Source organism: Hylobates moloch, unplaced genomic scaffold (assembly GCF_009828535.3).
Source record: "Hylobates moloch isolate HMO894 unplaced genomic scaffold, HMol_V3 SCAFFOLD_5, whole genome shotgun sequence".
Classification (NCBI taxonomy): domain Eukaryota; kingdom Metazoa; phylum Chordata; class Mammalia; order Primates; family Hylobatidae; genus Hylobates; species Hylobates moloch.
The window spans coordinates 12,233,834-12,305,922 of record NW_026652280.1 but is presented as its reverse complement, the minus strand read 5'-3'; the positions used below and the strand labels follow the sequence as shown (position 1 = coordinate 12,305,922).

The 72,089-nt window shown below is 36.6% G+C and overlaps 1 protein-coding gene across 1 annotated transcript; it reads right to left on the bottom strand.

Annotated features, from left to right (window-relative positions):
• Positions 1 to 46,127: 46,127 nt before the first annotated feature.
• Positions 46,128 to 65,506, bottom strand: DSEL (dermatan sulfate epimerase like). Its single transcript, XM_032152083.2, has 2 exons — positions 65,146 to 65,506; positions 46,128 to 64,278 (listed from the first exon to the last, which is right to left on the bottom strand). The coding sequence occupies exon 2, from the start codon at positions 63,423 to 63,425 to the stop codon at positions 59,757 to 59,759; it is 3,669 nt and encodes a 1,222-aa protein (XP_032007974.1). The 5' UTR covers positions 63,426 to 64,278; positions 65,146 to 65,506; the 3' UTR covers positions 46,128 to 59,756.
• Between the last annotated feature and the right edge of the window lie 6,583 nt (positions 65,507 to 72,089).

The window sequence follows — 72,089 nt, the reverse complement described above, 5'->3', positions numbered from 1 at the left end:
ATATAGATTTATGTATGTATATATACCTATATATTACATATATATTTAAAAAATACATATATTTACATATGTATGTATATATGTAATTATATAGGTATTTGTATGTGTACTACATATAATACACACACACACGTGTGTGTGTGTTTTTCCCCAAAGTTTATCACTCTGATTTCACATTTTCTAATCACATATAAGGTCAAAATGTGTTTTCAAACTGTTTTTTTTTTTTTTTTTTTGGAGACGGAGTCTTGCTCTGTCCCCCAGGCTGGAGTGCAGTGGCGCGATCTCGGCTCACTGCAGGCTCCGCCCCCCCGGGGGTTCACGCCATTCTCCTGCCTCAGCCTCCCGCGTAGCTGGGACTACAGGCGCCCGCCACCTCGCCCGGCTAATTTTTTGTATTTTTAGTAGAGACGGGGTTTCACCGTGTTAGCCAGGATGGTCTCGATCTCCTGACCTCGTGATCCGCCCGCCTCGGCCTCCCAAAGTGCTGGGATTACAGGCATGAGCCACCACGCCCGGCAAAACTGTTTTTTTCTCTCTTCATTACATAATTCCCTTTGAGTTATAATTTTTAACTTTCTATTTCAGTTCTTAACTCTTCAGATTTATTATTTAATCCTCTCTTGTATTACTTGATGTATTTTAGAAAAATACATAATTTATCAAGACAGGCGTGTATGTAATTTACTTGATTTACTTCTTTTATTGAATGATCTACAGTTAATTGAGAACAGCATGGAAAGTAGTACTCCATTAAAAAAACAAAATTTTTTAATGTTGGCTAAAACTAAAAACTTGCTTTTAGCTGGGCAAAGTGGCTGGTGCCTGCAATCCCAGCTACTTGAGAGGCTGAGCCAGGAGGATTGCTTGAGGCCAGGAATTTGAGACTAGCCTGGGGAGACACCCCCGACCACGTCTCTAAAATAAGAAAACATTAACTGGGTAGAGTGGTTTGTGCCTGTTGTGCCAGTTGACTGCAATGAGAGGATCATTTGGGCCCAGGAGCTGTGAAGGCCACTACACTCCGCAGAGTGTTTTGTTTTGCTTTGTTTTCAGAGACAGAGTGAGACCTTGTCTCTAAAAATAAATAAATAAATAAATAATTTAAAAATTAGCTTTTGTCATGCTATCAGCACCATCTATACAAAATCTAATATGGTTTTCATATGAATATTTCCTATTGCAACATTTCCTTCAAGCACCAACAATAGAGTTTCATCTTATTTTGGTAATTTTCCTTTTTGATCACAAAAGTTAATAAAAATGTGCACAATTTCTGTCCTTTTATAAATTCAAAAGATTTATTTCTGTGACACATTAAAGAATTGTTAATAATATTATCCAAACTTTGTTGTCTTGTTCATTCTTCATTTTAGTTTTTGATATTCTACTAGAATTGTTGAATTTATGAGAATTATAAAAATTACAACAGTTTATCAGAATAAAATGTTCTGGCTGAGTATAGTGGCTCATTCCTATATTCCAGTGCTTTGGCAGGCTTGAGGCCAAGAGTTTGAGACCAGACTGAGCAACACAGTGAGACTTTGTCTCTACAAAATATTTTAAAAATTAGTGGTGTGGTGGAGCATACCTATAGTACCAGCTACTTGGGAGGCTGAGGCGGAAAGATCACTTGACCCCAGAAGTTGAGGACTGAAGTGAGCTCCGATCACACCACTGCACTCCAGCCTGACAATAGAGCTAGACCCTGTCTCAAAAAAAAGAAAGAAAGAGAGGAAAAATGTAAAATTCCAATAATTTAAAAGTGGCAGCAATGACCTCTTTTGTGAATAGCAAACCCTGAGGAATCTCCTTAAGCACAGTTTTTCTACAGAATGAGAACCAAAGCAACACTGCCCAAAATGATACAAACATTCCTGTGGTGTGTGTGTGGCAGAAGAACCTTTATCATGCTTACCGTGACGTCCTACATCTGTTACATTAAACTAAAGTGTTCACATGAGAACTTATGTTGTCATTTTTTTTGTTTACTATAGGTTAATACTGTCATAGTTAAGCATAGGCATGGATTTATTTCGGCATTTTAACAGTTGAAAACGCCATGTCAGTGGGTACTAACTCCGTTCATAAATTATTTCCCTACAGAAAAGAAGGGTATAAAGCTCAGAGATGGCTTGACAACGGGCTTAGGATAGGTTTACAATGCCTCTTTTACTCATTGAAGTGGTAACCTTAAAATAAAGAAAGGAGTGTACATAGAGCAGTTTGTTTTCTGGCAAAAACCAAATTTGCTCCTCCTTATAATAGCAACATCAAAGTGAACTCTCAAAATGTGCCTGGCATTAAAATGGCTGTGTCACAATATCATCTACCTATAGGAAGTATTAAGAGATAAGATCCAACAGGTAGATCAGAGCCAAATAGCATCTGTCTATGGAGTACACTATAATTAATTCTATAGGATAAAAGTAATTACTGGGATCTTGTCAGGAGAGCACTATAGTGGAAGTGGTGCTTTGGAAAGATTAATTTAATCCATACCAGGATAGTTTAGAGTGTGTAGATTATAGAGTAAAAGGTCAGTTAATAACCTGTTATCATTATCTGGCATTAAAATAAAATGTCATAGAGGGAGCAGACAGTGGAAATGAGAAGAGCTATATTCAAACATTGAAAATACAGGATCAAGACAATTACTATACAATAGAGATGACAATAGCAAGGAATAGTAAACAAAACATTCAGGTTTGCTTTTGCTCATATGAATATAAATTCAAATCTAGGCAACCCAGAGCTGATGCAGTTGCTTAAAGTTACTCTCAGGGACTTGGGTTCAATCTGCTTTCCAGACAGGGATGGGGGAAAGGAGAAAGAGTTAGAACAAACAGCATTGGTCCCATTTACCAAGAAAGGAAAATAATTACACTAAATTGTTTTAAACTTTCTCTTTCATCTTATCATTATAACTACTTCCTGGGACCACTGATTGCAGATCACAGTGGGAGGTATCAGCAGGCTCCCCCTTCTCCTGGCAGGCCTGTTGGGTGGGGCCAGTGAGTACCAGCAGGAGACTGAGATATTGGAATGCTTATTATTTCTCTGACTCTCCCAGTTTGGCCACAGTCTGGAAGTGACAACTGCTTGCAAAGGTAGAAAATTTCTGTCAGATGGACCCTCTCCTACAGTTTCAGCTCTCACAGGGATAAATGGTAACCATTCTCCCTTCTTGCCCCTTTTGGCTTCCCTTTTTGGTTTTTCTTAACCCAGCCCACACTTTCGGGAACAGTCCCTCATTTCTTCAATTACCCCTTTTATGTGTGCTACTAGTTTCCTGCTAAACTAGATGAATATGTGAAAAAATTAAATAATTTTGATTATAAAACTGCCTCTGAATAAAACTGGGGTAAAATAAATGAAGAGATGTTGTATAGGAAGTTAACAAATAAAAATCCTCTTGGTTAATATAAAAATGAAACAAATTCTCAAATTTAGATGAAAAAACGACCTAAGAAACATTGTATAGAGCCAATAAACTGTTCCTATGTGAAGGTGCATGAAATGTCTTATGATTTTAAGGATTTAGATATAGAGGGCATACAAAAATGTATCATCATTGTGTTTATCCCTTTAAAAAATGTTTTGCATAATCTTATCAAATTCAGGTATAGTTTGAAATTAGTTCAAATAGATGTAATTAAAAATAACTTTTCGAAAATATAATTCCTAAACTGAATGAAATGTCAAAAGTATTCTGAAAAATAATACTAATGTTCAAATAATGTTTCAAAACAATAATCAGGATTTTACATCAGAAATTATAGTAAGATGGAGAAATAAGAGAAAGATCACTTTTGAAGAACGTTTCACAAGGGAAGTATTTGCTATGCTTCTTATTCCAAATTGCAAGGACTTAAAATTTCATTCTTGAACCTAATCATTAATAAACAATTTAAAAGAATAATTCTGAAAAAAGTAAAACATAACCACGAGCAGAATTTAAACAAAATATCCTCCAAAACACTGCCGGGGTTTTGTCAGGGAGGGGGAGAGGCAGGAAACAAAGTGTTCACATCAAAGGACAAAAACAAAGGAAACATGAACAAATCATAGGGGACAAAACAGAGACAAATGTTGAGGTTATAAAAACAATTGCAAATAAAATTTTAAAACTCCTAATCAAACAACAAACAAGAAACCAGAGACTCTTGACTGATGGGGTCAGGCAATCATCACGTAACCTCTAGCAGTCATGCCCTATACAAATTTACTACAAATAATATAGGTAACATTATAGGCAATGTAAATACAATTCAAGGCAAAAATCATTAAGTGGTACAATATTAATCATGCTACATAAGTAGTAATGTAATCAGAAAGGGGTTCCGATCAGGACACCAAGAGAGGGTTCTTGGATGTTGGGCAAGAAACAAATTGAGGCAAGTGCATACAGTAAAGTGAAAGCAAGTTTATTGAGAAAGTAAATGTCTCATGTGTCTCCGTGTGAAGAGACCACCAAACAGGCTTTGTGTGAGCAACAAGGCTGTTTATTTCACCTGGGTGCAGGCAGGCTGAGTCTGAAAAGAGTCAGCAAAGGGTGGTAGGATTGTCATTAGTTCTTCTAGGTTTTGGGATAGGCGGTGGACTTAGGAGAAATGTTTTAGGGGCAGGGAGTGGATATCACACAGTACATTCTCAAGGGTGGGGAGAATTACAAAGAACCTTCTTAAGAGTGGGGGAGATTATAAAGAACCTTCTTAAGTGTGGGGGATATTACAAAGTACATTGATCAGTTAGGGTGGGCCAGAAACAAATCACAATGGTGAAATGTCATCAGTTAAGGCTATTTCCACTTCTTTTGTGGATCTTCAGTTGCTTCAGGCCATCTGGATGTATGCGTGCAGGTCACTGGGGATGTGATGGCTTAGCTTGGGCACTGAGGCCTGACAGTAAAGGAGTAAAGAATGGCCACTCCATAGAAAGAGCAGCCCTGAGGGCTGCTGGTTGCCCATTTTTATGGATATTTCTTGATGATATGCTAAACAAGGGGTGGATTATTCATGCCTCCCCCTTTTAGACCCTACAGGGTAAATTCCTAACATTGCCACGGCATTTGTAAACTGTGCTGGTAGGAGTGTAGCAGTGAGGACGACGAAAGATCACCCTCGTTGCCATCTTGGTATTGGTGGGTTTTAGCCGGCTTCTTTTCTATCAGCAAACTGTTTTATTGCCAAGGCCTTAATGACCTGTATCTTGTGCTGACCTCCTGTCTCATTCTGTGACAGACTGCCTAACCGTATGGGAATACAGCCCTATGGGAATACAGCCCAGTAAGTTTCAGCCTCATTTTATCCAGCTCCTATTCAAAATGGGGTTGCTCTGGCTCAAACGCCTCTAACAGTAAGAAATGTCATAATATAATCAAATTTATTCTGAAACTCTTTGTGATAAATGAAACTGAAAGAAATGATAAATCCCAAACAGTTAAAATAAAAGGAAATATTGACATAAATTCTAAAGTCGTAGGAACTAAATTTTTCATGTATGCTAACATGTAAAAAAGCATAGAAATTTGAATATCAATTTTATACTATATGGATTATGCCCATAATATATAAGAAAACATATATGTTGATAAAAAGCATTTTCAAACTTTTATATCATGAGACTAAAAGGACATACTTGCACTAAATGACCTCTAGTTCCCTTAGAGATAAAGATTGAATTAATTTTTTTATTTTTCTGCTGAATTTCAAAATTGATGCATCAGTTAGTAAGTTACTCCCTGGATGCACAAGCGTATTTTTCTCTTTCTTTTTTTTGAACTTGCATCGTGTCTTTCAGGCCACTAGGGTAACATCTAAAAAATTATCGCTTCAGTGGCTCCTCATAGAAAACACTTTTGAGAGTTACTTTCAATGTTATATTCTGGGCAACTGCCAGAAAATTACAAGACATTTTCCTTGTAGTATTTTGTCATTTTAGGCGTCCAGCCTTGGCTCAAAATCCAAAGAGAAGATGAGAAAAAGGTCAAATCTCTTAACATTGAGGAATTTATAAAACTCCAAGTAAAAGTTAATTCCTAAAGCACTCACATGACAGCAGACACAACTGTTAGGTCTTTATACACAGGTTGTTGATGAAATATGTTTGTATATCTGAACTTAATTTTTAATTAACCAACCACATTTTCTTGAACTGAACTGCCCATTAAATAAGAGACATTAGAAAAACTATTAACAATTTTAATAAAATTGCTTTATAAAATGTACATTTTCGTTATCTGCAACACTCCTCTCATCACCATTTCCTGGGCAGAATTTCCTATTTCTTAGCTTTGTCATATTAGGATGGAAATAATAGAGTAATGTATCTGAGAATGGTGATTACTGTGATCCATTGGAATAGTGTACTCTCCTATGAGAAAAAATAAACATTTAAGCAGTTAAATAATATGTAATTATGGCCATTTAGAATATATCACATATTGCATCATATCATTAATCTTTTTCTCTGAATTTTACCTTCTGCATCTAAGATATTGAAAAATATATTTTGAGTTTACCAAATTACATTATAATGTATACATATTGAGTTAAATTGAATCTATTTCTAAAAGATAACTTCTATATAGTTAACATTTATAATAAATACATATAATACATTTTTAAGTGTAAAACAGTGAATACAAGTACCCACTGCCCAGAATGAGAACTTGAATAGTGTTTGGTTTTGTTTTTAATCAGCATAAATGGGAATGCAAACTTAAGGTTGTGGCTGGGATAAAAATGAAATGTAATTTATAAGGATAAATTTTTACTATCCTAGACAGAAATATGCAAAGGTAAAGAATAAGAAAGAAAATTTAGATAAAATATTAAGGATCCACTATGTTATTTGATACATCTCATGATGTCAAGGCTTAAAGTGCATTCACTCTCCAGTTCTTTAGGAAAGCCTCTAGTTTGCCTTTCCTTCTTTTTAAAAAATAGTTTGACCTGTTTAGATTCAGGGGTATGTGTGCAGGTTTGTTACATTGTGTGATGCTGAAGTTTGGGATACAAATGACCGCATCCCCCAAGTAGTGAGTATAGTACTCAATAGCTAGCATTTCAATCCATGCCCCACTACCTCTCTCCCCTCTCTAGTAGTCCCCAGTTATCTATTATGTTTATGAGTGCTCAACGTTTAGCTCCTGCTTATAAGTGAGAACATGTAGCATTTGGTTTTCTGTTCCTGCATTAATTTGCTTAGGATAATGGCCTCCAGCTGCATCCATGTTGCTGCAAAGGACATGATTTCATTCTTTACTATGGCTTCATAGTATTTTATGGTGTATATGTATCACATTTCTCTATCCAATCCTCTGTTGATGGGCACAAGTTGATGGACACTCCATGTCTTTTCTATTGTGAATAGTGCTGCAATGAACATACAAATGCATCTCTCTCTCTCTCTTTCTCTCTCTCTCTATATATGTATATATATATACACACACACACACACACACAAACAGTATTGAGATTGAGATTGCTGGGTTGAATGGTAGCTCTGAGTTCTTTGAGAAGTCTCCAAACTGCTTTTCACAGTGGCTGAATTGATTTACATTTCCACTAACAGTAAATAAGCATTCCCCTTTTATAACAGAGCCTTGTCAGCATCTGTTATTTTTTGACTTTTTAATTATAGCCGTTCTGACTAGTGTGAGATGGTATCTCATTGTGGTTTAGATTTGCATTTCTCTGATGATTACCAATGACGAGCATTTTTTCATGTTTGTTGGCTGTGAGTAGGACTTCTTTTGAGAAGGATCCGTTCATATCTTTTGCTCACTTTGAATGAGATTGTTTTTGCTTGTTGAATTGTTTAAATTCTTTATAGAGTATGGATAGTGGACCTTTGTCAGTTCATAGTTTGCAAATAGTTTCTCCTATTCTATAGGTTGTCTATTTACTCTGTCGTTAGCTTTTTTAGCTGTGCAGAAGGTCTTTAGCTTAATTAGGTCTCACTTTTCAATTTTTGTTTATGTTGCAATTGTTTTTGAGGACTTAATCATAAATTCTTTACCAAGGCTGAGTCTAGAACGGTGTTTCCTATATTATCTTTTAGGATTCTTATAATTTGAAGACTTACATTTAAATCTTTAATCCATCTTGAGTTAATTTTGGTATGTGGTGAAAGGTAAGGGTCCTGCATATGGCTAGCCAGCTGTACCAGCACCATTTATCGAATAGTGAGTCATTTCCCAATTGCTTATTTTTGTCAACTTTGTGAAGGTCAGATGGCTGTGGGTGTGAAGCTATATTTCTGGGTTCTCTATTCTCTATCCTGTTCCATTGGCATATGTGTCTGTTTTTATGCCAGTACAATGCTGTTTTGGTTATACTATGGTTTGTTTATAGTACAGTTGGAAGTCAGTAATGTAATTTCTCTGGCTTTGTTCTTCTTGCTTCAGATTGCTTTTGCTGTTCGGGCTCTTTTTTGATTCCATACTAGTTTCAGAATTGCTTTTCCTAATTCTGTGAAAAATAAAGTTGATAGTTTGATAGAAATACTTTGGAACTGTAGATAGCCTTGGGAAGTATGGTCATTTGAATGAGACTGATTGTTCCAATACATGAGCATGGATTTTTTTTTCATTTGTTCATGTCATCTACAATTTCTTTCATCAGTGTTTTGTAGTTCTCCTCACAGAGGTCTTTCATCTCTTTGTTTGATGTAGTTCTAGGTTTTTTATTTTTTTGTGGGATTGCATTTTTGATTTGGCTCTCAGCTTGAATGTTATTGTTGTATATAAATGCTATTGATTTGTGTCCAATATTTTTGTATCCTGAAAAATTACTGAAGACATTTATCAGTACCAGTAGCCTTTTGGTAGAGTCTTTAGGGTTTTCTAGGTGTACAATCAGCAAAAAAAAAAAAAAAAAAAAGATAATTTGACTCTTTTTTTATTTCTATGTGGATCCCTTTTCTTTCTTTCTCCTGCCTGATTCCTCTGGCTAGGACTTCTAGTACTACATTGAACAGCAGTAGTGAGAGTGGGCATCCTTGTCTTTTTCCAGTTCTTAAGGGGAATGCTTCCATTTTTTGCCTCTTCAATATGATGTCGGCTGTGGGATTATCATAGATTGCACTTATTGAGGTATGTTCCTTTTATGCCTAATTTTTTGAGGGTTATCATTATGAAGGGATGTTAGATTATATTGTGCGCTTCTTCCATGTCTATTGACATGATCATATGGTTTTGGTTTTTAATTCTGTTTATGTGGTGAATCATATACATTAATTTGCATATGTTGAATCTAACTTGCATGCCAGGAATGAAGCCTACTAGATCATAATGAATTAATTTTGATGTGCTGCTAAATTCAGCTTGGTAGTATTTTGTTAAGGATATTTGTGTTTATGTTCATCAGGGATACTGACCTATTTTTGTTTTTGTTTTGCTTCTTTATGTTTTTGCCAGGTTTTGATATCAGAGTGATGCAGGCTTCATAGAATGAGTTAGGGAGAAGACCCTCTTCTTTGATTTTTTGGAATAGTTGAATTGGTATGAAGTTTTCTTTGTACATCTGGTAGAAGTCAGCTATGAATCCATCTGGTCCAGGGCTTTTTTTTTTTTTTTTTTGGTTAATAGGGTTTTGTAAAATTGCTGATTCAATTGCAGAACTCAATATTGGCCTGTTCACATTTTAAATTTGTTCCTGATTCAATCTTGGGAGGTTGTGTGTCTCCAGGAATTTATCCATTTCCTCTAGACTTTCTAGTTTGTGTGCATAGAGGTGTTCATAATAGTCTCAAGATTTTTTGTATTTCTGTTAGATCAATTGTAATCTCACCTTTGTTTCTGATTATGGTTAAAAGGATGTTCTCATTTTTTCTTTGTTAATCTAGCTAGTGGTCTATCAATCTTCTTTATCCTTTCAAATAACCAACTTTTGGTTTTATGGATTTTTGTGTAAATTTTTGAGTCTCAATTTTGTTCAGATCTGCTCGGATTTGAGTAATTTATTTTATTCTGCTAACTTTGGGGCTGGTATATTTTGATTTTTCTAGTTCCTCTAGCTGTGATGTTACATTGTTAATCTGAGATCTTTCTAACTTTTTGAGGTGGGCATTTAGAACTGTAAATTTTCCTCTTAACACTGCTTTTTCTGCATCCCAGAGATTTTGGTATGTTGTGTCTCTATTTTCATTTATTTCCAATATTTTTTTGTTTTCTCTATCAATTTCATTTTTTAAACAAAAGTCATTCGGGAACAAGTTGTTTCATTTCTATGTATTGTGTGGTTTTGGGAGACCTTCTTAGTATTGACTTCTATTTTTGTTCCACTATGGTCTGAGTATGGTTGGTAAGATTTTGATTTATTTGATTATTCAACATTATGAATGGCCGAGCATATGACTTTATGTTCAAGCATGTGACTGATCTTGAAGTATGTTCTGTGTGCAGATGAAAATAATGTATATTTTGTGGTTGATGGGTGGAGTGTTCTGTAGATGTCTAGTAGGTCTACTTAGTCAAGCATTGAATTTACGTCCAGTATTTCTTTGTTAGTTTTCTGTCTCAATAACCTGTCTAATGCTATCAGTGAGCTGTTGAAGACCCCACTATTAGTATGTGGCTCTTTAAGTCTTCTCATAGGTCTAGAAGCAGTTATTTTATGAGGTTGAGTGCTCCAAAGTTGGATGTATATATATTTAGGATAGTTAAGTCTTCTTGTTGAATAGAACCCTTTATCATTCTGTAATGCCTTTCTTTGACTTTTTTACTGTTATTGGTTTAAAGTCTATTTCATCTGATGCAAGAATAGTGACCCCTGCTCTTTGTTTTCTATTTACATGATGGATCTTTCTCCAACCCTATACTTTGAACCTATGGGTGTCATTACATGTGAGATGGGTCTCTTGAAGAGAGCAGATGGATGAATCTTTTTCTTTTTTAATCCAGCTTGCATCTTTGTGCCCTTTAAATAGTACGTTTAGACTGTTTACATGCAAAGTTAATATTGATATGTGAGGTTTTGATCCAATCTTGGAGCTGTTAATGGTTGCTTTGAAGTTTCTATTTTATCGTTGCTTTATAGGATCTGTGGGTTATGTACTTAAATGTGTTTTTGTGGTAGCTGGTATTGTTCTTTTGTTTACATATTTAGAATTCCCTTAACAATCTCTTGTAATGCTAATCTAGTGGTAACAAGTTCCCTTTGCGGTTGCTTGTCTGGAAAATACTTTATTTTTCCTTAGTTTATGAAGCTTAGTTTGGTGGGACATGAAATTCTTGGTTGGTTGGAATTCCTTGTCTTTTAGAATGCTGGAAGTATGTCCTCAATCTTCGCTGGCTGGTAAGGTTTCTGCTGAGATATCTGCTATTAGCCTGATGGGGTTCTTTTTGTACATGATTTGACATTTTTCTCCAGGTGACTTTAAGATTTTTTCTTCAGCATTGACTTTGGGCAGTCTGGTGACTATATGCCTTGGTGATATTCATTTTGTATATTCTGTTGCAGGTGTTCTCTGGTTTTCTTGTATCTGGATGTCTACCTCTCTAGCAAGATTAGAAAAATTTTCTTGAATTATTCCATCGAATATGTTTTCCAGGTTGTTTACCTTTTCTCCTTTTCTCTCAGGAATGCCAATAATTTATCACCTTGGTTGCTTTACATAGTCTCATATTTCTTGAAGACTGTTCATTTTTTAAAATCCCTTTTAAAATTATTTTTGTCCGAGTTAGTTTGAAAAATCAGTCTTCAGGCCAGGCGCAGTGGCTCATGCCTGTAATCCCAGCACTTTGGGAGGCCGAGGCAGGCGGATCATGAGGTCAGGAGATCGAGACCATCCTGGCTAACACGGTGAAACCCTGTCTCTACTGAAAATACAATTTGCCGGGTGTCATGGCGGTCGCCTGTAGTCCCAGCTACTAGGGAGGCCAAGGCAGGAGAATGGCGTGAACCCAGGAGGCGGAGCTTGCAGTGAGCCGAGATCGTGCCACTGCACTCCAGCCTGGGCAACAGAGTGAGACTCCATCTCAAAAAAAAAAAAAAAAATCAGTCTTCAAACTCTAAATTTCTTTTTCTTCTTCTTCTTCTTCTTCTTCTTCTTTTTTTTTTTTTTTTGACAGGGTCTCACTCTGTCACCAAGGCTGAAGTGCAGTGGCATGATCTCAGCTCACTACAACCTCTGCCTCTCGGGCTCAAGTGATTCTCCTGCCTCAGCCTCCTGAGTAGCTGGGGCTACAGGTGCCTACCACCATGCCCAGCTAATTTTTATACTTTTAGTAGAGATAAGGTTTCACCATGTTGACCAGGCTGGTCTCAAACTCCTCAATTCAAGTGATCCACTCACCTAAGCCTCCGAAAGTGCTGGAATTACAGGCAGGAGTCACCATGACTGGCCTCTAAATTTCTTTCTTCTGCTTAGTGAAGTCCGTTGATAAAGGTTTCACTTGTATTTTGAAAATCTTTGAGTTTTTCAACTTCAGAAGCCCTGATTCATTTTTTTAAAAACATGTTTATATTTTCCTTCATTTCCTGGACTGATTAAGAGGTTTCTATGTAATGATTTTCAACCTTGTCTTGGCTTTCAGTAAGCTTCCTGGCTATCTATTCTTTGAATTCTTTATCTGTCATTTTTGAGTTTCCATTTGGCTAAGGACCTTTGCTGGAGAGCTAGTGCAATCCTTTGATGTTGTCACTACATTCAGATTTTTTATGGTGCCAGATTTCATGCACTGGTTCCTTCTCATCTGGAGACATTGGAACTTCTAATTTTTGTAATTTTTTTTTGTAGGTAGAACTTTTGTTTTTCTTTCTTTCCATGTAATATTATCTATTTTTTCTTTTCTTTTGCCTTTTTTTTCCTTTCTTAGGGGGTGTGACGGAAGAGAATATTGGGTAGGGTCTTTTGGCTTTGCTTCTCTATAGTCCTATGCACTTCTTTTGGTGATTTTTTATTAGGCTGTGCGGTTTGACCTACAAGCCAGTAGATGGCGCTTATGAGTAAAAGGTGGTTGTGGCCAATGTGGGTGGGTATATACTTGATCCTTGCTTACTGGAAAGAGCTCTCTGTTGCCTCAGGCAATGGACTTATCTTTGAGGTGCACAGTGGTCTGAGCTCCCTGCTCAGTCCTGGGGGCGTGGCGGAAAGATGGACTGAGTCCAGGGTTGGACTGAGTAGGCATACCTACAGGTCCTGTGATGGCAGGCACAAACACTACTGCCAAGGGAGAATCCAGTGGGAAGCCACCAAGTGCCCAGAGGTGTACCTAGTTCTGGAGTTAGAAACCTCCTTGGCCCTAAGTTCTCTGCATGGGGAGGGGGAGGCAGCCTAAACTCCACATTCAGGAGAGTGGGAGTTCCAGATGCCTGAAGATCTGCCTGGGCATGAAGCAGATAGAGCCTCCTGCATCACCGTCTCTGCACAGGAAGGGTGAGTAACTGAGGCTACTGAACCAGGCAAGCAGGTGCTCCAGATGCCTGAAAATCTGCCTGGATGTGAAGCAGAGAGGACCCCCTGAACCCAGATCTCTCCACAAGAATGGCAGGGCAGCTCAGGCTGCTGATCCAGGCAAGTGGGTGCTCCAAATGGCTGAAGACCTGCTTAAGTGGGAAGTGGAGAGGGCCTCCTGCACCACAATCTCTGCATAGGAAGGGTTGGACAGCTTGGGCTGCTGGGCCAGGCAAGCAGGCACTCTGAATGCCTGGAGTTCTGACTGGAGGCTCAGCAGGGAGGACTCCACTGCATCACCATCTCAGGGGAGCAGTCCGGACCACCCAGCAAGGACACACACATGCTGGTTCCACATAGCCACATTGGCCCTGGCTGCAAGTCTCATCAACCAGGAGAAACCACAGCTGTTGCAGCTCTCCTCCCACTCCAGGCTTGCGATGGGGAAAGCACAGTTCTGCTGGGGCATTGTCCATAATTTTTGTTGTGGAAGCCTCTATCCTGCTTCAGAGAAGGCATTCCAATCTTGAACCTGAGACTAAACGTCTGAGGAACCATGCTGCAAGGTCACCAAAGAATGACTTTGTATGCACCCTTATCAAAAATAGCATCCTACTTGCTCATGGGTCTGGGAAAATGCCTGCAGCTTTTCCTGATGTCTTTCCCTCTGGGTGCCTCCAATCCTCTCCGCAAATTAGCTCCAGGGTTTGGGAGAAACAAAGGGTTCTCCCCTGGCCTAGCCTGCTCAGATCCCCAGTGAAAAAGTGAGTCACAGAGGGAGGCTGTCTGTCTCTGTCACGCTGGGGCTTCACTCACTTTTGTCAGCCAAATACCATCAAAAGGACTGTTTGCCTATGTTCTCCTCTTTGGGATCTGGGGTGTCCTTCATGATTTAGGTGGGTTCCTGTTTTCCTTCTGGAATTAAAGCTCACAGAGTTAATCTTTATGCACTATCTTGCTATTTCCAAGTGGCTGAGGTACACTGAAAGCCTCTAAACCACCATCTTTGGGGGGGAAAAAAAACACAAAGAAACAACAACAAAAACAACCAAACAAAAACCCTCTAATTTAAATTTTGTGTTGTGTTTCATGGATCCAAGGGCAGAGTAGACTTTGGCTGCTACAACAAGTTACATGAATATGGTTGGAAGCCTTAAAAACCTGGCATAAAATAGGATGAAGCGGGAAAGGAGGTAAAAGTCTAATATTCTACCAATTTGGAAAACAAAAAGGCCCAGAAAAGCAAGATAGAAATAAATATAAGATAGAAATAAAAATAAGAGTTAACAAATACTGAGCACTTACATTAAGCTAAGAATACCTCTAAGAATATTGATATGTTAACTTGTTTAATCCTCAGAACCATCCCACGAAGTGGGGAGTACGAAACTGAATTCTCATCTTACGCCACACACAAAAGTCAATCAGTTGTAAAGGCCTACATCTAAAGGTAAAACTCTAAAACTCTTGAAAAACTATACGGGAGAATAGTTTACTGAATAACTTATTACACAAAACCCAAAAGGTACAACAAAGAATGAGAAATCAACAAAGAATGAGAAATTCAGCTGAACTGAAATTAAGAATTTAATATTTATGAAATGTTAGCATAAAAAGTATGAAAAGACTAACTACTGTTATTTTCAATCCTTAAACTGACAAAAGATTAATATATAAAATATATGACGAACATTCATACATCAATAATAATCAGAAAACAAGGGAATGTAAGAATTGGCCAAAGTCTTAAAAGGACAGCATTTAACAAAATAGTAAACCCAAACAACCTAAATATGTGAAAAGACACTTAAACATCACCATCTAGAGAAACAATGCAATGAAAATTAAATACGCAATGAAATGCCTTTTAAACCCTTTCTAATACCAGTCTAATAAAATATCTGATAATAGCAAGCATTATAAAGAAATGGAACATGGCATTTTCTCATGTATTCCTTGTGAGACTATAAATTGCAGCACGCAATTTGGGAAAACAGTTTGGTATTATTTTGTACTGTTGAATATGTTTGCATATTCTAAAGTCCAATCTATTACGCACCTATGTATATGTCCTAGAGAAACTCTATCAAGTATATTGGGAGACAAGTTAAATAACAGTAATAAAGCATCAATACCAACAAAACCATAAATAACACTGTGCTTCTCCATGTAGAAGTTAATTTTAAGTGTATCATAAAATTCAATTAGTCTTCAAAATAATCTTATGAAATAGGAAATGATATATTTACCATTATTAATAAGCACACATGCATAGCTGAAAAAATGCAAAAATAAAATAAAAGTAAAATTTGGCCGGGCACAGTGGCTCATGCCTGTAATCCCAACACTTTGGGAAACTAAGGCAGGAGGATAGCTTGAGGCTAGGAGTTTGAGACCAGCCTGGTTCACGTAGGGAGATCTAATTTCTACAAACAATTAAAAAAATTATACGGCCATGGTGGCTTATACCTGTAGCAACAGCTGCTCAGGGGGCTGAGGTGGGAGGATCGCTTGAGCCTGGAAGGTTAAGGCAGCAGTGAGCCGTGATCACACCACTGCACTCAAGCCTGGGTGACAGAGAGAGATCCTGTCTCAAATAAATAAAAATAAAAACAAAAAATAGAAGGAAAGTTTAACACAAGTCAAGATAAGGGTTCCATCTTCATGGCTGCTATGAGTGCACAGAGGAGTAGTGGTGTAATGGGGCTTATAACATGCTGCATTGCTCTATTCTATTCCTTATTCTGGGCAGCAAATACTTGTATTCACTATTTCACATTTAAAAATGTGTATTATATTCATTTTATACATGTTGAACCAATAAATTTACTTCTTTCCATATTCTCAGGGACACATGGAGACACCTTCGGCTGAAAGGCAGGCATAGTTACATAAGTAAGTATCACATGCTGAGAAGGCATGTGCAATTTTTTTTCACAGCACAATGGAGAGGGCAGACAGCACTGCCAAGAGAAAATCAGGATTCAGAAATGCTTCATGCAGAAGATTGCAGTTACTCTGTGACTCTGGGGATAATTAGGAAATCTCCAGGTGGTAAAAGAGGAGAAAGAGCACTCAGGCATCCTTAAAAAAAAAAAAAAAAAATCAAGAAGAAAAAGCAAGCAAGCAAGCAACCTGGAAATACCTGGTACAATTTAAAGGTAGAATGGGATAAATTGAAGTAAATTAGGACACTAGAAATACGACTATATTTTTAACTTTGGCTACGGTCTAAAGTCAATCAACTTCTCTTTCTCTGTCTCCCTATTTCTCTCTGCCTCTCACACACAGCAATAGAGTGATTTTGACAGCGAAGGAAATGGAATAGGAACATTTGTGGTTCAATAATTCATATGGAAGGGCTTAAAATATGCAAGATGAATGAAAAGAGATGCCAAAAGTTTCACATTCACACTGTGTTTATTCAACAAACATACTTTTAAAACAATTTCAGTGTGTCTTGAAGTAGGGGCAGGTACTAGGGCAAACATCTTTGGCTTGCTAATCAAATATCTTTTCCTAATACTTTTCCCTTTGCCTACCTCCCTGAAGAAATAGAAATGTTAAATTTGCATATTTATGTACACTCTCAAAGCTAAAGGTGGTCAGGTATTACAGTTTCACCTAATGAGACATAATGATTGCTCTACTAGAATTATCTGGGGAAGATTCTCTTTTCACGGTAAAGTGATTTAAGCATCTGTTGCCATCACCTCTTCCTTCAATCTTGACTGAGGATGTAATATGTTAATACTGGCAGTTATTTTGTTATCATGAGAATGTCAGAGCATCCACCTCTGACATCACCAAACCACTGAACCAATACTAGCAACTTCCTTCCTCAAGACTTTTTATGGTCTCAGGGAGAAAATAAAAATAAAAATAAAAATAAAGTCGTATTTGTTAAAGCCATTGCTTGAGATTTCTATTACCTGAGGCTAGAAGTATTTCTGGCTACTAGAAAGTTTATTCCTCACTGAGAAAGCAAAGCTGAAACATTCCAAGTTATTCCTTTGGTTCCGCCATTGGTTATGGGAAGAAGAATTGGCATGGGCTAAGGAAATTTATGAAAGAATTGGTATGAAGTTAAAAGAAACATTTTACATAAAATGAAGAGAAATGTCCTTTTGATTTTCCTATGCATGCGCATAACAATGGTGATTTTGAATATCAGAATCATCTAAATTCTGGAGCATTGAACATTTAGGTCACAATAAGTGAAATTATTAAAATTTAATTCATTTATGAGGAAGATATTTCTAAAACACAGCAAATATTTTCCAAGTTCTATTTAATGTTGAAACCTTAAAATGTTAGAAACATGAAAACAAAAACTCTTAAGTGCCCATCAGCTTAGATCCTAAGCAAACTAATTGAGAGTTTACCTTAAATTTGCTTTTATTGATGATTGCCTAAAATGACTGTGAGGGCCTCTGCTATTGTTCCATTCTGAGGTGTCACTGGGAGTCCCAAACAGGGGGGATTTACAGAGAGACGCTTTCCAATGCATCCTAAACCTCCACCGTTTTCTGAACTCAAGAGCTGCTCTCTTTGTTTCCCTTGGCAATTCTCCATTGCCATTCTCCTCACTGGTTTACTCTGTAGGCCCCATAGGGGCCTCTGCTGAGGTCCAAACCCTCTGCTGAGGTCCAACATGCCATTATTTTGTCCTTCTTTAATTTATAAAGCCCATTGGTGAATGTGCTTGTTTTACCACTATTGTCTCTAGTTGTCATTGATGTTTTGCTCAAACCTCCCAGCCTGCATATTTCAGGTATTTAATTCCTTTTCGAGTTAATAGGAAACATTTTTCCTTTCTCATACTCAACTATTCTATGGAGAAAAACCCAGACTAGGAATGTTGGGCCTTAAAGATGCAGTTGTTAATAGTTGTTAATAGCCCTTTTTAATCTCAAAACTGGGAAGGTAACCACAGACAACTTGGAAAAAGTAAGTTTTATTATAGGCTAAATTATTCTCATAACCACTGTTTCTTCCTTCTTGCTGTATCAGACACAATAACCATGATGATTCTTCTTTTGGGGGTCCCATTGTCTTCTTGTAATGTAGCTTCCATCAGCAACTTTGTCTTTTTACTAACCCCACCCCATGCACAGGTGTTCAAACATGCCTGGCATGTTGCTGCCCTAGCTGTGAAGAGTGTTAAACCCGTATTTCACGACCTACTGGGAGTCCATTCCTCATTTTGGTTAGATATTAGAGAAATATCACTAACCTCTGCCTAGAAGTATATCCTTCTAGAAATATACCTGAGCCAGTATTTAGAGCCATTTTACATATTTATCTTTTTACAATTTCAAAGGTAAATATAATTGTTATTTCCATTTTACGATAATGAAATGAGATTCATGAAAGTTAGGTGGCTAGACCAATATCACATACCTAAACTAATAGCAAGTCCCATGCCTAGCTTTCTGGCTAGAATCCTTGCTTCATGGTCCTGTTCTCTTTCTTTCTATGGTTCCCTCTCCATATAAATAAACCGGCACCAGGCTATTACCAATAAGAACTCAACATCTCTAGAACATATGCAGATGCACAGATATGCATCTCTTCAACTCGAGGAATTCCATTGCTTTAGAGTCTCAAGAGTATACTTTAACTAAAAGTCTAATCTTTCATTCATAATAAATTGTTATGGCCGGGCATAGTGGCTCACGCCTGCAATCCCAGCGGTTTAGGAGGCTGAGGTGGGTGGATCACGAGGTCAGGAATTCGAGAACAGCCTGACTAACAAGGTGAAACCCGTCTCCACTAAAAATACAAAAATTAGCTGGGCGTGGTGGCACGCACCTGTAATCCCAGCTACTCAAGAGGCTGAGGCAGGAGAATTGCTTGAACCTGGGAGGCGGAGGTTGCAGTGAGCCGAGATCGTGCCATTGCACTCCAGCCTGGGCGACAGAGTGAGACTCCGTATCAAAGAAAAAAAAATTAAAATTAATAGTTACTAATACATTTGATTTATCTCAGACAAATGATAGTTAAAAGTTCAAGAGAAATATTATAACCATTTTGGGGGTTACTTGATATAAGTTAAATAAAGAGAATTGAAATATATTTATTTCATTGTTACAAAGGCTATCACATTAAAATATAGTTCCATACTGGATAATTATGTATGTGACTGTGCCAAAGAACATTTTAATTATACTAAAAAATTCCATTAGCTGAGACTTAGCTTCTTCAGAATATGATACAATACGACCCCTAATGAGCCAAAATTTAACTTACTGCCACCAATAAATAAGAGGCACTTACTGAGCTAGTAAAACATATTAAGTTAATTATTATATATAATTATTATATATAAATATAATTATAACTAATTATATAAATTCAACATTTAGGACATACAATTTTAACATAAGCAAACACTGATTATACTGGTGATGTAAAATCCTCATTACAGATCTCTTCATCAAACATCAAAATTGCTTAACCTAGTTCAAATTACTGCTATGATTATCACTTTTCCCTTCACAGTATTACTTCAGACATCAGAGGAAAGCAGGTGTGAATATGTGGCGATGGGGGGCATGCATCCTTGCATGTGCTCTGTGTACTTCGATTTCACTGTTGTGTGGTACCACATGGTGCTGCTCTATTGATAAAAGAAACTTTTGGAGGACACGCACGACTACTGAGTAGATTAAGCTGGAAAAATTGAACTGTAGATTCCTCTAAAGCATATTTGCATAAAGACAATTGGCCTGAGAGAAGCTATTTTCTGTGTTTCCGTCAAAACTGCCCTGCTATTGATAAAGGGGGTTTTGGAGGACCCAAGAAGACCACGAGGTTTTCATCTAGGATCATAATTATCCTTGATGAAAATTATCATGCTTTTGAAGACCTGCCTTAGACAAACAAAACACATTAAAAAAAAAAAAAAACCACCAGTACATTATGGTACCTTAACGTGTAACATGCACTTGATTGAGAAGTAGAATACTAGCTACACTAAATTTTTAAAAGTTCAGAAAACGAAAGGACTAATGAAAGTACCAGAGAAATTTTTATGGAAGAGAGAGAGAGAATAGGTTCATTGGGTATGAGAAAGTGACTTGGTCATAGAATAAACACTAAATTTTTCAAAGTTTTAAGTATTCTGTATTTGAGAGTAATATTATTAAGCTTAATTTACATATTTTATTTTTTAACTTTCTAAGTAATTTAGATTAGCCTTGCTCAATAATTTCTCCAAATATATGTATAGGAATCCTGTCATTTTAAGAAAATCTGTCATTGTAAGAAAACCTGTCATTGTAAAAAAACTAGTATTGGTGAAATTATTTTCAATGTGTACATTAATAGCTATTGCTTTATTAAACTATATATAAAAGTGAATATATATATTGAAAAAGAAATAATTTATTAGTGAACTTCATTGAAATAAATTGTAAATAATTTTTCCAACAGATGTAAAAGCACTATTTAATGTGTTCTTTGTATCAGCCATATTTAGAATAAAAATGCAAGGTAGATATTAGTATTGACATTTTACAGATGAGGAAACTATGGCTCAGAATGGTTAAGTGACTTGTCCCAAGTCACACTACACATAGGCCCAGCTGTGGGTCTTAGGAGTCAGACATTCCTAAATTTTAATACCGTGTATTTCCTGTACACAGTTCTCTAAAATTACCTCAGTAACATGAATTGCACAGCTCTTCCATGTTAACCACAGTCTTTCTGCTCTCATAGATATTGTAATATAATAACTCCCAGTTTACCCACAAGACTTCCCACCAGACTATGAATCCCTTGGGGTCTTCCCTGAACTCTATTCCTGGTATATAGAGTTTCAATAAATATTGTAATGATGGTTTTCTAAAAAAATAAGGCCCCATATTGTAGTGAATGGAAACTTGATTGTGGTATGAAATCAGCTTGATTGAGCCTGCCACTCAGCAGCTTTATGACTTAGTATAAGTTATTTAGATTTTCTGAGGCACCCTCCTAATTTTTGAAAACAGAATGCCTCGCTGAATTTAGGAAGTTTAAATCATTTAATGTAAGCAAGATGTTATGCACATAAATGTTCCATGAACATGACTTTACTGCCATGAGACCTGCATAGCGAGAAAAAGATCTGAAATAGGCGGAACAATTCAGATTGCATAAAAATATCTACGTGAATTTTTGTCTGGCTAGATCTAAATAATATCCTATTAATATACAATTCAATTATAAGAAGGAGATTAGAGAAGCAAGTTAGCCACAGTGTGTATGTTTGTGGTGTGTGTGTGTGTGTGTGTGCACACACTGGGGACAGGAAGGGTGTGGAAATTCTCCAACCCATGGAGAGAAAATAATTGAATAAAAGTACAACTTGAACCTGTAAGTTTATGGTAGATAATACATATGTACACCATAGTGTACTTTATATATTTTGTAAGTGTAGTTTTAACTTAGTTTCATATTCACACTGACTTATTAGATAGCACAGTTTATCTATAATGCAAGTCAAATCACCCTGAATATAAACTGTTCTCAGGTTGAGCTTCCTGGCACATCAGGGAGACAAAAGATGGGAATAAGTTTTCTGTGAGAAGACATATAACCGTCTTCAACTTGCTAGAGATGACAAAAATTATTTCCTGAACTTGTCTTTCAACTCTGGAAAGATTTATAATTAAGTAAAAAGATAACAAAAGCAAATAAACTCACTGATTTAATTATTTGATGATAAAGTAAGGGATATGGTTTTAATCACTAGAACAATCTGCATCTATTTGGCATTGGAAGGCCAACGATGCTTAATAAATGTTATCATTATAGAGATTTTGAAAGATTGAACTTAAGATTTCAATTTTAAAATGTCTAATTAAGTAAATGACCTTAAGTTGTGGCAGCAATTTGGCATCACAGCAACTTGACAATGTTTTAATGATTGTTGGAATGTTTAAATGAACTAATAAGACTTAGTATACTTCTTTTTTTAATTTAAACTATTTAAAAATAAAATGATTATATTTGAAAGTACAATTTAAAATGTATGAAGGGATATAATTACTAAGTTATAAGTAAAATAAATAGACTAATGATATTTTTAGTTGAATTTAAATATAAATTGAGGCATTTTTATGATGTGTCAAAAAACAATGGTAGTTTAACTCTCATCTCTACATAGACTTTTCTGTACATAAACATTTCTTTCAGATTAAAAAAAAATTCACCCTTGTAAAACACCATTTGATAAATCTTAGTTTTCTTCAAGCTGTTTGTCATACTACACTATCACCGTTTGGCTATCATATTAAAATTGCTTCATATTATTCTGTAACTATATAGATAAATGGTCAATAACGACAAAAATCCATATACAATAAAAGTATAAATTTTAAAATTAATTTTCGAGAGGGAAGAGTCTATCATGATTATGCTTATGGTTTCAATAACAAATTGAATTTATGACATTAATAATTATTTTCTTTACTGATACATGGTGAAAAGTGGTAGTTCTGAGGTTATCTAATTTTGCTCCCTGTTTGGCAAGCAAAAGAAACCAGAATGTTGAGCTTCCTGGCACATCAGGGAGAGAAAAGACGGGAATAAGTTTTCTGTGAGGAGACAGCAGGCTGGGGCCAACGAAAGAATCCTATATTCAATCTTAAATTATGACTGTACCATTCTAAAATTCTCCTGAAATACACTCAGAGACTTAGGAAAAGATTATATCCCATCACGATCTTTTTTTTTTTTTGAGACAGAGTCTCGCTCTGTCGCCCAGGCTGGAGTGCAGTGGCGCAATCTCGGCTCACTGCAAGCTCCGCCTCCCGGGTTCACGCCATTCTCCTGCCTCAGCCTCTCCGAGTAGCTGGGACTACAGGCGCCCGCCACCACGCCTGGCTAATTTTTTGTATTTTTAGTAGAGACGGAGTTTCACCATGGTCTCGATCTCCTGACCTCGTGATCTGCCCGCCTCGGCCTCCCAAAATGCTGGGATTACAGGCGTGAGCCACTGCACCCGGCCCACGATCTTTTATTAATGGTTCATTGGAGAATTGAGAGAAGATTTTGTCCAAGTTTGAAACAAATCATGCAGAAGGAAAATATCAGGATGCAATGTACAAGAAAAATTAGCAATAGCGATAAAGTGAAGGCAGGAGAGAGGCCACATTGCAACCTGAATAACAGATAAGAATCCCAGTGAAATCCTGTGAGAATCCTAGAAAATCAAAAGAAATTCTGAGATCTCAGGTGTTATAGGGCGTCAGAAGTCAAATTATGTGTTTGTACTTTAAAAATGAATAACCCCAAAATGCTAGATATCATAAGAATTTCAACACAGGAACGTCTTCATGCATGCCCAAACATCTAGCTCTAAAACTGGAATGTTAAATCCCATGAATATATATTGTGAAGATAATTTTAGCATATTAAATACAGAGCCAGAATTAATCAGAATACTGGGCCGAAGCCCTGGATTTTTCTAATCCTGTGACATGGGACAAGTCTCTGAATCTCCATTTCTTTTGCTATGAACACTTATTATACTAGCTTACAATCTGCCAGCTGCTATTCTATGGGCTTTACATACTAAACTTAACTTTTACAACAACCCTATGGAAGGTTCTGTTCTTATAATCCTTTTACATCTTGAAGGGAATGAGGCACAGAAATATTAAGTAATTGGCCTGAAGTCATGCAATGTTAGTACATTGTAGTGGCAGGATTTGAACTTAGGAAGTTTGGCTGCAGCCAACTGGAAATCATTTCCTGCTTGTCTTTCTTTACTTCAAACTTTTGCAGAGCTCCCAAGGAATGCATGGTGATCTATTTTACAATGCTTAGTCCAGTTCCATCCCTAATCTCGAAGAGTACATAATTCTAAAGTAAATTCTGAAGTAAAAAGGCTCTTTAAAACCCACCTTAAACATAGATAACATGTTTCTTTGGAAACATACTTAGCAATTTATAGATAAAAGGAAAATGATGTTATTAACATATTTATAAATATTCAGATTATTACTTTTATTCTTCCCTTAAGCATTTTGCAAAATTTAAAACAAGATTTTATTTATTCCAAAATATGTAAGGTGGCTTGTATCAAAATAAATAGTTTGAAATTTAAATTTGAAGAAATGGTGGGTCAGATTATTTGGATAATTACTTCCTACAATTCAATTTACTGGCATATGCTCCATCTATTTCCTAACATACTTAGAAATGTTTCCAATTCAATGCTATGGTTTCCATGAGGAGGGATTTTTATTTTGAGACAGCTAAACTACTATATAATGTTACCAGGTCTTATAAGTGACTTTAATAAATTTCTTGGATGTTTATTAAAATGACTAGTCTGTTGGACAGCAGAGAGGAATGTTTCTAACTCACTGCTGTGGTTTCCATGAGGAGGGGTTTTTACATGCTCTGCTCTTACCTCTTTCCACGGGGGCAAAGTTACCTGCTGATAAATCTAGAGGGGAACTGCCAAATAGTCTAGACTCCAGTCCTGATGTTCCTTGGGAATCAGCCTGACCTGAGAGTAAGATTAAGTGTTCTAATCCATGCCTCCAGGTTGAGTACTGTAAGGGCAGATTTCCATGTGCGGTTTCCGGCACCACTTGGGGCTGGGTGGGAAACTTTGCCAAAATCCAGTCTTAAGTATTAGGGAGCTCATCTTTGTCACATTCTTCCAGCCTGGACTTTCTCACTAATAGAGCTTACATTTCAATATCTGATCCTTTGTTCCCTCGACAGGATCATAATGTAAGCAGGGAAGTAGAAGTGCAATCCTGCCCTCCTCAAAACTGTGACACAATTTAAACTCTCCCACAGAGATGGGGCAATCAATGTGAGGACTCAGCAAAAGAACGCAGAAAGAAACACAGACCTAACAACACCTTTATTTTAGCCTAATGATACCCATTCAGACTTTTGATTTCCATAAATGTAAAATAATAAATTTCTGTTGTTATAAGCTACTAAGTTTATGGTAACTTGATAACCTTATACATACATGGATGATCACAATTTTACAAAAGCATAGAAGGGAGAGCTCTGCTCTGATGCAGGTGAACATTGGCCTGAATTAAAGTTATTCATGAGTAGAAATTTTCTATCATTTTTAGGTATGATTTTATTGAGCGTTCCACAAATATAAGCCTCATTGTACATCATATATTGACGGATTTAGATTCAAGTGAAAATAATGTATGTATATATTTATGTATTTTTGAAACAGTGTCTCACTATGTTACCCATGTTGGAGTGCAGTGGCAGGATCACAGTTCACTGCAGACTTGACCTCCTGGGATCAAACAGTCTTCCCACCTCAACCTCCTGAGTATTTGGGACCACAGGCATGCACCACCACATTTGGCTCGGTTTCTTTTTCTTTTTTTTTTTTTTAGAGATAGGGTCTTGCTATCTTGCCTAGGCTGGTCTCAAACTCCTGGCCTCAAGTAATCCTCCTGTCTTGGCCCCACAAAGTGCTGGGATTACAGGTGTGAGCCATCACATCCAACCAACAATTTATATGTAGATAATTTGTGTGAATCATGTATCTTCTGATCTTCAGTGGCACATAATGTTATGATTAAACTACAAGGACATAAAAGCAATTTGGGAACATCTTTTAAAACATGTTTAAATAAACATTATGATTCAACAAACTTTGCCAAGAACTGTCACAAGAAGCAAGAAATGAACACTCTTTAATACCAGATGTGAAGTGGTTTCTCCTAGCGTAAAGTCAAAATACATTAGTGACTCAGCCCTGTGACAGCTTGTACCCTGGAGATTATCTATTCAAAGTGCAGAGATAGACTGAAAAAAATTAATGATATGTTTGTTTGAGAATCAACTTAAACGTCTGCATATGAAATACTGAAATAATGTTTCTTAGCAGAGTCATATTTTTGAATTTGTTAAGACAATATAGTAGGGAATACTAATTTTATTTTGAATCTCTCATTAGTATTTCCAACTTTCAGGGCACTACATACAGTTTTGACAGGAGAATAGGAGCAGAAATTCAGCCTGAGGTCCACTTACTAAACTGGGGCTGGCATGGGGATATACCTGCCCCATATGGAGGAAGGAGTGTCACCTTGTCAAGTCAGGCACTTTGCAGGACTTTATCCATCCAGAAAGGACATCTTTTCCTAGATTTCACAAAGATTTTCTATGGACTGGTGACAGATCAGCATGTGATAGAACAGACCACTATTCAAAATATAAAACCAAATATAACATCTTTGGCTAAAGTAGTATCTAAATATCGTTAAGTTTACAATCATCCCTTCGCATGGTTTGAAGTGGTGGTACTAATGGTGATCACATTTTGGATTTATCGATAAAGTAGAAATTTGCCTGAAATGTGTTGATAGGTATTATCTTGCTTTGCTTATATAAGTACACAGGCCAAGTTAATATGAGTAAATGTCTATCAATGTCCAAGATTTGTAACTTCTATCTTAGTATAATTATGCAATTAAAAAATGTTTCTCTATGTTCTGTACCTACTGAAAGGTATGACTTGCTACAATCCTTTCTCGGTGAGCTATGAAGGGGAAACTGAGTGAGTAGTAGTTATTTAGTACCAAGGACTTGAAGAATAAAAAATACTTCTGCATATTTAAATGCTGACATAGATATTTTAGTGTCAGAAGATGTTCATTATACATTGTTATGTGAAATAAATAGATTACCAAAAATATTTTATATGACCTAATGCATAGTCTTTTGTGGGGAGGTATGGGTAACTACTCACAGATAAAATTCTAGAAGTACACAGGCCAATATGTTACAATGTTTATCACCATTTCAGTAATAATATATTTTTAAGTTATTCATTTGTGCAGACATATTTTCTAATGTTTCAATGATGCTAAAGTTTATTTTTTTAATTGTCAAAAAACCATTCTTTTCTTAGGGTAGTTTTTGCTACTAGAGAAGAGGGGAAAATAAGAAAATGACATACGTATATGCTCTCACTCTCATTCAGATCAGCACTATTTCCTGCTAGTAATATTCCAGTGGATACCTACATGATCTATTAATCCGAAATCTCTATACTAGTCAGGAATGTTCAGAGAAACAGAATCAACAGTATGTGTGTATACGAAATTTGCTCACATGATTATGGAGGCTGTGAAGTCCCAATATCTGCATTCAGCATGCTGGGGACCCATCAGAGCTGATGATGATGCAGTTCCAGCCTAAGTCCAAAGTCCTGAGAACCAGGGAAGTCAATGGTGAACATTCGAGTCCGAAAGCTGGCAGGGTAAAAACCCAAGAGTCAGTGTTTTAGTTCATGTCCCAAAGCAGGAAAAGATCAAAGTTCCAGCTCAAAGCAGTCAGGCAGGGGCAGTTCCTGCTTACTCAGATTTTTTGTTCTATTCAGGCCTTCAACTGATTGGATGAGGGCCATTCGTATTATGGAGGACAATCTATGTTATTCCATCTACCAATTCAAATATTAATCTAAACCCAAAACACTTCACAGACAAATCTATAATAATGTTTGACCAAATATCTGGGCACCCAGTCAAGTAGATACATAAAATTAATCATTGCACTGCCTTGTTTTTATACATGCTGCTGCTGTACTTATTCATTTGATTCATATTTGACTATGTCTTTTCCCTTATTAGAAGCCTTAAATCATTTGCCTTTTATGTAGTCTAAAAACTAAACTCCACAATTTGGCAGAAGTACAGCAATTTGGTCCTAATCTCCCATCACCCTGCACATGTACCCTATACTCAAGCTACATTGCTCAGTGCTTTTCCTCAAAAGAATAAGATGTTTTCCTTTGTCTTTTTTTCTGTAACAAACATAGCTTTCTGAGTATTAAAGACTATTCTTCACTTTTTCTACTAGACGATAACTTATTCATTTTTTTGATCTAGTTCCAAATAAATGATTTTTCTTTTAAGAAATCTCAGATTAGCCATTTAAATCCATCTCTCCATTGTGGTCCCATAGCTTTTGTTCACGTTGCCTTTATGAGATACTATATTATGTTATACTGTATTATCAAACATAAAATTTCATTTCTTGAATTATCCTCAATTGAAATATTTCAACTAGAACCATAGAACATTCACCTTTCTTTATTCAATGCATCTCATCATGTCTTGAAAATAGTATGCCCAGAAAAAATCTCAGGAACAAAGGAGAAATAAAGACTTTATGAGAAAAATACACCTTAAGAAAACTCATTTCAAACCTATCTACAGTACAGACATGATAATGGAGGAAATAAAATTTATAATGTTTGGAAGGAAAGAAGCACATTTCACTATTCACAGGTGATATAATTAGTTATGTAGAAATTTCCACAAAATCCACAAAAAGGTAGTATAACTAATAATTGAGTTTAGCAAAATCACATGATACAAAGCTACTACAAATATTCAGCTCCATTTTTACATAACAGCAAAGCCGATTAAAAATTTGTATTAAAAGTACCATTTACAATATCAAAACTCATTAAGTTATTAAGTATAAATCTAAAAATATGTACAGGGTCAGAATGCTAAAAATTATAAAACACTAATGAAAGATATCAGACAACACCTAAGTAAATGGAGTTTTTCCATTTATAGTGGAATGTTATTATGTCATTTCTCCCTTAATTGATCTGAAAATATGATGCAATTTTAACTAAATCACAACAGGACTTTTTTGGAGAAATACACATGAAATTTAAAATTCATTTGGAAAGGCAAAGAAACTAAAAAAATTTCGAAAAAGTAAAAATTTGACAGATTAAAATGATATAATTTTAATACTAACTCTAAAGCTACAATAATCAAGACAGTGTTGCATCAATGAAAGCAGAAATATAAATCAATATAACAGAATACAGTGTGCAGAAATAAGCCCATATGCTTATGGTGAATCATTTTTGACAAACTGCAAAGTTAATTCAATGGAGAAAAAATAATCCCCAACACACAGTATTGGAATATGAGCCACTCACACACACACACACACACACACATATATAACATATATATATACATATACACATATACATAACATATATATACATATACACATGTACCTCAATCCAAACCTCATATCATGTACAAAACTTAACACAAAATAGAACATAGACCTAAATGTAAAACCTTAAAAAGAAAAAAAATAGAGAAATTATATATTATCTAAACTAACAACCTCTACTCTTTTAAAGACATAAGAGAATAGAAAGTAAAGCCGTAGTCTGGAACACAATATTTTCAAAACACACATTTGAACACAGAATTATAACCATAATACTTAAAGAACTATCAAAACTTTAAGAAATCAAGTAAATAAACAACAGCAAAATATTTCAAACAACATCTGCCAAAGAAGAAACATAAACAGCAAATCACACATGAATCTATGCTCAATCATTAGTTATTAGAGAAATGCAAATACAATCCTCAATAAGATTCCATTATACAGGTATTAGAATGGTAATACTAAAATTAAAAATAAAATTGGCAATACTAAGTGTTGACAAGGATACAGAGCAACTGATGCTCATACATTGGTAGCGGGAAAACAAAACTGTACATTTCCTTTGAAAAATATTTTCACAATTATTAAACATATATTTATCATATGATCAAGAAATCTCAGTCCCAGGTATTTATACAAGAAAAATGAACTTTCCTATTCACAGAAAATTCTGTGGATGAAGGTTTATAGCTTTTCTATTCACAATCACTAAACCCAAAAACAATCCAAATGTCCTACAACCAGTAAAATGTGGTTCTTCCATACCATGGAATGTTAGTGAGCTGTAAAACACATCAGAGCTCACTCTACTCAGGAAATGAAGATAATACTAAAGACCAGCTCATAGTACACATAAATTTAGCTAAGTATTTTTTCTTGGAACTTCACAAATGCATAGTTTTTGTCTAAGGTATTAGTTATTAGTTATTGCTAATAATGCCAGTATTTGCTTATATGTTGTTATATGAAAATGATGGTGTTATAAAGAAATAATTTGTGTCTACAGCTTCGTTATTGTCAAAAACTCAACTAGCTCTAAATTGTATAAAACTATGAAAGCTTGTGTTTTCATCACAAAGTCTGTATTTGTGTTTTGAATTTTCAATTTTTTAGGAATGTGTTCTGATGGCATGATTTTAATGACAAGAAAACATTCTGGAAATGTTACACAGATGAAGAAGTTTGTATCATATCAGATTGTTAATCACCAGACTGCTTCACTCATCAGAAACACTTACTATGAATGAAAAAATAAAATCGGTTGAACTAAACAGTTTATTTGGTGACACTGTAAAACTTTGATACTACATAAAAACTAATATGTACTATTCTTCCTATATTATTCTCATTATGTTTTAATATGGAAGTTCATCATAAACAACTCTTATGGCATGCTGAAATGCAGTATATATTCTAGTTTTAAAATGAGTTTTATTGACAATGTTTGAATTACTGAATAAACCATTCAGCAAGAAATTTTTGTAATATAAGAAACTGATTTGATCCTAACTTAAAAATACATAAAATAAACAGCAAGTCTAATGTCTTTAGTAAATTATTTTAATACCTTTATGCCTGGAAGACAGACACAAACACACACACACACACACACACACACACTTCAATGGGATCTTGATATTATACATCTGTGAAAAATTATCACCAGACACCTCCAAATTTAACAGAATATTTTGAATTTTATTTTATTATCAAAGATCCGCACCAGAAAAAACATGAAATCCATTCTTTCTATTAAAATGTAATTGAAATATAATTAAATTTATAAGGTTAATGATTAAAAGTAGCTACTGATGGAGAATTGAAGATAAATTTTAAAAATACAAAATCACTTGCTTTATAAAAATAGATAAAAGTGAATTCCATCAGCTTACTGTAATTATTTCAAATTCTTTTCTTCCAGTCTAGCACCATGCCTCTCTGAGACTGGCTTCTCCATTGAGTGTTATGAAATCAACACACTAACATTTAGGATCAACATTATCCCCTATAATTGGCATTGTCATTTATCCAACTTAAATTATATAAATTAACAACCAAAATGCAAATTTATCACATTAAAACCTTCATTGACATACACATGATTGATTCAAAATGCACATATAGCAGTTTAGTATTGGGATTGCTACTTCACTTGTAACCTCTGTTTGGTCATAGTTGAGAAACAACAGAAATTTGCAACTGTAATATTATTTTTATATAAATTACCTATATAAATGATTTTAATAAAAAAGCATGCATTTTTTGCAACTGTCTTATTGCACATTTGATGTGAGTATTGAAATAATATTTGATCTATTAAATCTAATAATAAAATTATTCTTATTTCATTTCTTTTATTTCATTTTTCTAATAATTTTATTTTTAAGTTTGTTTTTAATTGTATTTTACAAAAGCATAGCTCTCTGACAATTGGAAATTAAAAAGCAAAACTGCCCCTCACAACAGATGGTTTGAGAAACAGTGCTATAAAATTTATCTCATATTAAAGACAAGGAAAAAATAGGATTATTAATAGTTTTTCACAGAAAATTGAGTTATATTGTAGTTAGATGCCCAAAGAATGTTAATAAACATCAAACTGCAAAGTACAGTAGTCTTTAATAAAGCCCTATAGTGGGTTGGCTCTTAGCCCTGTCTTGTTAAAGTTTTAATTAATAACCAGGAGGAAGAGAGATAAAGGGCATGTTTTTAAGGTTTGTAGATGGCAGTAAGCTAGGAGTGATAACTAACTCAATAGACACAAAATCCAGGGAAAATCTGTCATGCTGTGTAGAAGCTCAGGCAACATTTTATGGAACTCAAGCAAAAGTCTGGTACTTTACAAAACTCAGTGGTATACTTTCAAAGAAAAGAAAAGCTTTTCGGAGTAGTTCCTTTAAAAGAAAAATTTGGAAATTTTAATTGCATGTGCAAATACATTATGATTAGCAGAATTAGGCTCTTGAAAATTCTAACACAGAAAGACACTTTGTTTGCAAAAGACTAGTTAACATGGGTGAAGTTTCCCATTATTCTTCAGGCTCAAAAGTCAATTTCAAACTGGATTTTTATTTCTGCCTTTATCAAGTATAAAGAATTTTTCTACTGATCATGATCATCTCTCCAATGTTCAAATCCTAAATCAAATGACCTGAGGGCTTTTTGTGTCCTGGACCTTCAGTGGTACAATCAAGAAGAGCCATGGGATTCAAAGCGGAAGTGTCAGAGCTGGGCAAAAGGTTTTTGGCACAGATGTGGGTATTTCTCTGCAAGCATGAAGCTCACTGGGCAACAGGACAGGCTGACTCTGGGTATTGGCAGCTGTTCAAGCAAGAGGAGAGTGAGAGTGACAGCTCTGGGCCAAGTTGGTTTCCCCTACTCTCTCTGATGTTGGGATTGAAGTCTGTCTGTCTTTACCCCTGAGAAGCTAAGTCCCCCCATTCTTTTCTCTGGATTTCTTTCCCTTTTCTCTTTTCCTTTTGCCTTCCCTTTTCTTTGAAGAAACAAAACAAAACTACACTAAACACTTTCCAAGTAGGTAGGCAGCAGTTTGAGTCTATGTTTGAAAGGGAAGCAGGCAGCATAGAAAGCCACACAAGAAGCAGCCTTCATTTTTCAGCTTCTCAAGTTTAACTAAAAATGTTTGAGGAGAAATTGTTTTATGACCATGTTCATATTAATCATAATAGCTTACTATTAAAATGCAGCTGTCTATATTATGGTATAGTGTATGACATTTACTTCATCTTACAATGAGGTTTTAAAGAAATTTGGAGTATGTAGTAGGCAACTCCAAGTAATGTGCCTGATGCCTCCATTTCCACATTTCTAAAATGAAAATGACAGTAATATTGCACTCCATTTTAATATCCATATTATTGGCTTTATTTGGATATGGTGGCCAAAGTGCGCTAAATTAATTCCAGTAAATTCCTCAAATTCCTGACGGTGGTTTCATATGTTCTCCTTACTCATCCCTCACCCCCTTCCTAGCCTGCGTCTTCACCTGACTGCCTCAGTGCTGCATCCTCTGCTGACCACTTTAGGGATTGCTGCTGTGCTAGGGACACTGTCGCATGCTGACCACTGAGATGCCTCTGCTTCATCTTCAGGCAGAGCACACGACTACTCCACCTGGAACACGGGCAGGTCCCCCTTTGTTCCTCAAAGCACAATGGTACCCTGGACAGAACTTTAACAAGACTATACTGAAGGTTTGTGGGAAAAGAAAGGGAAACCAGCCTCAGTGTCTTAAAGCTGAGACCTTCCTCAGAGCCAGCTGCTTAAGGAATGTGCAGACATCTTCAGAGGCACTTCATGGCCCAACAGACCTAGGAAGTATTTTCTACAACCCTTTGAGAGGCAGGATTCACCTTGTTCCAGGTTGATTAAAAATGGAAACAAACATTCCTTCAAGTGGAGAGCCTCAGAGTGATACAATTGCGTAACAGAGAGGCCCAAGTCCCTGACACACAGCCACCAAATATTCTGACAACACTTATCTGTCACAAAGGCCAGTAAAATCCTCCAGTATGCCCTTTCCCAGAGATCTAAAGTCCACATTGCCTCTAAAGAAGAGTTGCATGAAAACAAAGAGAAGTATGTAGAAACAATGGTGTTCAAATGAAGTTTTAGGAAAAAGAAATTTCTCAATAGGAAATAATTCATAGTGTGATCATTCTGCTGAAAAAAAAAAATGCTAGTCATGTTATAAAGAGAAGACAGAATCACAACTAGAAGTTTATTTTTGAGGGCTATTGTCCTTCACTTAAGTCTGTCCTCAAATTTATGCATAGCTATTTGTTCGATTTTATTTTTAAATAATATAGAAAATGAAATATTTATGAAATATTTGATATTAAATAAAACATCAGTGTATGAAATGTTTATAAAATATATATATACTGTTGTACTGAATGAGTTGGATCTTCAGAGTAAATTCCTAGAATTTGGACTGTAGATGAAAAGGTTAACATATATCTAGTTTTTTTGTGTGTTTTGTTTTTTTTGTTGTTGAAATATTTCCAAATTCCCTCATTAAGGATTTTACCAGTTTGCATTCCTACTAGATATGTAAGAAAGTTACTGTTTCTACATACTCTTGCAAGCAGAGTATATTATATACTCTTGTTAGCAGAGTGTATTATTATGCATCTTAATTTTTGCCATTCTGATAATATGATGGCTTTTATGTGCATCTTTTGATTATCAGAGAGGCTAAACACCTTTCTATATGCTCAAAGAGGTTTTACATATGTTTTTGGTAGATTGTCTTTGTTTTTTTAATCCATTGTCATGAGCCTTTTGTGACTTTTTCTCTCATAATTATGAGTTTCCTATGATTAAGGTATCAGTCCTTTATCAGTTATACAGTGGTATATATTCTTCCATTTTCCATTTGTCTCTTGACTTTGTTTTAGTGTTTTTTCCCTATTCAATTACTCTCCTCTTAAAGTTTTATGCAGTCAAATGTGTCCAGATTTTCTTTTATTGGGTTTTTCTCGAATTGCAATTATGGTCTTAAGTAGCAGGCCAAATCTGAGTTCAGTTATTCTATTTTTACATTGCCTGCTAAGACTGTGTCTTCAGCATTTGTGGTCAGCCTGACAGGCAGAGTAAATGCAGGTAATTTGTGCCTCTAATCCCTGGTACTCTCCTTTTCCTGTTTCCTCTTTCACTTCCCAGTGAAGATTTATTTTTTTTTATTTTTATGTATTATTTTTGCTTCCATGTGTGGTGCAGACAAGGGCTGGCCTCAGGCTAGAAGCGATGAAAATGAGAAAATCACTCCCGCCATTCCCTTTTACCACTGGTGGTTTACTTGCCAGTTTCTGCTAACTTTTGATCATTCCCCAGCAACTTCCAGTAGTTGTTCATTTTTGTATTTTCTCTAGAGTTTATAGCTACTATCTGTGGGAAGCTGATCCGATGGAAGCTAACTTGTCCCTCACCAGGAGTGAAACCCAAGCATGCAAATTTTGTCAGAATTAGAAAGCCTTATCCTATACCCACGTTGAGGACAAGTTTCCAAAGTAATTAGATACTTCTAACTAGGAAAGGTTTACCCTAATGCTTTCTCAAATATTCATTTTTCCAAAAATTCTTAACTTTTAGTATAAAATCAATTTATTTCATTAAGAAAAAATGAGTATTTTTGCCACTTGCTGCAAAAGGTCAATCTGGTTTTAACAGTTTCTTGTATCACTATCTGAAAAGTAAACCGCATAACTACCATGCCTTATAAAAGTGATTGTTTCAATGACCATAAGGGATATCAAAATCACCAATATCAAGTAACCAAGCTTTATCTATACGGACAATTCAAACAAAATATGATTTGATCAATAATGACCTATGCTGAGGAGCAAATGCACACATCATGAAGCCTCTGTTATTCGGTTTGAGGATTACTTTTATATTTCTATGACAGATAAAAAATAACTAGAAAACAAGGGCAAAGTTAATGATGAGAACTGGGATCCATCCTCCTCTTTTACATTAAGTGTCCCAGTTCTTTACTGATAGTGACAGTCATTTCAAGTATGCTTGTTTAACTGGAGTCTGTTTGAATGGGTATGAGTCTCTATGCTGAATGGTCTCTAAAAGCTGGGAATAGTTACATTAGCATATCAAAAGCCTTCCAAACTGTCTTTGGGAGTTTTTATTTTCTTTTATCTGTAGGTTTTCTCTGTTTGGAAGAGGTTGGTAAGAAGTGTATCTTGGGATCTGAGTTTTATTTCAAGGTTATTGAAGTATCATAGAAGTGCAGTCAAATGAAAAACTGATGAATAATATCCAGGGGGCACTGCTAGTAAGACAATCCTGTCGTTTCAAGAAACTTGAGAAATAATGACAAAGAAACATTTTTTCGAGTTTGTTACTAGTGAGAATAAATTTTGACAGAATAGTCAACTTCTTTTTCTACGTCTGACTATAAATTGTAGATTTCCAATATTCCAATTCATAATGAATGCCTATCACGTTGCAGTACTAAGCTCTTACGTTCAAGAAATATCTAAACTTTAAACACAAAATTATTGTCTAAAATAAAATAATGTAATATAAAATAAATCGAAGACCATTTAAGATATTCATGTCTTTTTGTTTAATAGTAAGCTTTAGAGTAACTTTCAGGAGGTTTTCCTATACTAATTTTGTTATTAACAATGTGCCAATAAGAAAGGTCACTTACGTTATCTAGGTATAATTTTCTGCATACCCAGACTAGTTGATGACAAAAGTTCTTTCTTCTTGAAGATTGTCTGTTATCTACTATTGTCTAATAAATTGAAAATTCCTTTGTATGAAGATATACAAATTAATATACACACACACAAAAATGAAAAATCAACACACAGAGAGTGTTTCCTCATCATCCGACTTAAGAAATATTTTATCTTTGAAAACTTTTGTGGGCTTTTCAGCAAATTGGCTTAACATGGAGCAGCTAAAATAGTTACAAACCTGTAATCTTACTCTTTTAAAGAATGAGAAGACAGATGTCAGGACTACCACTGAAGTTACAAAATTTAAAAAGGGGGGAAAGCATAGAAAAAAGAAAACCATAGAAGGGCAGCACCAAATTCTGCACATAAACTCTGAGTCAATATCTGGCAGATTCAGGAATTACACTTGCATGCAACTGACTCCAAGCACTACTTAGAAAGCTAAAAGATCTGAAAACATATCTCAATTGCTGTCAACAATAGGGGACTCGGTTTGCAGTTTGTGTTTAGCCATGTTAACCTTCTAAAACAAAAGGTTAAACATCATATAAATATCATTCTAGAAGAAAAGGAGGGAAAATATGCAGCAGAAATATATTTGAAGAATTAATGGACAAAAATTTCCCCAAGTTGATGAAAGGCATAAAGTTTACATATTTAAGAAGATCATCAATCTTAATTAGTGTAACTGATCCTATATTATAAAAATCATAAGGTGTTTAACTTTTCTTTGTCCTTTTCTTCCTCCATGCATGATGGCTTGCATGTAGTTATTTCAGTACACAGTAGTCACTAATAATTGATTAACTTCATATTCTAACCACCCGGGGGTTGCCCGAAAGGTTAATAAACTTGTTTTTTCTTTTAAAGAACAATAATCCTTAGGTCATACAGAGCTCTTTGATGGCATCTAGAAGTTCTATCTGAGGAGGGAGGCAAACAGCTTTGATCACAGAAAGTTCTCATCTCGCACACACTTCCTTATTCATAAAATCACCCAGTTATGTTCAAAAGCAGGTCGGACTTCAGAGTTTGCCTCTCCCACTCTCACGCTTTGGCCAAATCAAATAAACCTTTCTCTGCTCCTATCCACTGATGTGTTATTGTTTGGCTTACTCCGCACTGGATATTCAAACCCAAATTTGGGGGTTCTGACAACAGCAGAATAAATACAAAGAAAATCACACCTAGACACATCATAAATCGTTGATTCAAACCGTAAAAGAAAGTCTTCAAAGTAGAAATAGAAAAAGAACACTTTACGTACATGGGAGCAATAATATTAATGTCTGCTGACTTTCATCAAAAAACAATAAAAACCAGAAGACAGTGTAATAATATTTCAAAAGTTTAGAATATTTTCAATCTAAGATTTCCATTGCCAGTGAAAATATCTTTCAGAAATTTAAAGCAAAATGAAAATATTTTCCAATGACAGAGTGTGTCTATTAGTGTGATAGGGAAATAATGTCTTGTCAGCAGATCTGTACTACAGAAATTTTAAAGAAAATCTTCTAGTTGAAGGAAAATTAATAATGATATACACATTGTCAGCTAGCTTGACCTAATGGAAAATTATAAAGTGCTACACATAAAAATATCAGTATATGCATTCTAAATGCTTCCTAGAGAGTGTGTCTATTTGTGTGAGAGGGAAATAATGTTTTGTCAGCAGACCTGTACTACAGAAATTTTAAAGAAAATCTCCAAGTTGAAGGAAAATTAATAATGATATACACATTGCCACCTGGCTTGGCCTAAATGAAAATTATAAAGTGCTACACATAAAAATATCAGCATATTCATTCTTTCTAAGTGCTTGTGTACATGTATCATGGTATGGTACATTTATAGACCATATTCTGGGCATCAAAGAATGCTCAGTAATTGAAATCACACAAAGCATCTTCTTAACCACGATAAACTAAAAAATTAATAGAAGGATAGAAGAGAAAACTCTAAATGTTTTAAAACAACATGCAGTTGTACATATCCTATGGTTGAATAATATATCATAAGGTAGATACAAATATATATTCAATTGAATGAAATAAAAATTATATAAAAATTTGTGAGGTAAAGCCAAGTTAGTACCTAAAAAAAAATTTAATGTGAAAATTCCTGTATTCGCAAAGTATGATTGCCATCAATTACCAGGAAGGATTTGAAGAAACTAGAATTCTCATACACTGCTGGTTGAAATGTAAAATGGTATAAAAACTTTTGAAAACTGCTTTTCAGTTTCTTAAGAAGTTAAACATACTACACAGATGGAAATAAAACTTGCCTAGTTTTCACTGTTTCTGAGAAAAGCCCTCACCTCCTAGAAATATTTTCACAAACCATTAGAGATCTCAATTAGATCTGTAGCTATTTGTCTTCTTAATTGTTCTGACCAATGAGATATTCAAACTTCTATGTAAAATGGTTACAGTTGTATTAGGTTCCGGGTTAAGACTCCAAGGTACAAGAAAATATAATAGCAGCTACTTTCCTAGGTATTTACATATCAAAAGCGAATCGGCTCCAGGAACTTGGACACATCTCCATAAAAACTGGGTCACAAGAGGCTAGCTGGCTGTGAGAGAGATTTCATATACATTCATGCTGAAAGGCTGGAGTAAGGAGTCCCTTTCAGGATGCTTGGGATACAGCTGCCTCCTCCCCATTTATAAGCAGAGAAAAATTATTTTTTTCTTTATTCCTAGCTATTGAGCTGTCCAGCTACTTGTATAGGACAATTGGCCTACTTCTTATCACATTGTTTGAAGGGTAAGGACTAAGGCAAAGGGAGGAGCACACTTATTACTTACAGTGACATATACGATAAGATCTACCTCGAATTAACAACACCATCATGTGCGCTTTTAGGTTAAAATTTATATAGATGAATGTTAAAAATCCAACACACATATAACACACAACCCTGACATTCTACTCATAGGTATTTAGCCTATATGAATGAGAGAAGTAAATTTAATAGCAGAAATATACATAGAACAAAAATGGATAAAACTAGGAAACAAAGCCATCTTAGATTTTAAAGCATCTCTCAGAGTTAGAAAAAAGTGTGTGTGCACACCCACACGTGTTGTTGATGACTTACACAATTTAAACAATGTGACTTATTAATGGACATATAGAAAACACTATGCCCAAACATTTCAGAATACACTTTGTTTTCAAGGACACATTAATCATTTCCAATTATTGACCATATGCAGAACCATAAAGTGAGTTTCAAAAAATCTCCAAGTATTAAAATAACACACAACATTTTATAACAGTGCTATCAAATAAACATAACTACTAATCCCCATGTATTTGGAAATTGAGTGATAAATTTAAAGCATGCATAAAAATAATAATAAAAAATAGAAAATAATCTGAACAGTGAAAATATATCAAAACGTACAGGATGCAATTAAAGCATTGCTTCTCCTCAGTCATCTTTTTAAACTTCTGACTTCCCCTTAAATATTAGTATTCCCAGAATTTATACCTTATTTATCATTTGTTCCATGCTACCTATTCTTGAGTGATGGCATTCCAGTACAGGTTTAACCCATCAGCTACATACTAATGATTTCCTAATACTATTTCTATTTCTGACTGTAAAGCACTTGGATTTTCTAATGAGGCCGATTTACTAGCAAGCCAGAAGCTGACTGAGAATGCATCCATTTTATTCTTCCTCTCTTTTACCTTTTAATTTAGAGGTAAATGGAAGTGTAAAATGAAGAAAACAATGAATGCCTTGTGAAATAACTATCTTTGGAGTTTTTCTTGGTTCCTCACTATACGACCTCAGGCAAATCTATTGGAAAGTTAAGGAAACTTTCTTAGGGTTTTGAAATCCAAATCCTAAACATGATCACTTCTACTGAGCCAGATTTAAAGTAAATATCACAATGAGAAAGAATGTCCCTCTCCTGGTGAACTATTCAAGGAACTAGACATGTGGGCCTGCTTTAGCTCCTGAAGAAAACAGAGATTGTAAGAGGCTAAGAGCGGTCAGCGCTAGCCATGTGTAGGTCTGTCACAGTGTGCCCTTCTTAAAAGCATCTGAAACAGAACACTCGGAAGTAAACAGAATGTACTTGAAGAACATTCACTCCCATCATTTTCATGGTCATTGCCATCATCCTAAATGGAAAGCTAGGATAGTAGAATAATTCTATCCAAAACATAGAATACGAAATCAAGAGTGACAATAGCTGATAACCTACATTTTGATATACTACACTTTTTCATTCATAATACCTTAAAAACAAACATAGAAATAAACGACAGTGCTTTTTCTAAGTTTGGCATTAAGTGCTTATTTCTGACTTTTAGTTTGGTCAGGGGCTAGGTCTAGCTATTCTCTGGCCATGTTACTTCTCCCCTACTGTCTAAAGCAAGAAATAAACAAAAGAAACACAGCTTTAATGTAACCTTAGTTTTAACATAAGTTGGTGCCTCTTGATTTGAGACAAGAAATGTTTTGAGGGTTGAGAAAAATGAATCTTTCACCTATGGCTTGTGATGCCAAACTGGTCACTGTGATGATGACTGATCACTGAAGGAGACCAGGACATTTTTGAAACTGAAGTGACTTTTAACCAATCCCCCCCACACCTTTTTTTTTTCAAAAGTTGAATGTAAAGAGGCCTTGAAAGTTGGAAAGCATGATGCCAAAGCAATTCAGTGTGCAGGAAAGAAGAAGAAAACACCGAAATAAAATTATCTTGAAAGGAAATTTTAGGCTGGTAATTTAAGTTCAATAGAAGTTCCTAATGGTTTATAAGGGGTTAGGGGTGCGGGATGATGGCTGATTTCTGTGTAATATATACCTAATGTAGGCAGCTCTTCCAGATCTAGTAACAGTGATCCAGTAGGTTGTCCTTTTAAAAAACAACAAACTAAGCAAAAAGATGAACTAAAATGAACTGGCCTTTTGGCATGAGCCACCAACATCAACTGCACAAAGTGGTATAAGCATGCAATTCTGGCCCTCACACACAATTGTCATTTGTTTAGGTAAGCAGAACCAGTCCTCTATAGTGATACTTTATACCAGTGAGAAGCAGTGAAAGTTTTGGCCACATGGGATTTTAGGTTGTTTTTCATTTTGTGTTTGGAATTAGTCCTGAAAACTTTTGATTAAATTCCAAGAAATTTGACTTTTTTTTTTCCTGTATGTCTTTCTCCCCCATTTATTTAGTAGCATGAGGAAGACCTTAAGTAGAAACAATTATAAAATGGAAGATAAGTAACAGCATGCATACCTGAACTGGTAAAACAGATTGTTTTAAACATATTTTATCACTTTGATTTCTTTTTAGGTTGAAACTTTTTTTTACTTAAAGATTTATAAACCTTTTCCTATATTAAAAATATTAAATCTTTACCAGTTTATAGTACAGTCGTGTTTTCTAATTTGGTGCTCTTTTTTAATGCCGTTACTATTATTGTTTTTGTTTTTTGGATATAGAGAAGATATAAAAATATGTATGTAAACATTTCAATATTTTCTTACGTGGTTCCTGGCTTTGGTCTAATGATTAGTTAGTTCTACCTCTTTTACCCTCAATATTGTACAAGCAATTATTTCCTCATAGTAATCTGAAATGTCTGTGATTACATTTATGCCATAAATCCACTGAAATATATTTTAGGGTATGTGAGAAAAATAAGATTAGTTCTTAATGTGTATGTTTCACCCATTAATTATTGAATTGGAGATACTATAAGGTACTTTAGAAAGCTATTGTTAAGAATAAACTTGAAACATATCTAAATAAATTAGCAATTAGCTCAACAGTTGTGTGAGAATTATTATTGGATCTACATTTACCTTATTATTGAAAAGTAGATTATACTTTTAATCTCAATTCGATCACTTTATCTATTAATGTACCTTTCTAAACCTAAAAGTGAAAGAACATTAAGAAAAATGCTAGTAGATATTTCTCAGAGAGGGCTTTGTGGTGCCCCTCATATTTCTCTGTATTTTTAAAGACATTCTTCAAAACATACCTATCTTTTAATACAAAAAAGGACTTTTCTAATTTTTCTCCTTCCACAATACTGTATTGTAAAGAGAGCAAAGAATATCACTTGAAAAAGTGCTGAAAATGAGCGAAAGGGTAAGATTAAAACAGAACTTTTTGCAAATGGTTGAAAAAGAACAATTCTTGTTAAAGTGGGACAGAGGGAGCACAAGTGCACAGAAATGGACCTGTGGGAGCTGTTGTTCAAGCAGAGATCTCTGAAAAACCAGAGCTACATATGGAAAGGAAAGAACTTCAGAAACAGTTGATCCTCCTTATGTGCAGATTTGCATTTGTAAGTTTGACTTCTTGCTAAAATGTACGTTACCTCAAAAATCAATAATCACTGTCAATGGTCATTTGCAGATACATGCAGAGCGGCAAAAAATTTAAGTTACCTGGAGAGAGAGCACATTCCCAACTGAGGTTGAACAAGGTAGTGCTTTGCCTGTTTGTTTCCACTTTCATGCTATAAGCAAGTGCACTTTTCAGGGCTTATTTAATGTCACGTTTTTCACACTTTTTTGTGTGATTTTTGCTGGTGAGTTTGCTGTTTAAATTGGCCCCAAAGTGTAGTGTTGCAGGGCTAATAGTGTTCCTAGACTAAAGAAGCCTATGATATGCCTTACAAAGCAAATACAAGTGTTAGATAAGCTTCATTCAGGTATGAGTTACAGTGCTGTTGGCTGTGAGTTCAATGTCAAAAACCAATCAGCAATATTTATTATATAAGGTGTCTTTAAGCAGAAACACTCATGAACCAAGGTTATTGACTGATAAAAATTTAGTGACCAAAGGCTTCCAGGACCCTAACCCTGATTTCCCCAGGAGCAATAGGGTATTGTTCACTAATTCAGTGTTTGCAACAATGTTATATGACACAATTACTGCAGAAAACAAGAAACAACTGTAATTGATTGTACTATTATCTGCCTAATGCAGTGGATTTCCCTGCACTACACAGTAGAATCCCCTGGAGGGTGAGCATTTAAAAAATGCAGATGCTGGTTACCCATTTTACCCTCCCCCCAGGCCATGGAAATCTGAATCTGTGGAGGTCTCTGCTTTGATGTTTTTAAAATCTCAAGTAATTCCAGAAATTCTTCTTTTCTACATAATTATACCTCAAGAAAGTGGAAGTTGTTGATTAAAAGGCTCTTTTCAGAAGAGAACATCATCTGGGATGTTGCTCTCCTCTCCTTCCTTCCAGCTTCCTGGAATGCAGCAATGATGATTTCAGCTCTACTAGCCTTCTTTGCTCATGAGGCAATTTTGAAAATGACAAAAACTAGTTTATTTAGTTTATCTTACCAGCTAGTACCTCAATTCCAACAATCTTGGATGCCACGATTTAAAATCCCTTTTACAGTGTTTCCTAAGCCTCATATTCTCATAGCCACTTTACTCTCCATAATCAGTCCCTTGCAAGCAACCTTATCTCTTATTTTTTTTTTCTTCTGTCATCTCACTCACTCCTGGGGAAAACATAATCTGGCTAATCTAGCTTCCCATTTTTTTCTACACTTGCATGTGTGCAGCTGAACAGAGCTGGGGTAAAGCAGGTTTCTTACATAAAGTGAACAGCCATTACTTTCAAGAAGGCCATTAGAGCTGTCTAGCAATGGGTACAGAATTTCCCCTCTCCATATCCTTTACTCTTTCACTCTTCTAGATGACTATTTTTACATCTCCTTTTCTCTTATCCAGCCTCCAAAACTTCTTTCCCCATCTTTTTTCTCATCTATTGATTCTGCTTCTTATTTCATTGAGAAAACAGAAGTAGTAAAAAGAGGTAAGTAGAATAATATATTCAAAATGCTGTAAACCTAGGACTGTATGTACAGCCAACTTATGTTGCAAGAATGAATGTCATAAAAAGACATTTTAGGCAAATAAAAATTGAGAAAATATTAAAGATGCACTTAAGGTAGAAAAAATGAGCACAGAATAAAGGCTTGAGCAGTATGATGGTACAGAAAGAAAAACATAAACATATGAATAAATATACAAATACTGGTTGTATAAAAGAGTAATAATCACTTTTAATTTTTCTTTAATAAGCCCTGAAATAATAGAAATAGGATGCATTGCTTTTAGTAAAAGGAAGGGAGGCATTAATCATCTCAAAATAATTCAGAACAGAAGTTGAAAAGGAATATATTAATAGTTAAAAGAGGTATAGACAGAAAGTACATGCTAATTATAAATAAATCCATGCATATCAATAATCACATGGATATAAACACTCCAATAAGAGACAATGATTGTTAGAATGTCAGTAAAATCCATTCTATATACAGTATGTATATTAAAAACATCAGGCCACAAAATGTTTGGTAATATCAAAATGAAAAATTACATCTCAAACTAATACTAAACAAAGTTCCAACATACTGAAGATAAAAAGTAATAACAAGAGATAAATGAGATAAATAGTACTATATAAAGTTAAGAATAACTCAACCATGAGTTTCACTGGAAGTAAGAAAACATTTAGAAGGGTTAATAAATAAACTACATATCAAAATGTGTGGAACATAAGCAATATGATTTAAAAAATAAATTAATAGCCTTAAATTAGTATAGTAAAAAATAATAATAATTTAAAAATGAGAATGAAAAAAAATTACCTCCTGACATTGAGGAGCTGGCCTGTCACCATCAGCCAGGCCCAATATCCTCCTGTTGAACATGAACATTTCACAGAACAAAGCCACTCTGTCACCTCAGTGATCAAGACAAAAACAACACTACTCCATAATCATGTTTGAATACAGAAAAAGTATAAACATTTTCTAAACCACAAAATACTGCACATTCCTGTCTCCCGGTTAATATAAGCAATGGCTACTTTTTCATCAATTACAGCTTTAGCCTCTCTGTATTCATGTCTCCTTTTAGATAAGATTTATTCAGATACCCAATCATAGAACTACTTCCACTTCCTGAGAGTAGCTAATCCAGAGAAAAGCCACACTTCTTAAATCTCTCTCACTAAAAGAAGCAATAAATCCAGCTTATTCCTGGTGGGTTTTGGCAGGACACTGACAAAAAAAAAAAAAAAAGAAATGGATCATATATCTAATTAAAGAAGATACAAAATACAACATCGAAAGCAAATTAGAAAAAATAAAATAGAATGAAGGAAATAGGTAAAATCAGAAGCCAAAGTTAATGCAACAGCAAATGTACATAAAATAGAAGTTAGAAACAAAGTAAAACTAAACGTTAATCTTCGAAAAGACTTATATTATAAAAGGGAAACTCCAATTAAGTAATAAAAGGAAATAAAGCACACATGCTCAATATTAAGGATAGAAAAAAATATGTAGGGGGTGAACAGACAGGCAACAGAATATGCATTTTGAGTAAACTTAGGTCAATAAATGTGAAAAAGAAAAGGACACAGACTGGGCAATAGAGTAAGACCCCATCTCTACAAAAATAATTTAAAAAAAAAACAAAAAAAAAGGCCAGGTGCGGTGGTGTGCAGTAGTTCTAGGTATTTGGGAGGTGAGGTGGGAGATTGCTTGTGCCCAGGCGGTCAAGGTCACGCCACACAATGCAGCCTACGTAACAGAATAAGACCAAAAAGACAAATTCTTAAAACTACAACTTGCCAAAATAGACTTACAAAATAACTATATGAGCTAAATAGAATAAGCCTATAAGCACAAAATACAACTTTACACATTGTTAAAAAGCTTCCCACAAAGAAAATACAATGGTCAGATGGCTTTACAGATAGGTTCTAATGAACATTCTAGTATTAAATCATTTCGATCTTATGCAAACTCTTCTAAAGAACATAAAAATGAAAGATTTCCAACTTATTTTATGTGACAAGTATCATGTTGACTTCAAAATTAGGCAACTACAATATGAGAAAAGATGATTACAGGCAAATCACAATTACAATTGTTGATATAAACATCTTAAACTAATTATTAACAAAGAAAATTCAGCAAACTATACAAATATAATGAATCATTCCCAGGCTCATTTTATCATAGCAAACCAAGTTGGATTTAATCTCAAATAAGAAAAGATTTTCACAAAATGCATAACATTAACAGATAAAGGCAAGAAACACATGAGAATCTTCATAAGATGGAGGGAAAACATTCAATAAATTTCATCATGCATTCATGATAAGATGTCACTTATCAAACTAGGAATAGAAGGGAATATCACGTCCTGATAAGGTGAACCTATGAAACATACACAATGTCCATTTGGAAAGTAGTGAAATATTAGAAGCACTCCATTAACTTTATAAATAGCACAATATCCATTACAGGTATTACCATATCTATTCAGTATTTCACAGGGGGTCCTAACAAATGCAGTAAGAATATTAAAAAGTTATAAAATTAGAAAATATAATTCATAGTAATTACATGTTACCAAACCATATACATAAATATCTCCAAAAAGTTTACAGGCAAATTGTTGAATTAATAAGACGATTTAATAAGGTCCCCGATACACTATAAATACACAAAAATAAACTGTATTTTCTGTATACTAGGAAGAGTTAGAACATATAATTGACAATAAATATAATCCACAGTAATAACAATATATAAAGTGCTCTGACTTAAATCTACCAAAGGACTACCAAGTATTAAATATGAGGAGATGCATACCATGCCCATGAATAGGGACTAATTCATGTAAAGATGTCAACTCTCCCAAAACTGATACAATGCATTTACAATTAAAATGCATTGTTCTTTGTTTGTTTTGAGTAAATGTGCAAACTAATTCCAAAATGCATGTGTAAGAACAAAGGCTTAAGAAAATCCAAGACAACAATGAGAAAGAAAATAAGGACTCATCTTGCCAGATTTCAAGGCTAACAATAAGACTATAGTAATAAAGACAATGTGGTATTGTCATTGATGTAATCAAATTTTCCAGTTGAATAGAAGAGAAAGCCCAAAGTAGCCTCCTACAAAATACAGAGACTTAATATTTGGTAGAGACGGCACTGAAGGTTAGCGGGCAAAAAAAAAAAAAAAAAACAAAAAACACGATTATTCAATCTTTTTAGTTTAGGACAATAGGTTATTCATACAAAAAAAAGTCAGAATAGAGACAACAATTAATATAAAGTAGATTAAATACTTACATATGAAAGACAAAATCTGTGGCAGATGGACTGTAACATGACCCCCAAATTATCTCCATCTCCTGGTACTTATGCCTTTGTGTAGCCCCTTCTCTCTGAGTATGGATGGGACCTCTGACGTGCTTTCAACCATTAGAATGCAGCAACTATGATGGGTGTCACTTTCAAAATTTATGCTATGTTGTTGGCAGAGTTTCTCTACTGACTGTCTTCCTGGCTTTAATGAAGCAAGCTGCTATACGGAGAGGTCCACATGGAAGCTACTAAAGGTGGACCCCAGGCAACAACCAGAAAAGTATTGAAGCTTTAGGTCCAACAATCTATAAGGTACGAAATCCTGCCAACAATCATGCGAGCTTGGAAGCATATGCCTCCCCAGTTGAGTCTCAGATGAGATTGCAGCCCTAGCCAGCAACTTAATTGCTGCTTTGAGAAAGACCCTAAAGCAGAGTACCCAACTAAGTCATGGTTGATTCCTGACCTACAGAAACTGTGGGATAATCAATGCATGTTGTTTCAAGCCACTAGGTTTCTGGTAATATTGTTAGGCAGCAATAAATAATTTTTAAAAATGCTTAGGAGAAAATATAGAACAATTTCAGGGCCAACATCTTGGGAAAAAATTTTAGTAAGATGCAAAAACAGTGCACATAATAAAAGAAAACACTGACATATTTGATTACTTTCAAATTAAGAACACCTGTGTATCTAAAGCTATCACAATGGTCACTATACAAAAATCAAGAAAACATAAACCAAAAAGTTATTCACAATACATATAATCAAAACAGGATTAGTATTCATAATACATAGTAAACTTCAGTGAGTCAATAAAAACTGAATAGAAAAAGGGGTAAAAGAAATGACTCCAATTTCACTCCAGAAAAGAAACACACATGGCAAAAATAAAGGCTATATGTGTGAGTTTGGGTGGGTGTGTGAGTTTGGATGGGTGGGTGGGTATATGTGTACATGTGCACACACACTTGTGTGTATAAGTTCTAAGTCATTACTAGTCAGAGAAATGCAAATGAAAACCATAATGTGACATTCTTTTATCCCACCAGACAGGGAAATATTAAAAATTCTGTAAACGTCAAGTGCAGAAGAAAATCCAGCATAGAAACTCTTCTTCTATATTAGAGTGATAATTTATACAGACAAACTGAAAAATAATTTGGCATTGTCTATAATAGTTGAGGATGTACATATCATATTAATCCAGAACCTTTCAGCTCTAGATACATATGCTAAAAAGGAAGATTGAGTGGGTGTGGGAGGGAAGGTTCTTAGTACAAACAAACCAACAAAGAACTAAATTCCTGCATGTGTACATTATGGAACATACTTAAGAATTTTAACAAAAAATTACTTGAATTTGCAAAAATTAGAAATATCCCTAAAATCTACCAAGCAGCTAAAAGATAAATAAGGTATGGCATGTTCCTACAATAGCATATTCATATAATGAATCACTACCATGGTGAAAATAAGTGATCTCCACCTACAAACATCACATGTATTAGACAAAATTTTGAGCAAAAAATAAAAGCAAGTTGGATACTAATGGTACAATGTGTTACTGTGATGGTTAGTGTTAGGTGTCAACCTGACTAGACTGAGGGATTCCTAGATGGCTGATGAAGCATTGTTCCTGGGTGTGTCTGTGAGGGTGCTGGCAGAGATTGGCATTTGAGGCAGTGGACTGGGAGAGGAAAACCCACCTTCAATGTAGGGGTGGACACCATCTAATGGGCTGCCAGCAAGGATAGAACAAAGCAGGCAGAAGAACTGGGATAGACAGGTTGCTTGCTGAGTTGGCTTGCTCTCTTTCTTTCCCTGCTGTGCCACATACTTGGCTTCCTCTCCTCCTGACCTTGGACATCAGACTCCAGGTTCTTTAGCATTTGGACTTGAACCAGCAGCATGTCAGGGGTTCTCGGGCCTTCAGTCTCAGACTGAGTGCTTCACTGTTGGCTTCCCTGGTTTCGAGGCTTTTGGAATTGGACTGAGCAATGCTACCAGCTTCTCTTTACCCAGCTGGCAGATGACCTACTCTGGAACTTCCCCTTGTAATCCTATAAAACAATTTTCCCTAACAACCTTATCTTATTGGTTCTGTCCCTCTGGAGAAACCTGACTAATACAGTTAGTATTAAAATAAAATTTACAAACATACAAAATCATACAGTATGTTGATGAAGATAGTGCCATATATGGTGGAGCTATAAACAACAAGGAAATGATAAACACAAAATTCAGGACAGAAGTTACCTCTGAGATGGTTGGTGGGAGCAGACAATGTGAAAATGGGAGGTCAGATGGAGGGCTTAACTACTAATATTAACTGTGTATTTCTTACAGTGGTTGGTGTGTACACTCATGTCCACTTTATTACTTTCATATTACATATGTTTCATAACATTTTGTAGAATGTGTGAGTATATGAATTCTAAATCTGAATCCCAGTTCTGGCCACAACAACATATCAATATCATAGGGGAGGGCTTCCAAATTCCCAGCTAGGGTCAATGCATTTTTTCATTGTCAACATATTAGTGCAATATATTTTGCATATCCAAATACCTACAGTTCAACAGAGAGGGGCAATAAAGCTCGTATATAAAAGAATCAACACAATAGTGGGATATAACTGCCTAGAGACAACTAATGCAAGGATGTGGCAGCAATATCCAATAATAAACAATCGCACACAAGGGCTGACTCTCTATTGAGGGTATGTGCCCCACTAGCATAGTACTATGACACTCAGTCCTACTTCAGAGGTGCACACTCTCCCACTCTCCTTACTGAAAGGTTGAGTTTCTGACTGGAGGCTCTGGAATTTGCTCCTTAGTCCCAACGTACAAGCCATGAAAAAGAAAGCATCCAAACCTACAAAGCACCAACCAAAAGATGAGGTACTGTAGAATTTTACCGCTACCCAAAAAATATGTGTGAATAGCCTGTGAATTAACAGAAAAGTTCATTCTAGGTACATTTAATAGTTTTATATTGATATAATCCTCTGTTACGTATGGTGTTAAGGCAATATATACATATACATTTATATGTAATTTGAATACACTTCCTCCAACTGGTTTCCATTTATTCTATCATAGTCAGTGGAGTAAAGGTAATGTTCTAAAACAAGCTGAGTTTACGTATACTTAAGTGGAAAAAATTGAAATGGAAAAAATACAATAATGTAGACAATCACAAATATATGCCTATCAAATGAAGGTATGAACGCAGTTATGCTTAATGTTATGCAAATGGCACCTGTGGCCAGGCAGGGTGGCTCATGCCTATAATCCCAGCACTTTGGGAGGATGACGGGGCGGATTACCTGAAGTCAGGAGTTCAAGACCAGCCTGGCCAACATGGCAAAACCCCATCTCTACTAAAAATACAAAAAAATCAGCTCAATGTGGTGGTGGGCGCCTATAATCCCAGCTACTCCAGAGGCTGAGGCACAAGAATCGCTTGAACCCGGGAGGCGGAGGTTGCAGTGAGCCGATATTGTGCCACTGCACTCTAGCCTGGGTGACAGAACAGGACTCTGTCTCCAAGAAAAAAAAAAAAAAAAGCTCTTGTGACATGGAATAAAACTGAATGACAGCATCAAACTTGAATTCAGAAATGTTTATATCTCAATAAATCTCAGAAACAAATATACTTTGGAAAAAGACAAAATGCAGCTCTGGAAATGAAGATATTGAAGGTGAAGTGAAAGGCTGAATAAAATCTGTTTACTGAAATATGAAGCTTAAAAAAGCAGTATTTCTAAATCATATTAATCATTTCTAAATAATATTGTGTAATTTTTATTTTACAAGTTTGTGTAACTCAATTAATACAGTATTAAAATACGTGCCTGATTAGTATAGATATCTACATAATTATATATGCCCAAATTATTTGAAAATATTTTTAATATTTTCTCACTTAAAAACAGATGCATCACATTTTATATTGGTTTTTCTCTTTGGGCATATACTGTAAGAGAATAAAAGTAAATATACCTCTGTTGCCTCTCTGTCTCTCATAAGTAAGACAAGAATATTGGAGATGGTCACAAAGAGGAAATAATTACTATAATTAATTTACATACTTTTTGAAAATCCTTGTGCCAACTTTGAGGGAGTTTACTGATAGAAAAATGAAGATTTAACATTAAGAAACTTGCATAAAACCTCAGAACTAGTAGATACTGACTAGGGGATTTGTTCTTATTTCTAATTCCAAAGATCATTATTAAATAGAAACTTGTTGTGTCTATTACATTTTCAATGGTAATGTCCCCCTTCAAATTAAGGATGGAAATGGAGGAAAGGTAAAAACAAAGCTTGTGAAAAACCCACCAGTACAACCTGCTGCTTGTACAGAGAAAACCTTATGCCTCTTAAGGTAACGAAATTTTAAGTTTGTGTGTGTGTATACAAGCATGTATCTTTTTATCCATGTGTTCAACAATAGGATATTTTAGTTTTATAATTACTGTTAGGAAAAAGTCAAAATAACAACTGGATATGTGCACATTTCCGTTTACTTCGGTAAATCTAGAGAGATAATCAGAAGTTAGTTGGTGTACATAAGCCAACTGTAAGCATGTTGTGCTCCAGTTAGCATTGAATTAGCCAGGGTGCTCAGATTAATGTTTAAAAATAACAGTAAAAACCTTCTGTTTTGTTTATGTGGGGTTAACTTTTATTAGCTATATCCTTTGTATGAACTTATATTTTAATGTGTGTCTCCTCAAAGCAATTTCATCATTTCTTGGTTGTACTGTGTTTTTATACATATAAATCTCCCTTCAATGTTAAGTGAAATATTGCATTAAAGCATCAAATTAAAATGGTCCACAAAGTTAAAATAACCATATTTTAAAGTTGCAAGCAATGTAAACAAATCCAGAGAAAAAGTAATCTTTTGGAACAGAGTGAAGGAATGAACATATCATTAAAACAAACAAACAAAAAAACAAACAACAAACAAAAATCAATAAAACTTGGCATTAATATTTCAGTATGGTACAAGGGTTTGGAGCATTATTTGCATCATGCAATGAACAAGGTAAAAATAAACTTGTTGTTCATTGAGGGGTGTCAGATTTTAATGCAAGGATTGAAAAGTTTATGTTTCTCATTTAGCAAATGAGAAAAGTGACAGTAATAGGAGCCAAATTGACTTCCAAAAAGAGAAACAAGGAGCATTAACGATGTTGCACGACCATGAATATTTTCCTCTTTAAACCATAAAGAATAATGTATGTATCCTGAGGTCAGACATAGAGCAAAACACAATATATGAGAGAACACTGGCTTATATAGGACATTTGAAAACCTCAGACATTAGGTGAAATTCAACACCAGTGTTAATATAGTTGAAAGAAAAATTACATTCAAGAGTCAGCAATACAGAAATCGTTTAAAGAAATAGTGTAATAGAAAGAGCAATTGCCATGTACTGTGAAACAGTATCGGCTTAGATTATAATTTATCTTTCTGTTCTACCAAGTATCATCTTCCCTAATATTTCAGTCTTTTAAATAGTTGATACAATGATTAACACACCATTGTTATTGGAATGATTCTCCTTGAGTACTTTATTTTCTGTGTTCAGATTTAGGGTTTCTCCTTTCTTCCCATTTCACTCCTTTCCTCCCTCCTTTGTTTCCTTTCTTCTGTCATTATTTAGAAGACAGGGAAAAGAACAACATATTGTTGTTTTTTCCCTAAAACAAACTCTATTTGAATATATTTGATCAACTGTTAGTCACAGAATTCACAGCATTCGCTTCTACTTGGTGTAGGCTCCTTTATGCTGGGAAATTTGTGAAAAGTGGAAAAAGAATGTTTCTTTTTAGTTCCCTCTAAACTGTCAGCTTCATGGAGGTAAGGTCCGCGTATACTTGATTCACCATTGCATTCCCAGGATTGAGAGCTGTGCCTGGCACTTTGGATCTGGAGGTTCTTAGGGAGGGGGAGAGAAGGAAAAGTAAAGCCTGATGGAGCCTGAATCAAATATACTGAGTTGTCCATCTTACTGCCATTACCAACAATGGTCTACACACAGGCCAGTCAGACCACACTCAGGCCTTTTTTTTCTTTTTTCTCTCTCTCTCTTTCCAGGGCATTCCTTGGTATTCAAATTACAGACCAAACTTGGGGTCGTTGAGTGAGTGGGAATTGCAAGAGTTGAGTTTCAATGGTTTTATTCTATTTGCACTTATGGATAACCCAGAATCTCTCTTAGAAGATTGATGGGACGTGCTGTGAGAAGTATATACTCAAAACCTAGTGGTGATCTCTACTCAAATTTAACTATCATAATTCTCCCTAGTTAGTTGATATGTTAGAATGTTAGGGAACCTTACCTCTGGAAGTAGTGTTATACTCCCTTCTATTAAAAAGAAAAAAAAAGCACTTCAATGTGCTAACCCTGTGCATCACTTCAGTGACGTATACCTCAAGTAACTTGCAAGAAGTTTCTTCTTTTTCCTCATAACCATGCTGTCTCAGAAATAAATAAGCCATGTCTACTATAGAACAGGCACCACTTCTTGGGGCTTCTCCTTGGGTGGTAATCACTACCTTGCATGCCCCTCCTCTTGCTCTTTATCTTCCTGATGAATTCCTAAGAGTTTCAAAGTCTCTAGAGAGACTGCCAATTCCTCACTGAGCAGATTCATAGTCAATTGATTTTTATGTTCTTCCTTTATGCTAATCAGTACCTTGACAGTAGATACACTGATTGTTCCTTTTATTCAAAAGTATCCGTTCATTCAAAAGTAACAAAAGTGTGGCAAATTAACAATGAATTATAAATCCATTCAAAATTCCTTCAAAAAACTTTAGAACATGTGCCTAAATCTTGGTCAAGCCACTTATCAGCTGATTTACTTTGGACAAATCACTGGACATGAGTTTCAAACATATATGTAAAATAACTACTTGAGAGAGTTGTTGTGAGGATTGTAATGATACACAAAAACCTTACAATTCAATGTGCAGTACATATTAAGTGATTAATTCATGATAGATCCTTATCCAAAGTAAACCAATTATTGACAATTCAGTCAACATTTAAACAGGCAGTAAACAGCCCACATATTAATTGTCTTGATAGCTTAGAATGTTAGGGAACCTTACTTCTGGAAGCAGTGTTAAATCCCTTCTATTAAAAAAAAAAAAAAGCATCTTCAATGTGCTAACCTTGTGCATCACTTTAGTGATGTATACCTCAAGTAACTTGCAAGAAGTTTCTTCTTTTAGTGATATCATGCCTAAAGATCTTACCAGTAGCAGGAGGGGCAGATGTAGAATACGTTTGATACAGGTACATCCTTGCCATTTAGAAAGTTGCAGTCAGGACCTGGAATTAAGTTAGGGGAACAGAGACACGAGAGTCGGGGGTTGGGGGAGGTGGAGAAGGACCAAGTTCAGTTGCTAAAATTGTGGGTTTGGGTATCGGTATTCAACTTGTCTTGCATTTTCCAACTGCTGGTTCCTCAGCTCCATACAAAATCTTAAGAGCATTACTCAAAGACCTAGGGAAAAGGGGTATGATAAAATTATCCCAATCATAGACAAGTTGCTTTTAGCTTTTTATTTTTGTATTAACAGGAGTCTTATTATACATAGGTCTGATAAAACTGGTTTCTGATCTTCAGTCTGTTTCCAGTGCTGCATAACTGGATAACGTATGAAGGAAAAACGACGACGAACAAAAAAACTAATTGCTTGGAAGACTTAGCTGAATCTATCCATGAAAACAATCAATTAAACATGTATGTGTTACTTGGACTAAATATAAATAACCCATACAAATGGTAGCTCCAAGTGTTTCAGAGTATGTTATAATCTATTGTTTAAAGTGTCTATTGTACTCTATGCAAAAATCCAAAGTCATTTGGGTCTTTAAAAATGGATAATTTTTCTTCTGAAATGAAGTGAAATCATGATTAATCAGACATATTAGACAATTTGGTCAACACTTAAATAAGCAGCTAATAGCCCACATATTAACTGTCTTGATATCTTAGAATGTCAGGTACCCTTGCCAGGTGGGTGGCTCATGCCTGTAATCCCAGCATTTGGGGAGGCCCAGGCGGGCAGATTACGAGGTCAGGAGATCGAGACCAGCCTGACCAGTGTGGTGAAACGCTGTCACTACCAAAAATGCAAAAATGAGCCAAACATGGTGGTGTGCACCTGTAATCCCAGCTATTCAGGAGGCTGACGTAGGAGAATCGCTTGAACCCAGGAGGCGGAGGTTGCAGTGAGCCGAGATCGCACCACTGCACTCCAGCTTGGGCGACAGAGCGAGACTCCGTCTCAAAAAAAAAAAAAAAAAAAGGATGTTAGGTATCCTTACCTTTGGAAGTGGTGTTATATTGCCTTCTATTTATGTTTTTTCCTAAATTAATAAATGAAAACTTTTCTATTTCTGATAAAAGTTAATCAAGCCAAACAAAGCAATTCAAAAATTATCATTAATATTTACTCACTTATAACTGTGATATACTTCGTATATCAAGAATGCCAAAGATATTTGGTGACGTACAGAAATCATTGCTGAACAATTATGCCAACCAAAAGTAAGTGGTGGAGGAGGTTCTTCTTTGAATATATTTGCAGAGGGCAATGTAGCAAGACCTGGGAATTTTGATACAAGGAAGGATTGTCCCATTCTTGTCAGGCATTTATTAGTTATTCTCTATGTAAAAGGACAATCAAATATCTAATATTTTGGTGCCTACACCTAAACGTACATATTCTTGTGTCATCTCTTTGTTAAAGTTTACATTTTAAATTAAATTCTACAAATTAAATGTATGCAGATTTAGCTTCTTTCTCCTGAGCAGATTTTCCTGTTTCCTCTGAATTTTCATTAGAGTAAATTAAACTCTGAATATGGCCTTTTCATTTCATCCTGAGTAAATCTATGTTGTTTGAAAATTTAAAAAGCCAATTATCATTATATTTGTTACTTCACTTTTGTCAGCAAAGTAAGTCCTTTCAAAATTTTAAAATTTCAATCCTATTACTGTAATAAAAGCAATTATCTCAATTAGGCCTATGTTTGGGGAAGTTAATGTAGAAAAAGACGGATTTTACAGATAAGAAATTTTGTAAGTGTTTCTTTCAGAAGTATCAGATAGTGGTAATCCCTCTTTTAATTATTTTAAAGATAAGAACAAAAATAAGAGTAGAAGCTATTTAAAATTTTCCTAGATCACCGTAAGGGTGCAGGACCTGGGAATGTGCTGGGAGAGTCAATCCCCTTAGGACTTCAGTTTCTATGGCAGGGGTCTCAGGCACCATCACATGCATACATATCCAATGGATGTGTCACCTGCTTACCCATACATAACATTCCTTACAGAACAATCTGTGAGTAGACGCTTTCTCCAGCAAACTTTCTATTTTAGAATTAACTAAATAGTAGGGTTCATGTCTAAAATTTTCCCTTGGGGTGGGAGTAGGTGAGTACAGAAACAAGTAAATACAACTCTGCATTGCTATGTGGGGGTAAAAGCTGGGATACATTGTAAAGATCATTTTGGTAAGCCTGTACCTTCCTTTTGCTATCAATGATATGTTCCCATATTCATTCTCAATGTAACTCATTTTCTTTTTCATTTTCTATAACTCTTCTTCCCTATTACTCCACATACTCCATCTGGCCTTCTCCTGCCAACAGGTACATTTCTTTTTCTTTTTTTTTTTTTTTTTGAGGTGGAGTCTCGCTCTGTCGCCCAGGCTGGAGCGCAGTGGCGCATCTCGTCACTGCAAGCTCCACCTCCCGGGTTCATGCCATTCTCCTGTCTCAGCCTCCCACGTAGCTGGGACTACAGGCGCCCGCCACCACGGCCGGCTAATTTTTTTGTATTTTTTTTTAGTAAAGACGGGGTTTCACCGTGTTAGCCAGGATGGTCTTTATCTCCTGACCTCGTGATCCACCCGCCTCGGCCTCCCAAAGTGCTGGGATTACAGGCATGAGCCACCACGCCCGGCCGCCAACAGGTACATTTTTGTATTGTCTGTACAATGTTAAAATAAAGGGAACAGTAGTTTCTGCTTTCTTGTTTGCTACCTGCACACAATTGTAATTCCTACCTTGATCAGATCTACTACTACTGACAATCCAGACTTTTTATATGTGATCTGATTCACGATCACATATCCTAGGAATTGAAAGTAAACATTGGGATTCTGTCCAATAATGGAAATAGTGTTATCACCCATATAGCATGCAATATTCATGTAGATATCATCCAAGTAGCATTTTATATGCTTGCTGGTAACTCTGAGATAGAATGAATAATCTTGCTTGAGAATACTAGTGTAGATTCAGGTCTTCAGTGCCGTCTCAACCTACATTCACATTAATTTCATTCATTTTGACATTACAGAGGGACGATCATGAGAGATATGGGAAGGAATATGTGGGGGAGGGGGAGCAGTCTCCACTCACACTATAATGGAAGAAAAATGACAGCCAAGTTAGGTTTAGCTGGAATGTAACATATCCACAGCTTTATCACTCTGGAGGCACATTTTGACATAATAACAAACTACTGAGAAAGAACCACTTTTATCTAGGTCAGAATGACAGACTCCCAAGTGTTAAGAGAGCTTGGGGGAACTACGGTTTGAAACATCAGGAAGAAGACTGCAATCTGTACAGAGATTTTCATCAAGCTCGACACTGCCTTATGTTTTCATCCAATACATTGTAATTACTCCACTGGCTTATAATGGCATAGCATTTTGATTTCAGAGCCTACCAAAATAAAATAAACCACACTTTATGACGACTACATTTATAATAAGATGCAGATGGTAAAGGAAACAGATGCCTCTGACATCATCTCCCATTTGCTTTCAACTTTTGCAGACACTGGCAGTCTGTAAACTCATTCAAAGGGATGCAAGATAAGTCAGGCAGTTTTCCAATTCTGTTTCCAGTTTAAAAAGACACTGCAGTGGCACCACTTTGAGTCACAGAGTGTTAATTCCAGAAAAATAAATTTGATTCTAAGTCTGTGTCAGTCTTTAATGCAAAATTAATCATCTGGGGGGAAAATGCCCCACAATACTGAGAGTTTAGCAATTAGTAACTACTGATTGTTTTGCTTGACAGTGACAGAAAGGATAGGATGGGAGTGATGTGATGGCGAACAGCTGTAGCTTCAGGGAGGCTCAAAAGTGAAAGGAGAGTTTTAAACAGACAATCATGTCTAAAATAATCTACCAGCCCTTGCCACCCAGATTGTTCAAAGACTTATTCCTTATATTTCTAAGTAAAAAACTTTAAGGAGGCTTTTAAAGTCAGTTTCTGACCTCAAAAAAACATATTCATTCTGTATTTCCATCTGTATTTCCCAGAAGAAATTCTATAGTTCTGATAGGAGCTTTCACCATTTCCTCAGTGATATCACTGAACTTTATACACAGTAAAAAAAATTCTTCTTTTTCTTTGTGCAAGATAAGTGTGTCAGAAGACCTTTTCAAAAGGATAAGGAACTTTTGTAGTCCATCTTGAAAGCAAGAGATGCGTGGGTAAAGCAGCAATTGCAAGGCCTTTAGCAGTGTTTGAGGTCTCTAGATAGATTAGCACAGTTACAGATGAAGGGGAGTTAGACAAAAACCTTTAAAATTTTCCCATCTCCCCGACCCCCATGATATAACTTCATCTACCACTCTGTAGCAGAAACTTTTTAGCAGACGAAATTTTCAGAAACAAAGGCAAGGGAGGTGATGACATAAAAATAAATCCTGCTAGGCCAAATATGGTGCCATTTTTTAAAACAATCTCTCTGTGCAAATAACACTGAACACACATACACACGCGCACATGCACACACACACACACACACACACGAATAAACAAACTCTTCTGATTCATATCCACAAAGTGGGTTGGGAAGTATTATTAGTGCAAATTTCTGCTGACCTGCAGCATTTAGTCCATAAACTTTGGATATCCTAGGCGATCCATCAGAGTCCAGCAGATGTTTTCAATTAGTTTAATTTCATCTCTAGGCAAGTTCTGTTTCCAAACATTAGTATTAGTTGGTGATATTTCCCCTTCATAGGGAAGGTAGAAAAGGTTTGTAGAGGTGGCAAACAATATTTGGTTTAAACTAGCAGGAGACAAAGGAATTCCAAGAAAGGCAAAAATCCTTTCAGTAGTTTTCTGAGGGAAATGCACAATATCTTCAAACTTGACCAGCTGGTAGCTAGTAGGCAGCAAATCTGTATTTATTCTCAAGGCTGCTGCTGTATTTGCTAGCCACAAGTGAGATAACAGGGACACTGCATTTGATTTGGATTTTGATAATTCTTTCCTCAATGGTTCATACTCAAAAGCATAACCCGAATTTAAGTTACATTTGCCTTTACCTCTCTCTATTTTAAACAATTTTGCTAAATGCTCTGGTACATTCTTCAAAGAATAAAGACTTGGTTTACTATTGTACAACATTGAATAAATCCATGCCCGAGGGTCTCTTACTATATACAATGCCCTCATCGAAGCTCCTAAAACTTCCTGAAAAAAATGAAGCTTTAATGTCCAGCTTCCACTGCTTAAACTGAGCACAGGACGTGCACTTGGGTAGTAAACCAGGTGTCTCCTCAAAGCCCTAATATATTCAGCATCTCTATCAAAGGCGCCTTTCATTTGACTTCTTTGTTCTGGCAAAGACTCTCTCCTTTTAAATTTTCTTTTTTTGTCCTTATTCATTGCAAAATATTGGGCCAGTTTACCCCTATTGGGTTCATGCAGATGGATGTTTTGCAAATGTAATTTTGTGTCCTGGACTAAAGACTGCAACCAGCCTCGGAGTAAACGAAAATGCCCACTGCGGATATCTGACACCTTCCATTCACAAGCATCTACAAATGAGTCGATTTCCAACTCAGTTTCAGGAATATCAATGTAGGCCGTAGGAACCCTGATGTAGAGAAAATCACTACTGTTGAAAAAAAGTTGTTTGAGAATTTCAGCTCCTGAACCAGGAAGTGAGGTAATGACAACATCAGGAAGATCCATGTGGTGCCCTTCAGAAGACAAAGACTTCTTGCTTCCCTCAGCCTCTGTCCTTGTCCATTTTGCACAAATGGGCTGACTACAAGTGCTCCACACATCCAAAAGCTCAATAAACCACAAGGCAATAACAAGTATTAATATCCATCGCATTAGTTTTCTAAAAGAAAGGTAAAAACGCCATTGGAAAGTTAAAATCACCAAGCTAATGCACAAAATTAATCCAACTGCTATATTAAATTTAAATCCAAAGGGGAAAATAATCCTATCATGTCTTACAGGCTTTACTATTGCTTGAGTGCCCAAACCAAATCGGGTTATTTGGCCTTGATCAGCCACACTGGCAAAGCCACCGAATCCCAGATAATTGAATCTTGTCTTCAGGTTATGGTAATCAGTTACAATAGAAACAACATGTTCAGTATTATTGACATTGAGAGAAATCTGAAGTCCAGAATTGGAACTATCAATAAATCGGCAGCTGGAGACATTGATATATGGCCCATAAAAGACATATGCAATTCTTGTGATTGTGGATTCCATCTGAAAAGTAACATTAACAAATTGAGTCCATCGTTTTTTAAATTCAGCAGCTTGCTCTGCTTCCTGTATACTGGCCATGGGACTATTGCCATGATGATCAAACCAAAACATTTTGTAGTGTGCATCCCACACATCCATCATGGCACCATTATACCTATTCATAAACTTATATGGGATATATTTAAAATCAATATCCAAATTATGAAAGAAGGCACTGACAGAATTTATTGGGGAATCTTCTTGCCTCTCAATATGATCAACAACTAGCAGAGTTTGGGAATTTAAGAGAAGCAAAGCACGATATACATTTTTCAGTCTCATAGCTGAAGAATAAGCAGACACGGCTTCCCCACTCACAAATATCATTTCCCCATGTTGAGAGGCAGTGATGATTTCCCCAGCTGCATCACCAACCTCCTCGCCAGTCCACTTAAGCCACTGTGCACATTCTCCCAGTTGACCTTCCCAGGGCTTATTACACTGGCTTGAGGGTGATGGAGCAAACACCAATACATTGTTAAGGTGGCTCAACTTGGGTCCATAGAGAGCTTCAGAAACAAATACTTGTCCATTGGGGGCAAAAGTAAATGAGTTCTGATCTGGATGCTCATGTCCTGGGTTAAAACTTCTCCACCCATCAATCCAGGAATACGGCTGAAAATGAACTATGTCATACACAGCTCGTCCCCCCAGCTTCCCAGATTTAAAAGACACAAAGGTATTGGTCTGTGTGTTTGGCAACCCAGCCCCATAAGTAACCACACCCCAGTTAGGGAATGTGTGTATTTTTGCAGTACCATAATCAGCAGGCGGCTGTGGTGTGAGCTGGGGATCATACCAGATGTATTCAGTGTGAAGAGTACTCCACCTTTGGGCAGTTGAAGGAACCATCGGTCCATCTTTAGGTCGGTGCTTTCTAATTTGCTGAGCTAACCAATTTCCAGCCCCATTCTTTAAGATGAACTTATCTAAGAAAACTAGCTGGCTCTCTGGACCATAAAACCAATTATAATTGGAATCTGCTATACCCACAGTTCTTTGGAAGCCAGGTAAAAGGGTGGCATAATAGAACCAAAAGTGCATCTTTAACCAGTTATTATCCAAGTTGTTGATATTAAAATGGCGCTGGGCCAGAAAAACATACTGTGTGATGGATTTAGCTGTGTAGCTTCCATAGGCCACACCTTCATCCAAAGAACCATCAACAATATGATTCAATAGAAACATTGTCTTTTCCATGACATCCACTACAGCCTGTTTCCATATATTTGCTTTAGATCCTTTATCTACTCCAGTCACCAAGGCCCCTGTGAGTAATGCTATCATATTAGTGGCTTGGTGGTTATGGAGAAGCTGTTTGCCCCATGAGCGGACCTTGGAATACTCATACATTTCCTCAGTAATAACCCATATTTTTTCCAGGTATTTTTGTCTTCGATGATTATCTAATAAGTTACATAAAAAGTCAAAGGCAGTGGCAAAACCTGTTAAGGAATGGCCAATTGGAACCTCATCTCCTGGTGCATTCTCAACTAGCCAGTCTTTGTAGCCAACCATCCTGTCCATATATTCCAAGACAAATTCAAAGGCAACTTTGTCTTCTGGGCATAACAAACAGTACAATGCTAAAGGAGGCAGATTGTTACCATAAATTTCATTCCACTTGGCAGCAAAATCAGCATGCTTTGGTGGAGGTAGGTAGTATGTTGGGTTGGACAGCATAACTGTCACTGCACTTCTGATAGCTCTAAAAAGATGCAAATGGCTTGTGCGAGACTTTTGTCTCATTGCTTGGATTTCTCCAGCATCAAAATATAAACTTGGATGAAGCATACTTTTCTTCAGCTTTTGGTTGGGTCTGAAATCTTGCACTTTCTGTGTTTTAAACTGATCTATATCATCTGTGAAAACTGCCCATTCAGAGTAATTGCTCACAGATTCCTCAAAAGTAGAGAAAGCAAACATCAATAATGCTAAGAATAGTAAATGTCCTGTAAACATTAACGCCATGATCCATGGGGGAGCTCCTCCCTTAGGCATACATGTCAGATATGATGCTCAATGTGTTTCCCATCTGGTTAGTATAAAACATACAGTAAAGGCCTTGATAAGACAAAGACTGTAAATCTGATATGCTGTGAAATCCAGCTGACATTCAGTACATTCTAAGCAAGTGCAGTTGCCAAAAAGAGAAAACTTAAATTGTGTATCTCTGTCCCTGGCAGTTTTGCTTCCAGTAAAACTTCGAAGAACGTTAAAATCTCTAATTTTTCCATAATACACAGGGAAGTGATTCAGTTAAAAAACACTATGAATTTAGCATTTACCTCCTTTACTTGAATCTATTTAACACAAAGAGTTGGAACACACATTGTGAAAAAAGAGAAAAAGCACTCCAAAATTCAAATTAAGAGTCATTTCTAGCACAGAAAACTATCACTGGTGATAAGCTCACCACACATGTATGATGCATTTGTGTATGTTTGCCCAAAGAAGATGATAAAGTACTGACATTCTTCGAGTGAGTGGACTCAGTTGTCATTCCTCTCAATTTTTTATACTTCTTGTCTTGTGAATACGTTTTTCTTCCATTTATGAGAGAGAAACATCCTCAACAAGTGATCAAAGTCTTAGTTGGTTTTAAAAAATTCAGAATTCTGCCTTCATTTCAAATATTTTTCAGGCTTACTTACTCATCAGCCTATTATGACAAAGAGAAATCATGTTCACATCTTCTTTTATCAGCTTCATGTGTATAACCATAAAAATGGAATCTCTTCAGTCATCTAGATACTTCTCGTCCAATCATGAAGTAACCGCCAACGGGGAAAGAAAATTCCCCTTTCAGCAACAGTGAGGTCTCTCTTCTGTTCTTTTTTCATGACACTCTTTTCTGGGGGTGGGGGACAAAATAAAAATTCTCTGAAGCTTCAGGTATGCTGAGAGTGAATATAAACTGATGACTTAAACATTCTGCAATCACTTGATAGAAATTTTAGAATCACAGTAAAATCTCATATTATCTGCAACCTAAGCTAGGGCAAGTGATTTTTTTCTTATCCATGTAAATGCACTTATTTGGAACCCAATGACAGTCAGCAGAAGACAAGCAACTAATAAATACAAAATATACAAGATAGAACTCTCCCGACAATATCTATAGTTTAACGCCACTAAAGTGGCGTCAGTCACTTAAAAAATGTTTTTATTCAAATACAGTTTACACAAAGATGAATCCTGCTATCCTTGTTATTTCTTGTTCTCAAGGACCAAGGGACAAAAAACTAAAAGTTGAAAAGATCTTTTTTTTTTTTTTTTTTTTTTTAAATTCCGGGGGAAGGTTTAGCGTTCATGGGATCAGAAGGTATCTTCCTAATGAGAACTACTCGGACCAGTCACTTTTCTCGGCGGGATAACCGCGAATCGTGACCAGGCGCCAAGCCGAGGGACGGTAGCTCCGCGCTCGGCGCTCACCTGTGGCCGAGTCCCTGTCCTCAGGCGGAGCCGCCAGAGGGAGCTCGGACCCTGGTGTCGGAAGACGCCTCTCCGTACCCGTCCGCGGCTGGAAGAACCTAAGCAAGTTTCAGTCTTGGACAAGTCTCCCCTCTTTCGGAAACATTCAGGCTAGGAGTTTCCTGATCTGCCCCGCCTGTTGCATTTTTCACTGGCGTTCTCCGACCCTGCCGCCCCCATTCTCCGCTCCCCGCTCTGGGGCTGAGGCAGGAGGGCGAGAGACCCCTGAGCCACCAAGTCCGCTTACCTCAGGCAGATCCCGACGGGGGCTCAGCGCCGCACTGGGCCCCAAGGGAGGCGGAGGTGGAGAGTTCCAGAAAACTGTGCTGCACTGAGGGCCAGGCTCCCGCGGGGGCTCCGCAAGACCCCCGCGTCGTCCCCCGCGCTCCGGCAGGCGCTGCCCCAGCTCGGTCTCCTCAGCCGCCCTCGGTCCCCGCGCCCCGCACGGCCCGGACACGCCCGCCCTCAGGAAACGCCGGACGCTCGTGGGGGCAACCGCGGACCGCAGGACAGAGACCCGCGGGCGGCGGGTTCTCTCGGTGGCGCCGTATCCAGAGCAGCGCCCGCGTCCCCAGGCGGTGATGTCGCCGCGGCCGAGGATCCTCTGTGCCAGCTCCGGCCGCGCAGCCCGGGGAGGGTGAGAGACGGCGACGCGGGCCGGTAAGCGGAGGCGGGGCGGAGACAGGACGGGGCGGGGTTGAAGACGGGGCCTCAGGGAAGGCGAGAGACAGCAACGCTGGCTGGCGGGCGGGGGGCGGGACGGAGACAGGACGGGGCGGGGTCAGAGGCGGGGCTTCGGGGAGGACGGGAGGAGCCGTGAGCAAGCCGGCGGCTGGCGGGGCGGGGCGGGGCGGGGCGGGGCGGGGCGGGGCCGACAGCAGGTGAGGCGGGGCCAAGCGCCCCGGGTTTCTAAGCGGAGGAAGCTCTGGGCGTTTGTGTTCTGGGATTGCAGCGGTGGCCGCGCGCTCCCGGAGGAGTCGAGCTGGAGGAGGGGACAATTTGGGAGTGCGAGAGTCTAAAGACGCTGCCAGGCTGGCGTTAAAACCTTTTGGTTATGGGAACAGGACAACTATATAATAGAGCCATAGTGGGGGCTGTGGGATTGACTCAAATGATGGGAGGAGCTGGAGTGGGAGGGGATAAGCCCTGGAACGACAGAAATCATCCTTTTGGAAAGAGCAAAGTCTGGGGAAGGAGGGAATGAGCACTCCCTTGGAACTGAGAGGCAGCCTAGCTGAGCTTGCTGTCCTTTGGAAAAGCAAAACCAAAATACCCAGATTAATATAGGAGAACAACTTCTGTAGCCCAGATGCTAACAAAGATCAAGGGAAAACAGAAAAGACTAATCAGCTTTACTGATGGAAAACAATTTTTCAGGCAGTATAAATAGGGGAAGCATGAGACAAACAAGTAGAAGGAGCCTCTTATTTAAAAATGGGACCTGGTATTCGGTAAAGACCTACATGCAGACAGGAGAAGGCAGTGTGCCCCGGTTACTACGACATGTAAGTGCAGTGCCAGGGCGTGGAAATCCTAGAGCAGGACTCCTGTTGCACTCCACATATGGAGCTTCTCACAGATAGCTGAGATGACACTTTGGCATAAACCAACCCAAGCTCTGACCTCAAATGTAAAAAATAATAGCTTAGTAGTAATAAAAATACAGGGAAATATCAAGCTTCACAAATGAACAATTCCATTCCCAGTTGGGGATTAGTAACACATTCAGTCTCTTCATTTCCCATACTATTTTGGTAATATTTAAGAAGATATATTTTAACATTTTAAAACTAAATGTCTTGCTTAGATCATTTACTGGTGAAAATCAAACAGTAGACGACTGCTAGCAGACTACATTTCAAATCATTTAACTTTGAGGTGAAATGTGGCCTCTAACTCCTCATCACTCCTCTATTTTGGCCCCTTAGTAACCCTAGCCCAGTCCAAATGGCCACACTTGCTTTTCTCGGGTGCTTCAGTAACTATGCTTATTCCATTCTTTCCCTCACAGTGTCCTTTACCCAACCACCCCACTTACTAGTTAAAATTTTTCTGACTGTTGAAATTATCTGATCATCCTGGTCTCAACTCAGATGCTTACATTCTTCTGTAAATAACTCCAAAGTTTCCCTAGCCAGAATGTGTTACTCCAGAACTATATCATTTGTAGCTATATTCGGCCGTTTAGGTTGTTTATTTTCTGCTTTCTGTTTCAACTGGTTGACTCCTGTACCGTATTCAAAACTCCTTCAAGTCATGAGTAGCACTCAAGTCCCCTTTGTAAGTACTATATCTGCTTTTGAAATGAGTTGAACCTTGAACAATCGGGCTGATACTGAGCCTCGTCTCCTCCACTGAGGTTCATTCCCAAACAAGGATCCTCTTCTGACACAACTTCCTGTAAAATCTGGATTGTGCCTCTACATGGCCCCTGATAGATGAAGAGGACCCATGGCCTCCAACCTCATTTATGAGAGAGTAGAGTTGGGGGAAAGGGGGAGCTGACTCCAGAGATTCCTATCTATTTGCAGAGGGGAGCCTAGAATTTAGGGTTAGTAAACACAGCTACTAGATGTACAGAACATTTCTCAGAACAAAGTGTGTGGGCAGGGTTATTTCTATGGATTCAAAGTGTCTCATGATGCGAGGGCAAGGTGAGTCAGAGAGAATTAATGCGCGAACATCTGCCAGGCAAATATTCTTCCAATATTGTTTTCAGATTTTGAAATATCAATATGATCATTTTCACTTTAGAGAAGAATGAATTCAGGTACCGACATTGTGGCCTTTCAGCTCTGCCCCATGCATCTGTGCTGAAGCAGTGGGGATGCAGCTAGCCTCCCAGCATTCTCAGATGGGCTTTCAGACTAATTCATTTTGAACAGACATCTTTTCATAGTGGTAAAATGTGAATGCATTAAAGTAAAACAAGAGCCACAACTGAACAATTCAAATCATTGGCAGAAAGGGTGGTAGGTAAATGGCACTATTAAAAATGAAGAGAGTCTTGTTTCCTGTGAACTAAAAATGGATAGCTCCAATTATTGCTCCTTCCACACATGAAGATGGTACAAAGTTAGTTAATTATAAATAATGCATCCGACCATAGAAGGGATGAGCTATATGCTATGTTATTGTACATTAAAAACCTTTATTAGTGTGGCAAGAGACACATGTACCAACAGCTGCTAAATTCAGAATTCTGGAGCAGTATCTTATTTTAATGTAAGTGAAGAACGGTCCAGTCTATTGCTCTGGGGATTTCTCTATATGTAAAAGGATCTTAAATCTACATGAGATTTTACTCCGTGATTTCAAAGTACTCATGAAAATCTGTTTTCTTTATTTGCCTATCTTTCAACCTACCCACAACCACCTATCTTACAACAGAAACAATGCTTTCTAGAATAGATTCCCTAGAACAGAAGCCTTTCTCGCACTCCTTTCCTTCCTTTCTTCCTTCCTTTCTCTCTCTCTCTCTCTCTCTCTTTTATTTTTCTTTTAAAATTTTATCTCGAACATCTGTCCCAGAGTCTGGCACTTTTTAAAAAATGTTTGGTGAATGTTTAACATGAATTATCGCCCCCATTTTATGATAGAAGAGAAAAAGTCATAAAGGACTAAAGTGGGTTACTACATTCTAAGCAGAGTCACACACTCTTTCTCCTGACTGTGCTGAGAAGCCTCTTACCACACAACCCGTAATTGGAGCTATGCCTTGAGGTGACTTAATTCAAGTGAAACATGAGACTGGAAAGTCATACAACATTTTCAAGAGAATTTCTGCATTAATTGTGTGTTAAGATAGGCAAATTCAAGCTCTGAGCCTGAGAACGATAAAGTACAAGCCATAAAACAAGCCTAGACACTACATAAAGTCCCTGATCTAAAATCACATTTGTCCATGATCTGTTATTCTGGTGGTTTTTAAATAAATGGGGCCAAGACATTCAAGAACTAGTTGCTGTGCATTCAGCAACTTATATGCACAGGTCTCCAATACCTGGGCTTTCACGCAGCATAGCCATTTGAATATGGAGATGGCTTTGTTATTCTTCTCACAGCATAACCTGTCTTTGCTACAGTTTTGGCCGTGAAAGCTCAGATGCAGATTTCTCGAACCACTTACCAGGGCCAGATGTATATTATATTGATCCACTAGCAATATTAGAACTAGTGTCTGCCCCAGAGGTTAGGGATATAGCATCTGTGACTGTTTAGAAACAGACACCAAAGTTAAGCTGCAAATTTTATTGCCCAATTTGCCAGCAGTAATAGGCCACACCAATAATAAAGACAAAACCACAAATTTAAAGCAGGCGGTAGAGTCTGGAAATACTCTTTTTTTTTTTTTTTTTTTTTCACGATTGCTTTGAATACAAAACATCTCAAAATGACAGGGATTTTGCCTGCAGAGTTGCTAATGAAGATGTGGCTGAGAGTGTTTCTTGAGTTTGTTTATCCAGCTGCACAAGAGTCAGCATGACAGTAACTAGATTTATTAAAACTTAAAAATAGCAAAGCCAAATTCTGGGGGAAAAAGTTTCCCCATAAGTCTACTAACGCCTTGAATTCATAAATGAGAAGCTTTATTGCTACCATATTTGCTTACATACAGTTCAGCTTTTGATATGAAAGAAAAATTTAAACAAAGTAAAACTTGCAAAGGGATCATAAGATGGTTTCTCCAGGGCTCTTCCACCCTCCCTTTCCCCTGGCCTGGTATCCTTACACCAGCGTTTCTCAACAGGACATTTGGCAATGTCTGGAGAAATTTCAATATTGGTCTCGGTTAGTGGGAGGGACTGCTGGAATCTAGTGAATAGAGGTCAGGATGCTACTAAATATCCTGCAATGAACAGGATAACTTCCCCTCTCCTCCTGCCTCACAAAACAAAGAATTATGCAGGCCAGAAAGTCAGTACTGCTGAGAATGAGAAACTCTGACCTATCCCACTGACTCTAAAAATTGATTATGTACAAATTGTTGGTAGTTCAAATCAATTCCTAAATTGTCCCCCTGCCTTGCCAATTACCTATTTGCAGTTTGTTCTAGAGTCAGCCATTATGGCTAAAACGTATGTGTCCCTCCAAAATTTATATGTTGGAACCAAATTGGTAGTATTAAGAGGTGGAGCCATTTGGGAAGTCCTTTTCTCATGAATGGCATTAGTGCCTTATAAAAGAGGTGCATTAAAAAAAAGGTGCCCTAGTCTCCTTTTGGCCTTTTGGTCTCAGTCCATGTTGTGCTTCTATAACAGAATACCTGACCCTGGGTAATTTATAATGAATGGAAATTTATTTCCTCGCAGTTTTGGAGGCTGGGAAGTCCAAGATCAAGGTGCTGGCAGATTAGGGCCCAGTTTCTCTGCTGCAAAGATGGCACCTGAATTCTGCACCCTCCAGAGATGAAGGACGTTATATCTTCACATGGCAGAAAAGGAGGAGAAAGAGAGAACCCACTCCCACCAACCCTTTTTATAGAGCATTAATCCATTCTTCATGAACTAAACAGGTTTCTCATTTGGCCACACCTCCCAACACTGTTGCATTGGGGATTACGTTTCCAACACTTGGATTTGGGGGAACATGTTGAGACCATATCACCTTCCATCTCTTCCTCCACATAAGGACACAGTGTTCATTTCTTTATTGCCTCTTCCACTATGTGAGGATTCAGCAAGAGATATCATCTTCAAAGCAGAGAGTAAGCCCTCCCCAAACACAGAATCTTCTGGCACCTTGATCCTGGAATTTCCTGCCTTGAGAACTCTGAGAAATAAATTTCTGCTATGTATAAATTACTTTATCTGTGGTATTTCATTATAGCAGCAAGGACAGACTAAGACACTAGCTTTCTCTAATTTCTTCACAGATGACTTTTTGTTGTTTACCAGGTACTGGTTCCATTTTTCTTCATTTGACATAAGATACTTCTAAACCCAGCTGTCTCAGCTCTTATAAAAACTTGAGCTATGCCTACAGGCATAATTGGCAGTAAACTAATTACTACCAAATAATATTTGGAATGATGTTTTTTTTTGGGTTATCAGAAACGCCCCTCTGATTTTAATGAGAATGTCCTTTTACCCACAACCCCCGTACATATCACGCACCCCAATTACCCTTACTATCTGATTTATTTCCACTGGAACTGTGTTTTTCATATTACAGTTCTTAGACTACCAGTATCAGAAAGTTCATGGTGCTATAAAAAATGTCAATTATCAAATCGGTCTCAGCCTTATGGATTAAGAATCTCAGTGTGTAACCTGGTATTCTGTACCTTAAAATGTTCCTCAAGTGCCTAACAAATTTTGAGTCACTGTTCGAACATAATTCTCATTCTTTCCTCCTTGCCACACACACCTGTGCCTGAGGGTTTGTTTGGCTACATAACAGAAACATTCTCAGGCTGGCAGAAGCATAAGGACTGACTAGGGTTAGGAACTAGTGTTGCAGAATAACTCAGAAACATGTATGTAGCTATTTTGCAGCTAGTTTAATAGTCTTAACGTTTAAATTGTTTATTCACATGTGAGGAAGTGAGATATTAGAGTCAAGCAATAAAGGCAAATAAGATTTATAAAACAGAAAAGAGAAAAAAATGAATACAACCTAGAAACAATGAAAGTTGTATTTTTTGGGGCAAGTTGATTAAATGACAGTTAGCAGAGAAGTTTGTTGCCCAGAAAACAGTGAGAGTTTAGCTGTAGAGCAGAAGTGATAGGTTCCTCTGTAGAGTGTTGGCCGCTAACCCGCCATCAGCACCTGTATCTTACTCAGATCTAGCCAGTATCATATTTCCTCAGTAGGCTTCCTTGCTGGGAAGCCACTAAAAGATTCCCCTTTCCATCCATCTGAGGCAGGGAGACTTCTCCCTCTGCTCCTGAGCATTTACTCCCTTCTCTTTTTCTGAGAATCAATTTCACCTGCTCCTTCATGGTGATACAACTCAACATGGCTATCCTTCAGCACAGGTTTATATCGCTTTGACTCTACCATCAGGCAGAAATTAATTGTCCTTTTTGAACCTCAAATCCATATTCTCAGAAAAGATGATTTCCTAGCAGAGTCAGAGTTTCATCATGACTCCAGCAGCAATGGAAAGCAGTTCAGGGTCATATAGTTCAAATATTGCTACAGGGGCTGACATTCGTGGGTTCGGGATATCAATCATCTTAGGAAGAG

Coding starts and splice junctions, on each gene's coding strand:
- DSEL (XM_032152083.2), bottom strand. CDS start 63,425: ATGCCTAAGGGAGGAGCTCCCCCATGGATCATGGCGTTAATGTTTACA.